Raw genomic sequence first — 72,089 nt, 5'->3', positions numbered from 1 at the left:
TGTTCCCTCTAATTCTTTTTTGGGGTGGGCGGAAAAGTATAGTGTCTAAGCGGCAGTCCCTTCGGGATTGGGCGGCACAGAAATAATAAATAAATAAATAAATAAACAAACAAACAAACAAACAAACAAAAAACCCACCCTGTTTTGCCTCAGAGAATTTCAAAATAAAATACTGTACTGTGTGTCTATAACAGTGAGCTCATAATAGGGCAACTCTATCAATATCAAAATGCCACTTAAATAGTTGAGCTAGTTTCTAACTAGATTTTGATTTTCTTTCTCTCTTCCTTACTCCCATTCTTTTTCTTTCTCTTTTCCTTCCTCTCTTTTTTCTATCTGTTTCTCTCTCTTCCTCTCTTCCTCTCTCTCTCATTCCCTCTCACTCTTTCCCTCTCGGCTTCTGGGCAGGTTTGGAAAACTGAGTTGATGATGATTTTTAAGTGAGCGATTGCTCACTGCTCAGCTTAGAGGGAACTATGTTAATATGTATGTACATATATGGCATATATACATAGAATTAAATAGTATATTTTGGCAAATAATTTTTTTTATTTTTTCCTCTCCAATCACAGTACAATAAAAATTATAACAACAACATCAAATTGTTTTACAATAAATCAATTTCAGGAAGTTATAGAATACAATGCTACCACCTTCACTTTTGACATCTGAATAAAAATAGCTGCCCAATTTTTAATGCTATAAAAGTATACTATTAGCTAAGACCCCATTATAAACTGTTGCAAATTCTAGTATCTCACATTGAATAGGCTGAAATGTTTCAAATCTCTCCTAATCGCTTCCATATCAATTTTCATATATAATCAATACCCTTTACAAATAGTTAACACCTATTAATAAAATATCCTTAAAAAAAAACATTTGAAAAATTCTTACAGTAGCGTCATCAAAGGGGAAAAAATAAACCCAATAATATCACCAAATATTGCCTAATTAATCCAATTACCAACCTAATTACTAATTGCTTTATATAAAAAATTAAAAATGAAAAGGATAGAATTAAAATAAAATTAAATCTATAAAAATAAAATAAAATTAAGTCTCTAAAGAAATTTAGAAATAAAATAACGTAAGACAGAAAATAGAAAATTACACCAAATAGATAAGATAAATATAGGTGTAAAGACGCAGCAGAATAAAAAAAGAAAGCTAGGGAAAAAAAAGAGAAAGAAAAACGTAAAACAAAAAAATAGTATATTTTGGATGTTCAGTAATAGTAAATAGTTAGGGAAATTGTATCTCTCCTTGAGGCGAGGAAAGGTCAGGAACCCTAACCCGAACCCAAACCCTTGACATGAATGACATCAAGTTGACCACCTTTAAGCCAGTCACATGACGTTTAAGCCACCCCCCCCCATTACATGATTGTCAAGCCACTCCTATCTGGTCACATGGTTGGCAAGCCACGCCCACAGTATGGTAATAAAATTTTTTGCAGCCCTTCACTGCCCACATCCATGCACTCTGCCTCTTCCACCTGGCAGCAAGCATTTATCATCCTGTTTGCCTTGTGCTTATAACTGCCTGCTGGCTTTCCCACTGACATTCTCCATGCAAACGTCCCAGAAGCAAAATAAATGGGGAAGTCAGCAGAATTAAAAGGGGGGAGGAGAGGAGGAGGAAGAGGATGAGAAGAGGAGTAGGAGTAGGAAGGGAAAGGAAGATAATGAGAATGACATGGAGTTAGAGAGAAAGGGAGGGAAGAAAAGAAGAAGGAGGAAAGGAGGAGGAAGGGAGGGAGGGTTTCCAGTAATTAAAAATCGTTTGGAACATATAGTTGAAAAAGTAGTTGAAAATGAGCAAGTTAAAATAACATGGGGTTTCCAATATAGACTCTTGACTTATAATAAAACAAATAACTATGGTTGAAAAGAAGGAAGTGCGGTTAATTGATGTGACAATACCAGAAGATATTAGAATAAAAGATAAAGAATTGGAGAAAATCACAAAATAGCAAGATCTGAAAATGTCAGCTACAAAAGGCAACATTGTTTGGTTCCCCACATATACTCTACTGATACATTACAGCATCGTATGTTCTCATTGTATATAATAGTAATAAGTTACGGAATTTGGCCATAAGATTGAAACAGTGGTTTGGGTTTAGTTTTACATTTGGTTCAGGCTTAGGATAGTATCGTAATCCCTCCCCCCCCCCCAAAAAAAAATCATGTTTGGCCTGCAGCCAGGACAATCAACAAATTCACTCTTCCACTCTGTCTTTCAAGTGAAAATCAGTCCGTTTTCAGTCCACAGCGCTGGCTACAAGCCATCTGGAAAGGGCTCAGAAAAATCCAACTGTTAAAGATAAAGACATTTTCCATCATCCTTTCATATGATCCTCTGTTGCCAAGAAAGCCATATGCTTCTATCCATGCTATCTAGATCTAGCCAGTGGGTCAGCTATGCCCATTTTCTTGCTGAAAGGTTGGTTTGATGTCTTTTCAATTTGGCAGCTGTTTTTCTAGAATCATAGCAATTCAAGGATATTTAAAGAGTGAACCTGGTGATTTACAATGCTTAGTTCCAACTGGCCTTTTATTTCCCAACACAGGCAGAGCTATGCTATAAATTGTGTGGACTTAGGGGAATTGTTTCCCAAATTATTTCTTTCAACAGCAGCTCTAAAGTGTGTAAATGAAGCAACTTTTCTAGTAAACACACACCAATCACATACAAAAAAATTCCTTTTATTGATAAAGAAAACAAACAAGGACTCAGATGTGGGGGTTATGGGTTGCATCACTTTATGAAAAGAGGCAAATAGCCTTCTACATTGGCTACCTGAAGCTTCAGACCTGTTCAGCACCAGAACTTCTTGGCTTTACATGTTGAACATAGAAAGAAGGTTACTGCTGATAGAAGAGCTAAGTGAAAAAATAATTAAAAATCATTTTTGTTTTACAGTAAGAAAAATGACCTTGATGGAAATATGTAAATATCATTATCTAGGCAAAAGGGTCTGCTGCACTTTTCCTGTTGAATCTTTTAATTGATGTATTGTTCTATAACCTTTTTCCTTTTTCATTTTGTAGGCCAGCCACCTATTAGGCTTATTTGCTGTTTCAAAAAATGTTTGTTTAACAAATCTAATATCTTTTGCATATTCCTGTTGTTCTATTAAGTTTAGATTATGTCTGGCTTCCATTAATTATTTATATATATTGTCAGAGGCAGGCTGCTGCCGGAATGCCTATTTGCGCGCAGCTCTGCAGCTCTGGAACACGAGTGCAGGATCGATTGCAACTATGCTTCCTGCATCTGTGCAGGTAGCAAAATCGTGCACAGGGATGTCCATGCAGGGGTGTTTCGGTGAGATTTTTTGCTTCCCCGCATGCTACCTACAAAATCCCCGATTTTACTACTGCACAGGTGCAGGAAGCATAATTGCACTCAATCCCACACTCGCGTTCGAGAGCCACGGGGCTGCGTGCAATAGGGTGTTCCAGCAGCAGCCCACCTCTGTATATTGTCATCTTTTGATTCATTTTAGAGCTTATATTCCAACTGCTTAATATCATTTAGCTTTTTATTGTAATATATTATTGGAATATGCATTAGAAAGTAAGTATTATTATGATAGAAAGTTTACATTCTAGAATATGATGATCAAAAGTAATTGTATCACATTAGCATTGTTTAAATAGTTTTGTTGTCACCTTTGTTTCATGGCATGTGGAACATCAAGACAATTACACTGTATTCAATAAATTTATATGCAAACTATATATATATATATATATATATATATATATATATATATATATATACACATATATATACATATATATATATATATACACACACACACACACACACACACACACTTATTTGTTTTCGTAGATTTTCACGGGTACAGGTATGATGGTCTTGGTATATTCGGGTTTCTTCCCATGTAGGATTTGGAAATTTCTGGCGACGTTTCGACGAGGTCCCACTCGTCATCTTCAGGCTGGTGTTTCTGTCCTTGTTCTAAGGTGAACACTGCGAGACCTGAGCTGCCTTCCTTCTATAAATACTGGTGGCTGGGTGTGGTTTGATGGCTCAGCAATTGCCAGCTGTGTAGAAACTTCCTGGTGAGTCAGTGGGGTAACATCTGGGGTCGTTGATGTAGCTGAGGTATGCTGATTAGTTAATGGTTGTAGATTAGGCGTGATATCCTGAGTAGTTGGAACTTGCAGGCTACTTGATTGTTTTGCAATGTGTGTTCTGAGTCTGGTTTCTATGGCTGGGATACGTTTGAGGGCTGGTTTCCAGATGTCTGGTAAGCAGGAGGTATCATCCCGCTTGTTCATATTTTGGGGATGTTTTTTCTATCTCGATGGCTTCCATGATTATTCTTTTGCTGTAGTGTTCTGTTTTGGAAATTAATTTGGTACTGTCAAAATCAATTTCATGTCCTGTAGTTTTGAAGTGTCGGAAAAGGGAGGAGGTTTTTTCTTTTTTCTTTAATGCATTCTTATGTTCTGCAACACGTGCATTTACTGTCCTGTTAGTTTGTCCAATATATGTGGCTGGGCAGATTTTACACGGTATTTGATAAACTCCCTGGTTTTCTAGTTGGATATTGTCTTTCGGGTTTCTTAGGATGTTGGCTATTTTTTTATCTGTACCAAAGGCTGTCTTGATGTTGTGTTTGCATATATAGTTTGCATATAAATTTATTGAATACAATGTAATTGTCTTGATATATTAAAAAGTAGTTATTGAAAATACTATTTACTTATTTTGGAGTTAATTTTCTCGTCTGTTTACGTAGTGGGAAGATTGTTTGTGGGAAGATTATTAAATTTATTGGGGACAAACCTGCTTATTATCATCATCACTATTACCATTGTAATAATAATCAACATCTGTACACTGACTCACTTCTCTTTACTCTTTTCTTTAGGCTGCTGCACATCATCATCATCAACATCAACAGCATCAACATCAGCAACAATATTATCAAGTGGCATGCATAAGTATCTATCATGCTATTTGCTTTTGAAACATATAAAAGGGTCAAAATGAGAAAGCCAAATAAATAAAGACATTCCCTATATCTAGTGTGCACTCAGGGAAGGGCTACCAAAATTTTTACTACCACACTGTGGGCATGGCTTATGCAGGATGCCCTGCATTTTCTTTCAACATCTTTCAGTGCAAGTTGGGTGCTCTGGGGTGGAGCTCCATTTTTGCTACCCCACTGCATTCCCCCCCATCCGGGTAGTAGCCCACCCCTATGTGCACTCCATGTTCACTATGCCATATCTTTCTACCCTTGGAATGTCTATCATGTTTGTACAAAGATTCTTACCTTGCCTTTTGTTCTTAAAACCTATCAGCTCTCTCTTCCTTGGGATAAGCTGAAGCAGCTAGCAGTACTTGAACACACTTGTAAGTGGATCATAAGCTTCCCAACAAACAGGAAGCAGCAGGTGAAGCTAAGCAGAATCACATCAGATATCTGTACAATTAGCACAAGCATCTGATGTGATTAGCTCCCCCAAGGCTGTGTGCTCTCTCCACTTCTCTCTTTATACCAATGACTGCATCTCTAATGATCCTTCTGTTAAACTACTGAAGTTCACAGATGACACAACAGTGATGACCTCATTCAAAACAATGATGAATCTGCATACAGTCAGGAGATTGAACAATTAACTTTGTGGTGTGACCAGAACAATCGGGAACTGAACACACTCAAAAACGTAGAAATGGTGGTAGACTTTAGGAGAAACCCATCCATATTTCCACCTCTTACAATACTAGACAACACAGTATCAACAGTAGAGACCTTCACATTTTTAGGTTCTACCATATTGCAAGATCTAAAATGGACACCTAGCATCAAAAATGTCATTAAAAAAACACAACAAAGAATGTTCTTTCTGTGCCAATTCAGAAAGCTGAAACTGCCCAAGGAGCTCTGATACAGTTCTACAGAGAAATTATTGAGTCTGTCATCTGCACATCTATAACTGTCTAGTTTGGTTCTGCAACCCAACAAGACAGACACAGACTTCAGAGGATAATTAGAACAGCAGAAAAAACAATTGCTACCAACCTGCCTTCTATTGAGGACCTGAATACTACATGAGTCAAAAAGAGGGCTGTGAAAGTATTTACAGACTCCTCGCATCCTGTTTTTTTTTAAATAAGAATTTAAAAAAAAAGACTCCTCACATCCTGGACACAAACTGTTTTAACTCCTACCCTCAAAACAATGCTATAGAGCACTGCACACTAGAACAACTGGCATAAAAACAGTTTTTTCCTGAATGCCATCAGTCTGCTAAAAAATAATTCCCTCACCACTGCCAAACTATTTACTAAGTCTGCTCTACTATTAATCTTCTCATTGTTCCCATCACCCATCTCCTCCCACAAATGACTGTGTGACTAACTAAGTTGCTTGTATCCTTACAATTTATATTGACCAATTACTTATATGGTTTGATTATTTGTTTGTACCTGGACTATCATTAAGCGTTGTACCTTATGATTCTTGATGAATGTATCTTTTTTAATGTACATTGAGATCTTATACACCAAGACAAATTCCTTATGTGTCCAATCACATGTGGCCAATAAAAAAATTGTGCTCTTTCACAATTTTCTTGGCCTTCATCTTCTTGACCCATTCAATTTTCTCTCTTAATTTTTTACCCTTCATTCATATATTAACTTTGAAATTTAATTATCATTTATACTTTCCACATGACTAAATCGCCTAAATCTACTTCTTTTCTACTGGTCATTTATTTTTCTATTCAATCCACATTAATTTAATGTCCAATTGTTCCTAATCACCTTTTTTGGTTTTACCATACTAACTTCTTAAGTAATCATTCCTATTACATTCAACTTATATTTATGTTTTGACTAACTTTCCATGCCAATGTTGATATCTATATAATAAAGACAGAAGAACCAAGCTTTTATAGGTATCTCAAACCACATCACTTCATTTTTGTCAGCATTTGCATTTATTACATTTTTCCCATTCATTTTCTCATCTATCAAATAAAATCTACATACTTAATATGATTTTTTAAATCATTTATGTCAAATCCAAGTTGCAACTTTGTAAAATATACTTTGAATTTCATTATACATTTGCTTCATTTGTTTGTTTGTTTGTTTACTTACTTATATCCCACCTTTATTATTTTTATAAATAACTCAAATCGGAGAACCTATCCAGCATACCTTCCTCCTATTTTTCCTGAAACAACAATAATCCTGTGAGATAAGTTGGACTGAGAGAGAGATAATGGTCCAAGGTCACCCAACTGGTTTTGATTTCGTGTTGTGTCATATAAGCTAGATAGTCATGCAGGTTCTGTATCAACAACATGACATCTTCTGCATGCAAAAATGTAATATCTCTTTCCTTATCTTTTATTCATAAGTACATTAAACAAACGTGGGCACAATGTATCTGTATCTAGTTATAGCTCAATGATTCTGCTGTGCACATGATTCAGAAACATCATTAATTCATAAAACAGCTCCTTATGGTTCTGCTCTTCAAAACCATGGAGCAGCTAAGGCTGGCCAAAGCTCAGTGTGAGATTGTAACACTCACCCAACCCTGCATGCCTTCTATGCACACACATTAGATACAAGAAAGAACTCATGTGGATTGTGCAGCAACTTCCCAAATGAGTATGATTGTTTCATGGATGTGGGGAATACAATTAGTCATTGCTGCACAACCATTTATTCAGCAACTGTTTGAACTTACAACTGTATTGAATGAGAGGTACTCATGGCAGGTTCTCATAGTTGTGGCTATTGAAGCATCCATGACTGTGTTTCGGATATCTAGCAATAAGTTTGTAATTGCAACATTCTGTGGTCACGTGATCACAATCTGCACAGCTAGTTTCTGAAAGTCAATAGTCAATAGTGAAGCCTGCAGGAGGTTACAAAAAGCAATCATCTGATCCAGAACACTATGATTGTGCAGGATTTGCCTAATGGTGGCAATCGGGACTTCTGTTGTAAGTCAACCTGGTCACATAGTATTACATCTTATGACTGTGTCACTTAGTGATGGGCTTTCTTGTCCCAATTACTGCCAATAAGCAAGAACTACCTGTAGATCTAGAAGGGGTGGATGGTATGCATATAAAAGACTGTATGTGGTTAAAATTCTTCAATTTAAGCTCAGCTCCTGGTGAGATGTTCACAGCTCATAATAACAATAGCAATTGCATTTAGACTTATATACCACTTCACTGTGCTTTACAATGCTCTCTAAGCAGTTTACAGAGCCAGCCTATTATCCCCAACAACCTTGAGTCAACCTTGAGCTGAGTCAACCTTTGAGTCAGGACCAAATTTCGGACAGTGAGCAGTGAGTTAGTGCTGCATCGCCATAGCTGTTTTATAAGCAGTTTTCTATTACCTTTTTCTGGGATACTTTTTGACTTCCCAGTCTAGAGTGGTATTCCATAGAGAAATCCTGTTTAAGAATTAATCATTCTTATTTGATGCTTATTTTTGAATGATGATCAGGGTGGGTTCCACTTTCTTTCACCACCAGTTCGCATTGCTGGTTCAGTTGTGCATGTGTATCCCCTCGTGCATGTGTATTCCCTTGTGCAATTCTGCTTCTGCACATGTTCAGTAGCGGTTTAGTCCAAAACACAGATGACGATCTGATCAGCTATGCTTCGGGCAATAAGGGTAAGTATAAACCCGGAAGTGGAAGGGCTCTTTTTCAAGCAACAGCAAAGGAAAAAAATTCAGAAAAAAATCTCCCCCAGAAGAGATGGCGGCGCTCACAGACTGGCATCTACCAAATTGGATCCGTGTTGCGATCATGACATCACCAGCAGATTGCTAAATGTTTGGGAGATCCGATCCGAACTGGGAGGAACCCGCCCCTGATGGTGATGCTTATTTTCTGAACCTAGTCAGAAAATCTAGTCAGAAAGTCATCTAAGCACTGTTCCTGCTAAGGTAAACTATTCTATTCCGGGGAGTAAGTTGCCCTGCATCTCAGGAGAAGGGCAGCATAGAAATTGAAATAATAAAATAAATAATGAAATAATGAAATAATAAAAATAAAATAATAATAAATTAATAAAGTAATAAAATAATAAAATACATAATAAAATAATAAAATAAATAATGAAATAATAAAATAATAAAAAATAATAATTAAATAATTAAATAATAAATCTGTATTTATAAAATGTTATTACAAATTTGCTTGCTATTTGCTTGCAGATAACAAAGCAATTGAAAAGGAAAGGACATCTATTCAAAATCAACTTTTGTATAATGTAACATGAAACTATGAAGAAAGATTTCAAACTTTAATTTAAAATTCAGTGACATATTACAATGCAGAAATAATTTCCACCACATGATGGTGCTGACTGAGCACAAAATGAAACTTTTTTTCATTGACTCATGGCTGTGGTTTATCCCAATCAGATGGCTGAGACATAACATACTAAATAATGTAAATGAGACACCCAAACTGGCATCAAGTGTACGACAATCTTTTTTCTGCAGGATGATATTTTTAAGGGGGAAATAATTTATATCTGTGGAAATATTTGGCAGACATAATTTGTCTGGAACAGCGATGTAATTATGCAATCATAATGATTTTTTTCTTTCTATAGATAGAATAGATAGCACGATCTATTAGTGCTAGCCAAAATATTCAAAAACCTTTTCAGAGGGTGGGGGGAGGTGAAGTGAACTAGTTATTTTATTAGACAACTGAAGCAGTTTTGAAGTTATGTGGTTGTGTTGTTGTTGTTGTTTTAACAGAGAAAAGGTTTACACAATAGTACTATTATCAAAGGTGTAAGAATTCTGGATAATAACCAGAAGGAATCCTGGCTGAATTTTGTTCCAAGTCCCAAGATGTAATAAAATTGATATTGTATGGCTATGGTTTAAAGTGCATTCAGTACTGTAGGAAATGTTAATTTGACCTCTAATTCATGCAGTTATTTCTCTTACTGTTTCCTGCACCAATTACTCTATTTTATTTGTTGATTTATTCCTTTTTATTCCTTTGTTCCTTTTAATTTATTAATGCTGTTGCTGTTTATTTATCTATGCTGCTGATGCATGGAACTCACTACCAGACGCTATAGTATCATCACCTAACCCCCAAAACTTTATCCTTAGATTATCCACTGTTGACCTCTCCCAATTCCTAAGAGGTCAATAATGGCACCAGAGTGCCTTCCGTCCCCTGTCCTAATGTTTCTATTTTACTAGTATCATGTATATCAGCAGTTTTCTTAGCAAGGTGTAGAATATTTTGTCATTGCCTCATTCCTAGGGCTAAGAAAGTGTGACTGGCTCAACTCACTTATGTAGTTTTGTGTCTCAGGAGGAACTAGAACTCATGATGTTCTACATGATATCTGAATCACTACACCAAAGTGGTTCTTTTTATCTGTCTAGAATCTTTCTTCAAAATGGAGAGTAAAGGAAAGGTTTGAGGGTAACAAGAGAAAGTCCAAATAATCATTCTGCAAACTATCATTTCTGTAGTTAATTTGTGCTGAAACCCAACAGTTTATTCAAAAACGTATTATGTAACTAGTTTAGTTATATTGTCAGAATTGATTTTTTAAAGAATTCTCTTTGTGTTTTTTATCTTTCTTTCTTTCTTTCTTTCTTTCTTTCTTTAAAAAAACCTCTTTGTCTATGTAAAGGATTTCAAATCAAGCCCTTTATCTATGTGTAAAACTGCATGGTAATTTCTGTTGTTAATTCCTCTACATCTGGGTAAGAAGTTACAAAACATTTCCTTCTTCCTTTTTAAAAAAATTCTGGGCTGAAAAGCAAATTTCTTATAGAAACATCAACTTAAGTTTCTTGATCCTAAGGTGAGTCAAAATGATGCAAACTTTCCCTTTTTGTAACTGTGATGTGATGTTGTATAATATTGCATCAGGTGCTGGTAAGCATCACAGTATTATAATGTAGGCTTTATCATTGCATCCAGTTGATGACTGAGGGTAGAAGGGCTAAGAACTGCCCAAATTTTCAGGCTAGAACATATCAGGATTGCACGTCACAAAGTTCAGCCTTACTGGTGATACATTATAATTATTATTTTATTTTTAAAAATCCAGTACATGATCTTAATTACTAACCAAAGTTTGACTTAAAAACATCAAATGATTCAAAGTGTAGATTGTTCAAAGAAGCATAAGAAACAATAGATTGCAAGAAAATTGCACAAACCTATCAGAAACAATGTCATTACACATTTGCAAAAACAATTGTCACATTAATGAAAAATTGGTGAAACATACAGTTGAAAAGTTCAAGTTAAAATGTTGTAGGGTTTCTGAATACAGACTGATAAAATCTTGGCTTATAACACACCAGATATGACTGTGGTTGAAAAGAAGAAAGTGTGGATAATTGATGTGGCAATACTTGAAGATAGTAGAATTGAGCATAAAGAATGGGAAAAAAAAGTGTCAAGATCTAAAAATTGAAATTTCTTAGGAAGAACTTGATAGGTGGATAAAAAGGCCAAATCCAGTGTCAATATCTGGCTAACTGTGAAAGCAAATATAACAATTACATAGTCTGAGGTGGGTGAGAGCTATGCCAGAGGTTCAACCATACTGGACAGATCTCTTCAGAAGATCCAGAGTAAGAATGCATCTCCCATAAGTAACACAATGAGATGTAATTTACAGAAATCCATCCTGCATTGGTCATTGCAAAATCAACAAGGACCACGTTAAATGTTGGAGGTCTTGCACATCTGGTGAGAAATGGGGCTATAGGAGACAGTGAGCAATCAGGACCTGCAGTTGCAGGGCTACTGGAAAAAAAGTTGCCTTGGACGGGAAATGAACACTCGGACACCAAGCTGTGTAAAATGGGTCACTTTATTAAATATTAACAGAAAGACCTGCAGGGGTCGCTAAATGGGGTGGAGTTTCCTGAACATAACATACTTGGGCAACTCAAATGGGCGTTACTCCATGCCTGGTCAGGGTGAGGCGTGCCCCGCCTACACCCAGCCTGAAAGCCATGCCCAGCATGTGGGAGGGCTCGTCCTGCATGACCCAGACCGGAAATGACGTAGGTGAGCCCCAAGGGCACCCCCTTCACACCTCTCTGTCCAGGGAGGAAGCTTGAGTTGTGCAATGGGGGTGCCAATCATCTTACAAAAGATGCCCAAAGGAGAACACACAGTTGCTACTGATACCCTTTCCGCTCCGTTTCTGCCATATAGTGACCAACAATATAAACATCCAATTGTTGAATCAAAACCTATTTACATACAGATGCACCCCGTAACCACAAATCCTTTCCCTCATCCAGGATGGAGTAGGCGAAAAACAATCCGTAGCAAATGCCATAAGACTGCAAAAATTCCTTCTCGGCCCCAAACCAGGCGACCTATAAAAACATCCTGGACTGAGTGGAGGGTGGGTGGGTGTCCGTTTTGTGGTGAGCTCAGGGGCAAGAGAAGCCGGGGGGGGGGGGCAAGCAATATCCTCCTAACTCAGGTCTTTGGGAAGGATTCAATAGGTGGACAAAAACACCAAGTCGAGTCTAAACATTTGGCTGATTGTGTGGCCAACCATAATAATAGGAATCCAAGTTCCTGAAACATGCAAAAGTTCAAATAATTGGTTATAAAATCTATAGCAAGAAGAGCAAGCATGTCCATAATTAACATTGTTTTGATGAGCAGTATGACATGTTAAAAAAACAAAACAGGTGTCAGCTGGAGCTGAGACTCCTCAACTGTGGATGATAGTAAGCAAGTTGTGGTTAGTAACCAAAATGTTCAGGGAGTTGGGAGGGAGAAGGTTAGAGTGATATAAACAGCAGCCCAAGGAACTTATAAAGCACAGGAAAAAGGAGAAACTTGATCTAGATGCCAACTAAGCAGCTGTACAGACTTGGGAGTGGAAGAAGGTAGGTGGATCATATTTATAATATTTTTCCAGTTTATTATGTGATTTCTAAGACTGAAGTAAACAAATGTTTCTTTTGCCAATTATTTTTGTACACATATAATCAGATCTACCCAGCAGACCTTGAATCCATTTCAAGGAGAATACAGACATAAATTAATTGAATATTCATCTGAGAATCTGGGTCTAAAGAAGAAGGCGATCACAAAAATAAGAAAAGGAAAACAATGGATATACAAACCAGTTAATCCTATGTTTTTTAATGAGATCTATTTGCCTATAAAGTGCAAATTTGTTTGTACTTTTAGATCCAAATTTCATTCAGTCAAAAAAAGAGATCCTGGAAGCTTTGGTAGAAAGTATTTAGAATTATTATTATTATTTGTTTTAATTTTAATTTTAAAAAATGAAGGTAGTCATGAAAGTAATTGAAACAATCTGTGGCTTCTTATCAAAGCAAACACTAGGGCTACTGTTGAGGTTCTGTTCCTTTGTAGTTGAGTTTACAGGTGAGATGTTTCAATTGTACAGACTAACTTACATAGTCTTATTAGAGTTAAATGTGCAGAGAAATATAGGAGTAATGTATGAGGGGAAAAAGTCCAAATGAGACCTTTTAAATAATCTCCTGAGTAAGTATACATGAATTATTATTCAACAGAAGACAAAGTATTTGATTGGAGAAGCATTAAATATGAGAGAATCTTCTCCTGACATTTTAGATCTGAACATTTCTTAGCCAGAAGATGAAATTAATCTCATACAACCTCTTAGCAACATAGCCACAGCAAGCATTAAGTCAAGGTGTGCTGGTTGGCTCAATGGAAGACAGTTATGACTAACTTTGATTTAATCATATCCATTGCAGTGTGCTTCACTGCAAATAGTTAAAGCAACTTTGTCTATTCCTGAGGTATGTTAGATCACAACTCTAATAAGTCTCAGCCAACACTGATTATACAAGTTGAAAATCACAAGACCAGTCTATTATATATGCAGGGAACCAGGAAAAAACCTAACCTTGAATAAGTTGCTTTCTTTAAAACATCTAAGAAATATCTTAATATTCCATCAGCAGTTCAATCTTATCCACATTTGTTAATGCATTTAAATTGATAAGCTTATTTTTAAGGTAAAGATAATCAGAATTGTTTTGTTAAACATCTGAGCCTTTATTTTAAACAAATATATCCAATACATGTTTGCAGCCCTTTTTTATCAGAAAATAATCCTAATGCTGTGTAAGCTGATAGACATTTCAAGGTATGATATGCTGTAGGAACTACAGAGTACTTCAACTTGTAGTATATATTATATTTGTCCATATAGACTTAGAAAGCAAATGATATATGGTAAATGATGAATCTCACAGTGAAACCAGCATATATTTTTAAAAGTAATGTTTTCATATTGGTCCTTTGGAAAACAATGGAATAAAATGGCTAAATGCAAAATACGTGAAAGGAGCTATTTAGGGAAAAAAGTCCCAAAGTTTAGAGTTTTATTGTGACTCAATGGTCCAGACAATTTAAAGGCTTATTCTAGACAAGCTAAATTGAAATTTAAAGTAGACAACACTGATAGCTAGGAAATAAGCCTCATTGAAGTTAATGGGATTTGCTTCATAGTACCTTATGAGGATTGTGTTTAATTTTCAGGGTGAGACTTTTCAAAGAACATTTATAAATGTCTATTGTGACCTACATATTACTTATATTTAAGAAAAAACATTTAAAACATTTTCAGGTGAAAGAGTCAAATAGTTACTCTAATGTACTTTAAATACTCTCTGTCTCCTATAATAAGATTTTTAGCTCTTGTGGGATTATATCCCTTGTCTTTTGCATATGCTGGCAAGCTAATGCATAATAGCATTTCTATAGTGTTTTCAACCATTTTAATACATAGAAAGAGCTGGTGAATATTTTCCCCAAATCTGACAATAAAACATTGGGATGGTAAAACACTAAAACTAAGTAAAGCATATAAAGAAAAGTTTGGAACGTGAATTTATGGTCATTGGATGCTGTTGGGTTTGTATTGTTAGCCAACATAGCCAAGAAATCTGAATATTGTTGGCAAATAGCACTGGGAAGATTAGATTAGAACATTGCTTATTGGTTCAGTTACTACATGAAGCCAATGAATTGGAAGCTATAATGCAAGGGAAGGAATCAGACCTTCACCCAGCGGTTTGTTTGGCAATCAGAGTAAACATCTTTCTTATCTGCAGCCAATATCATAAAATGTACAGGACGGTAAAGGCAATTACGGGAAGGCAAATTTTCCAGCCTTTGCATGGTCTACGAACAGCTGAGAAATCCCTTCTGCCTGGTTATCATCCCCTTGAATGGGAGCCTCCGTTGAAAAATGTGTCTAGAATATGGGCTCTTCTCCACTTATACCTAACTATGATTCAAACATGTCTTGGCAACATATTTTTTTCTACTGTGTCCCTATGGCATTGTCTTCATCTGTCCAGCTTATGAATGCTTTAAAAGGTATCAAAGAAGTGTGTTTTCTCTTCAAATAGAAACTTGCAGAAACTGCAAGCTGTGTAAAATTTGCTCTGTTTTGTCACTAGTTTACCTCAGAGACAAAAACACATGGTTAGTGATGCATGGGAATGAAATCAGAGCAACTTTTTTGAACAGATGAGCCCCGAGTTTTCGGAGAGGGGCGGCATATAAATCCAATAAATTGAATTGAATTGAATTGAATTGAATTGAATCTCCCTTCAGTCCCTGGTTTGGATTGTCTGCTTCCATTCTGCTGCTGATTCTCTAAAAAAAGAGCATTAATTGAATGATAGCACTACAGGGGTCAGTCAGAAAGGCTGCAAATACAGTATTTTAACTTTGTGACCCTTATCACAAAACTGAAACATATAGTTAGGCCCTGAGTAGAATTCACTGGCATCTGGAACTCAGCATTTCTTATCTATAGGGGGTGTGGGGGGGGGGGGAAGGAAATGAAGAAGAGAAAAATCCTAAATAAAAGTGTTGCTTGTGATTCAGATGCCTTTATATCTCTGCCCGTTCCTAAACATTATTTAATTATATTCAATTTGGGTTACAGCCTCATGGGATATAGAAGTAAGGACACAGAAGAGCTTAGAGTTTATCTATAGAATCCTACAGTCAAATCTGTCCATTCCTTTTGCATTGCCAAGACTGGCAGATATTTGTCCCAAAGGCTAGTGCTGTGCAGAAAGAGAAGATAGTAAATTTGGACGAATCAACCAATTAATTTGTTTATCAGCTACTACACTTGCAAAAGCAAGAGCACCCTTCAGTAACAAGTTGGAAGAACCTCAATCAAAGCATGACAGAATCAGCCGTGGGGACTGCAAATTTGATGCCAGTAGCATTTTCTGCTGATTCAAGTTTGGATGGATAGTACTTTCAGGCTGCAAAGAAAAAAAGTACTGTGTAGGGTTCCATGTCCTTGAGTCAAACAGAGATTTGGGATATAAACATAAAGTTGGATGCAAATGTAATTCTATCATTACCAAATATAACCATTTTTCCCCATACGGTTGTAAAATGAATTTTATCTCATTCGTGTGATCATTAGACATCAATGGGTATTTAAGTCACTTTTCAGAACTCATTTTTCTCTTTGGAGCGTGTTTCCCTTCCATGTTTTCTTTTTTCCCCCTCTTTTTTTAAAAAAAACTTCTAAAAAAAAAAAAAGAAGAAAATTCCTTCTCCTTAGCCAAGCTGCCTTCAGTCTCCCAAGAGACAAAATAAGATTGGAAGTTAAGGACATGCACACAAGACATATAAAATTCTCTGAATGTGCAATAAAAGAAATATTTTGTAAAAAGTTATGGGCAAAATGTACAAGGGCCTAAATCTAGACTAATTGAAATAGCACCATAACAAATGACTTCAAATACTGTCAAGTGCACCTACTTAAAGTTTAGTACAAGGCACAATACACTTGAAAATATCTATTGCACTTTAGGAGATTTTGCTGTTGTCCTATGCCAAAGAGTTGGTAATAGCTCTGGCAACAGACGTTATCTCAGAGACACTAAGTGACAGAGGCCTTTTACTGTTGGAAATACTCATCTTTGGCCAGATCAGCATTAACAAGACTAAATACAATGGAAACCTATGCAACTAAAACTGACTAAAACTGCACTTGATAGCAGAATTGAACCTTGTGCAGTTATGTACATTCCAACCTTTGTGAGCTCAGAATTTGTTACTCTTTTGGAGCCATTTTACAAGTCTACAGTAAGCCAGTTAATACTTCAACGCAGCTTGAACAGAGTAATGTGAATCTGCATTAAAATAAAGTCTGCTGCATAATTCTTCCTGTACATTCCCCCTTGACCAAAAAACATCAACACTAGCATGCGTTAAGACCCAAAAAATCAGTCAGGCCCTTTTAAAAAATGGACCTTCACTGTTATGGTCAACCATTCTACCATTTCAACTTAATATGGCAGGCAATTTTGAAACATCTAAGTAGATGAATTCTCCTAAAAACTATTTCAAGTTCAGACCCTAAACATTCCCTGTAATGTTCCGCCTTCTAATGGCTAGCTCACATTAATAATCTGCCTAAACACTGGAATTGCTGTGTTTACTTCCATGTTTTCACTACTGATTTTTTGATGTTTAAAAAGGTTGTATATATATATCTATTTAAATGCTTTATTCAATGTTTATTTAAGAAGACAAAATTTAATTGCTGTATTATTAATAAAAGTAGGATTTTTTTTTTAAATGGCAAGCTTGCTCCCAGGGAGAAGAATGTATGACATCACTTGGGGTAACCAATTAGCACTCTGCAGAGCTGTAGACCACCAAAACTGGAATCTTTATATTCTACTTTGCAAAGATGGGATAAAGGTATCAACCATAAGAGAACTGCTTCTAAAGAAAATGAAGTAGTTCATTCAGATTTGTTCTTAGGTTTAAATAGGAACACATGTTATTATGTGTTTAGAGATGCTTTATCAAGATAGCATCTGTGGTTAAAGACTGGTAATATTCATCTTTCTTCTCATTATGCAAGAATGTATTCATCCCTCTTCTAACCAACATATTTTTACACACTGTCAGTGCTTGATAAGCATTTTGGTAGAGATGAAGTAAAATATTGTGGACTATTTATTAACGAAGCATTCTTAATATTTAGCATTGGTTTTAAACCCATTTTCTATCAGGTTTTATTCATTTTCTTCAGGTTGTTAATCATGGAATCTTACCAGTTTCTTTTCTCTCTTTCTTTCAATAGGTAATTCAACATCTGCAGGATGGAGAAGCTACCCCCACCAAGCATAAACTTGTGTTTTGGACCAGAACATGTCCAACAGCCATATATGAAGTTTTCTGAATGGAAATTCAAGCTGTTTAAGGTGAGATCACTTGAAAAGCCTCTTCCTGAAGACAGCCATCAGGCTAACTCTGCTAAAGAAAATGTGGGCATCACTGATGAACAACCTAAGGCAGCAGCTATAATGTCTCAAGTGCCCTTTGAAACAGATACCGAGTTGAATAAGAATAGCTTGGCAAGAGAGAAAGATATCTTTCATATGAGCCAAAGGGAGATGGAAGCTCATCAAGCAAAACTACAGAATCTCTGTCGCATCTGTGGAGGCTCACTGAAAATTGACCCTTACAAAAAGTGTCATCCAGTCCATGGGCCAGTGGATGAGGAGACCCAGGCTCTATTGAGGAAGAAAGAGAAAAGAGCTACTTCCTGGCCAGATCTTCTTGTGAAAGTTTTTAAGATCGATGTAAGGGGAGATATTGAAACAATCCATCCTACTCATTTTTGTCACAATTGTTGGAAAGTCATTCAAAGAAAAGTCAGCAATGCCCCCCACGAAGCACATCTTTTAGAGAAAGACCCAGTGGAATGGCATCCCCATTCAACAAGCTGTGACGTTTGTGTCACTTCCTTTCGTGGAGTCAAGAGGAAAAAACCAATTCTGAATTCCCAGCTGAGCAAAAAACTCAGGATTATTGCCGGGCATAGGAGAAAAATAAGATGCTTAAGAACAGTAAAGCAACCGAATAACAAAAGTTTGATGAAAAAGATTTCAAACTGTAAGCAAATCCATCTCAGTACAAAAATCCTTGCAATAGACTACCCTGTGGACTTTGTAAAGTCAATATCTTGTCAGATCTGTGAACACATCCTGGCTGATCCAGTAGAAACAACATGTAAACACCTATTCTGTAGAGTCTGCATTCTTAAATGTCTTAAAGTAATGGGAAGCTATTGCCCATCCTGCAGATATCCTTGTTTTCCTACTGATCTAGTGAGCCCTGTAAAATCCTTCCTAAGCATCCTCAACAACTTGGTTTTGAGATGCCCAGTAAAAGGCTGTCACGAGGAGGTCTTTTTGGAAAAGTACTGCCAACATCGTTCTAATCATAAAGGGGCAGAAACTACAGACAGCTACGTCTATATCAACAAAGGTGGGCGACCGAGACAACATTTGCTCTCACTGACCCGGAGAGCTCAAAAGCACCGCTTGAGAGAACTCAAGCTTCAAGTGAAAGATTTTGCAGAAAAAGAAGAAGGAGGAGACATGAAGTCTGTGTGCTTAACTTTGTTCCTGCTGGCTTTGAGATCTAGAAATGAGCACAGACAAGCTGATGAATTGGAAGCTATAATGCAAGGGAAGGGATCGGACCTTCACCCAGCAGTTTGTTTGGCAATCCGAGTCAACACCTTTCTTAGCTGCAGCCAATATCACAAAATGTATAGGACAGTAAAGGCAATTACAGGAAGGCAAATTTTCCAGCCTTTGCATGCTTTACGAACAGCCGAGAAGTCCCTCCTGCCTGGTTATCACCCCTTTGAATGGGAGCCTCCTTTGAAAAATGTGTCTAGTACCACAGATATAGGCATTATTGATGGCCTGTCAGGAATACAACAATCTGTGGATGACTATCCAGTGGATACAATTGCAAAGCGATTTCGATATGATGTAGCTTTGGTGTCTGCCCTTATGGATCTGGAAGAAGAAATTTTAGAAGGACTGAAAACTCATGACTTGGATGACTATTTGAAAGGACCTTTCACTGTAGTGATTAAAGAATCCTGCGATGGAATGGGAGATGTCAGTGAAAAGCATGGTTGTGGCCCAGCGGTTCCTGAAAAGGCAGTTCGATTCTCCTTCACCCTCATGAGCGTGACTGTAACTCATGACCATGGCAGTACAAGGATTTTTGAAGAAAGCAAACCCAATTCAGAGTTATGTTGTAAGCCTTTGTGCCTTATGCTGGCTGATGAGTCAGATCATGAGACACTCACTGCCATCTTGAGTCCTCTTGTAACAGAAAGGGAAGCCATGAAAGATAGTGCAGTGATACTTTATATGGCTGGCATTCCTAGAATGTTCAAATTCGTATTTAGGGGCACTGGATATGATGAAAAACTTGTCCGTGATGTTGAGGGACTTGAAGCATCAGGCTCTACCTACATTTGTACACTTTGTGATGCCACCCGCCTAGAAGCCTCTCAGAACCTAATCCTGCATTCTGTCACCAGGAGCCATGCTGAAAACCTAGAACGGTACGAAGTGTGGAGGTCCAATCCTTACCATGAAGCCGTTGATGAACTACGTCACAGAGTGAAAGGTGTTTCTGCCAAACCTTTTATTGAGACTGTGCCTTCAATAGACGCACTTCACTGTGATATTGGCAATGCAGCTGAATTTTACAAAATATTCCAGTTTGAGATTGGTGAGGTGTACAAAAATACCAGTGCGACCAAAGAAGAGAGAAAGAGGTGGCAGTCAACTCTTGACAAACACCTTAGAAAAAAGATGAATTTGAAACCTGTAACAAGGATGAATGGAAATTTTGCAAGAAAACTCATGAGTAGAGAGACTGTGGATGCAGTCTGTGAATTAATAAAATGTGAGGATAGACATGAAGCCCTCAGAGAATTAATGGACCTTTATCTTAAGATGAAACCAGTATGGAGGTCTTCATGTCCAACCAAAGAATGCCCAGAACTTGTATGTCAATACAGTTTCAACTCTCAGAGATTTGCTGAGTTGCTGTCGACTAAATTCAGTTATAGATATGATGGGAAGATTACTAATTATTTTCATAAAACACTTGCTCATGTTCCAGAAATTATAGAACGAGATGGTTCCATTGGTGCCTGGGCAAGTGAGGGAAATGAGTCAGGCAATAAACTGTTCAGACGCTTTCGGAAAATGAATGCCAGGCAGTCAAAATGTTATGAGATGGAAGATGTTTTGAAGCATCACTGGTTATATACTTCAAAGTATTTGCAAAAATTCATGAATGCTCATAATACATTGAAAAGCCAGATGGTCCAAATTAGGCCAGAACAGACTGAGAGCAATGTCATGATGATGGAGGATTCTTTGGAGATTCCTGATTTCATGGACTTCTAAGTGGAATTAAATTTTGCATTGGTCTTGCAGCTGAAAAGTCAATATTCATTTGCATCCAGAAATAGTGGAGAGGGTTTTTTTTTTACACTGAGTTGTAAAAACCTTGAGGAAAGCTATTTGATGGTGGGCTGTGCTGTTCTGACAAGAGGTCCATAACACAAAAATGTGTGTGTGTGCAGATGTGGTGTGGCTTAACAACCAATTTTAAAGAGGAAAACAGAACCAAAAACAGTAATTATTTTTCTGTGACCACATTTAAGTACTATGTAGAAGACAAAATGGAACGTTACCAGTAAAATGTGTAAAATGTTGATGATAACATATTGCTTTTATAAATATTTATTAGCCTTTTATTAGCCAAGAGCAAACATTGTCCACATATTTTAAAAAGAAAGACAGAAAACCTGGGAAAATAAAACCACTTACTTTGAAATCTATTACTGGTCAAAATACTAATACAAATAGTGAAGTAGCAAGTTTATGATCATTTAGAAAATAATTTAATTAGCTAGCTAATTAAACGTTTTCTTTTTACTGGCTTCTAGGCTCCAATTCCTGATCGATCAATCTGCAATATGGAGGCATTTATATACAGGCCTATTATAGCATGCAGTTATAACTCTAGAGAGTAATTCAATATTTTAAAAAAGTAATTTCTATTAATTTCATTATCATAAAGGAGAGAAGGATCCAGACACTATTCACAAATAATAGGTATTCTTGAAAATAGATCCGAGAAATATTTTTATAGGAAATACTTCTCTGTTCAGAAGCTTCTGATGTCTGATTGCTTTGACTGTTGTGTTTCTCAACCTTAGCAACTTTAAGACACATGGACTTCATCTCCAGAATTGGAAGTTGAAATCCATGCGTCTTAAAATTTGCCAAGCTCGAGGAACATAGCTCTACAATCAGAAACCAATGAATTGGAGACAATGATGGGATAACTGAAACATGGTTTCACTGATCATATAAGTTTCGATGCTTATAGCTCTTTATTGTCATAAGAGGTGGTAGGGGGTTGTGATGGAATGTGAAACCACATTGTTTCATTTATGGTAGATGCCTGTCACAATTCTATCAATGATTTCTTAGAGCTTAAAAGTATTCTCCACGAGTGTATTTTACCTAACTTTGCTTTGCTTTTAACTGCTAGTAGGATTGCAATTCATATAAAATTAGCCTTTTTTTTTTGCTGTTGCCTACCTGTTAGTATTTACCTATAGACTAGCCTATATTTATAAAAGCATTTGTGCATTAGAATGGCAGCAAGTATAGGATGTTTTGTATTTGGTTGACAAAGTTGAGCAAATATTTCTATTGATGTGATATCAGATGGTTTTTCTTTAAATAAACATTTTATTTTAAAACAAATGCTTGCATTTTCTTTTTAAATAAAGTGATTTAGTTTGGCAGCAGACTTTGCAAATGGACACAGACACAAATACACATACACAACACTTAGGATAAACTAATTCATATTCTTTACTTTTAAACAGATATATTGAATATTTTAATTTTGTCCTACGGTAGATACCAAAGGTAGATTACAATTGCGCGGGGGAGGGGGGGAGAGGTTTCTCTAGCAGGTAGTGTTTTCTTCTCTTATTCTCAAGGAGCCAGAAAGTTTATTTAAAGAGCCAGTGGAAAAATATTACATCTGAGTGATGCTTTTTCTTCAGAAGAAAGTCAGGATACTATATGTACTGTAGATAAATATAAGCATTCTGAACCACATTGCTTTGTTAGCAGAGGCTTAGGAGTACAAGTAGTGTCAATTATTCTCACTTGAGACATTAGTTTGGAAATTACACTTCAACTTACACAAGACTCTTGGTGGATTTACTTGGCCAAAGGAAAGACTTAAAAAAAAATATAATTATTGTATATAAACTTAAATCCTCATTGGTATTTTCTTGTTCTTTGTCCCTTAAATAAAGGGGTCCCTTTAGCTGAGAGATTGGGAACTTACGGTGTTTATTTTGTTTATTTATTTATTTATTTTATTTATTAGATTTGTATGCCACCCCTCTCCGTAGACTCGGGGCGGCTAACAACAATAATAAAACAACATATAACAAATCTAATATTTAAAATAACTAAAAACTCTTATTAAAAACCAAACATGCACACAAATATACCATACATAAATTGTATAGGCCTGGGGGGAAGAAATATCTCAATTCCCCCATGCCTGAAGACAGAGGTGGGTTTTAAGGAGCTTACGAAAGGCAAGGAGGGTGGGGGCAATTCTGATCTCTGGGGGGAGCTGGTTCCAGAGGGTCAGGGCTGCCACAGAGAAGGCTCTTCCCCTGGGTCCCGCCAAATGACATTGTTTAGCTGACAGGACCCGGAGAAGGCCGACTCTGTGGGATCTATTAATACTCTTCCAAAAGATTATTTCTGCGTGGAAGAGAAAAATAATAGGATAAAAGCACAGACAAGCATCTGAATGAGGATTTTTTTGTTTTAGTGCCAAGAGATGCTCAATGTATTGACTCAGGGCTAAGCAAAATGGTTTATTGTGAAGCTTGGGGAGTTCTGAAGAGGCTATAAATAAGTGAAAGCAGTTAACACTTTTTCTTCTCTTCAAAATTACATTTCCTTTCTCCACTAAATGGGTATAAATAAATTTGCCTCACATGCACACATCTTTAGTTGTGGGTTTCTTTTTGCTCTTCTTATTAAATTGCTCAAACTGGGATTTTAGAGCAATCATTTTCAGTAGTTTTTCTATTTAAAGATTTATGTGTCTTTGTAGCAGGATCCACAGCCAGGAAATCTTGACTGAAGCTAATTGAATTAATTCACTGCATCAATTTAACTATTGATAGAATTTCAGTTTCACTTTGATTTATCTACTTTGAGGATCAGGAATCACAATAGTCTGGAACAATATATACCTTTATCCACACAAACTACTTTCTATTGACTCCCCATATTCTTTATAGCAATGTTTCTCAACTTCAACTATTTTAACATAGGTGGATTACAAGTTCATGCATGTTGGCTGGGAATTCTGGGAAGTTGTGGTCTACCCATCCTAAAATGGCTGAACTTGTAAAACACTGTTTTGCAATACTGGAGTTAAATAAATTGCCTAGGAAGGCATCAATTTATGGCCAATATTGGTTGACTTTAAAAGGCAGTCAGGGGTTCAAATTGAGTGGTACTTGAATGATAGATCATTGGGAAATGCCAAGACTGTAGGCTAGATTGGGATTTTTTAAAAAAACAAACAAACTGGAAATCTGCAACTCAGATTACTTTTATAGTGTTGTCATGACACCTATATCATGGTTGATCTATGAATTCATCATGTGCAAAGAATTTGGTTTCAATTCAGAGTTAACTGTCATGCAAATGTTAATATGATAGAGAAGTCTTTCAGTGAATGACAAATATCATTAACTCTCTCCTCATAGGATTGTTTTACTATACTGCTTTTAATCATAACCATTTCCCAATTCTCCTTACAATTGCAAAGGTTAAACAATTACTTCTGTCCTAACCTGGTCATCTTCAAGGATCTTTGCAAGATGAAAATGCTGTACTAATCTTACTGCTTTTATGAATAATAGACAATGAATATAAGATGTCCAGATACAAAAATAATGCCCTAAACCGATAACGATACAAATAATATTTGTCCAGGAAATGTTTTTTCTATTTTACAGTATGTTCTATTATTGTCAAAACAGCTTCTCCCCCCCCCCTCTAAATAAGACATTTTATTTTGGGGTTAAAAAAAAAAGACAGGATTTTATTTTCAGGGAAACATGGTACATATTGTTATTTCCTTTAGCATAGTTGAACACATCATACGGGCAAAGCTATTAAATGCATTCAGAATATCCATGGTTCTTCTCCCATCTCAGTTCATTGGTGCGGAACATGTGGTCTTCCAAATGTCAATGACCCCTAATCCAAATTCTCATCTAATTTCTCATCCTACTCTAATCCAGCCCCTTCCCATAATCTTTTATTTTAGCCTTACTTTCTTTTACTGATGCTAGGGTAAATGAGTTGGATCAACATCAGTCTGTCCAGAAGGACTATGCAATGCTTTAGTTTTGGAGACAAAAATATATTTTGGAGCTATTTGTCTGAAATGGTGTAAGGACCATTGAAATGGTGTAAGGCTTGAGCAGGGCATTGGACTAGATGAATTACAAGGTACCTTCTGTTCTGTCTAAGCAAGGAGCCCTTCAAAAAATAGATCCACACACCTTCAAAGAATACAAATTGTAAGCATATATTGTTCTAATAATTAATAGCAGAAAGAATAACTGTAAAAATATATCAGCAAAAATAAGAAACCAGTCCATGACAATTATCTGCTGTTAATCACAATCTCAGGCTGGGAGCCAAAACTCCCAAATACTTTTTCTTTGATCCAGTCTCTAATTAGTATGACTTATGATAATTTGGCAGGAAACCCAGAGATATAAATTCCAGCTTCTTTCTTTGTAATTTCACTGAAATATTCCACAATCACTATCGGCTCAGCCATGTCCCATTGTTGAGCGTTGACGTCCAAAATAGCCCATCACAAGACACATCCTTATATAGCTAAAGGCATCGCCAAGTATTCTATAGAGCTATTCACACATAGATCTCTTCCTCCTCAGCCATTCCTGCCTGCTTATACTCCTGCACACCGTTGTATCAAGAAGCAGCTCTTCCTCTTCTCCTGAGTCATTCTGGTCACCTCTGGAGGTGCAACAGGTAATGGTTGACTTTCAGCCTCTGACTCTACATCTTCTCTGACCTCCTCGCTAACAGACTCAGGTGCCAAGTACACTGGCCTAGGATACCAAAACACATCCATCTCTAGATCCTCAGAATCAATAACATCTTCCAACTCTAGTAATCTAAAGCCTGTTGGGGCATTTATACCACAGTAGTTAAAAGCTACATAAACAACCTACATCTGTTTTTCAGGCTCACACAGCTGCCTTCTGCCACAATGGCAGTATGATCTAAGAAATTTTTTTTTTAAGGAGTTTCAGATTGGTGCTACTTGCATCCCTAGTGTGCTCTGAACTATCTTGCTGGTTTCAAATAAAATAAACCATAATTATCAGCAAGAGAGGAGGACTTTGGAGAGGTTGGGAAGATTTTTAACAAGTTTTGTGGTTTTATTAGTTGTGTTTTATCTAAGTGTGTGTATTGCCTACTCTCTGTCTTTGTTAGCTGTATATGGCTTGCTGTTATGCCCCTTGTTAACAGGACATTATAAATAAACATTGATTATTATTATTATTATTATTATTATTATTATTATTATTATTATTATTATTATTATTATGTCAATACAACACAGCAAACGAGATCACTATGCTGGATTTCGTATTTCATCACCAGTCGGGCACTTCCCAAGAACCTAGGACTGCGTGATGTAATGGCAAATTATGTTTGCCGATCCCAGTAAAGCGGCCTTTTGAAATTGACAGCTGGAGATTTTGTCAATTCCGATGGTTTTCAAATGTCCACTGAGATCCTTTGGCACTGCGCCCAGCGTGCCAAGTACCACTGGGACCACTTTCACTGGCTTATGCCAGAGTCGTTGCAGCTCAATTTTTAGATCTTCGTATTTCACTAATTTCTCTTGCTGCTTCTCCTCAATTCTGCTGTCCCCTGGGATTGTGATGTCGATGATCCATTATTATTATTATTATTATTATTATTATTATTATTATTATTAAACAGTGACAATTCATGCAGATATATCTTTGGAAGACTAATACTGTATCAGATTTTCCTAGGAATAATGACATAAGTAATGAAGGCATTAATAGCAAAATAAGGTTAGTTAAGTTTTCTCATATTTCTCTCCCTTTTAAAAAAATTTCGGTCTTAAATCTTTCCTATAGAATTCAGATTAACTGGGTTGGAAAGGAACCTGGAGGTCTTCTAGTCCAAACCTCTGCTCAAGCAGGAGGTCCTATACCATTCTGGACAAATGGCTGTTCAATCTTTTCTTAAACACTTCAGGTGATGGAGCACCTACAAATTCTGGAGACAAGTCATTCCACTTATTAAAATTTTTCCCCTTAATTCTAGGTTGGATCTCTCTTTATTTAACTTTTTGTCTTGTACTCAGGTGCTTTGGAGACTAGGTTTACCTCTCCTCTCTGTTTTAGCATCTCAAACATTGGAAGAGTGCTATCATATCATCACTAATTTTATTTTCTCTTTGTTAAACTAATCTTTCCTAGTTCCCACAACTATTCATTGTATGGTTTAGCCATACAATGCTGCTCTTTTCTACACTCTTTGTAGAATCTTAACATCTTTTTTATATCATAGTGACAAAATTGGATGCAATTTCAAATTCCTATGTAAATAGAGTAATGTGGCATTCCAAATTCTATACAATATTAGCTTATTTATTCTCTAAGCAAGGAAGAGTCTAAACAGAAAGTTGCCTCAAAGTGGAGGAAAGAACTTTAATTTTTCAGGAACTAAATAAAACTTTTAAGTATAATTCTGCACAATGAATTATTTACTAAGAACGAAGCCTTGATTACAAGTACATCCTGATCTGATTATCATCATTGCATAAAGATTGAGACAGGAAAGTGTGGCTATTGTAGAGCCATTTGAATTAGAAGGTTATAGATGAGGAGTCTAACTTCAGAAGAAAATGAATTTGGTGTTTCCTTCTCAGAGAAGTAATGCTTCTTTGAGATAGAATGATTCTGAGTAAATTAATAAAGGCAAAAAGCAAAGAGCCTGATAGAATTTTAAATAACTGTTATTGTAGCTGTTTGAAACCAGTGCCTGTGAGCTACAAGATGGAGTTGATTCAAAATGGCAGCTGAAAACTAGAACTGATGTGGCTATAAATGAGCTAATCTGTACAAGCCAATAAGAAAGAGACAGGTAATTCCATCTTCCCTCCAGTATGAAGCAATTTTCTCTAAAACTCTTTGTGTTAGGGTAACTCAACCATTCATTCCTCTCCTTTTTATGTTGACAAAATGAGTGCTTTAAGCATTCTCTAGTGCAGGGGTGTCAAACTGGCAGCCTGGGGAACGGATGTATCACATGTAGGCCATGCCCACTCCAGCTCTGCAAAGGGAAAAATATATGGTGATATGTGACAACAACATGACTCTGTGAGTTTGACACCCATGTTTGGAAACATTTTAATGATATTAGCCCCACCTCTTACAAAAAAAATCAACAGAGAGCATTGATTTGGACCTGTGCAACTGTGCAACTCATGAAATCACATTAAATTTAAGGGTGGTCTGAAATTGTTATCGCAAAAAAGGAAGAAGAAATAAGACTTTCTTTCTTTCTTTCTTTCTTTCTTTCTTTCTTTCTTCCTTCCTTCCTTCCTTCCTTCCTTCCTTTCTTTCTAGGAAGTATCCTAATAAGTATACAATTCAACAGCTAAAAGTCTGTATTTATAATGAAATGAATATTGTATTAATTTGTGGGATCCTTAGTGCTTTCTGAGCTTGGTTGCTTTCTTGCAGTCATTTCATTATCCAACTACAGTAGATAATATTTTCAGTGCTAGAAAAGAGTAGAGATTGTTCTATTTATATATGGCGGCTTGCCCTGTCAGTGTTGGTAGGAGTGTTGTTTTCTTCTTGATAGCTTCTTGATTAGAATAGAATTCTTTATTGGCCAAGTGTGATTGGACACACAAGGAATTTGTCTTTAATACATATGCTGTCAGTATACATAAAATATATTTGTCAAGAATCATGAGGTACAACACTTAATGATTGTCATAGGGGTCAAATAAGCAATGAGAAAACAATCAATCAACAATCAATATTAATAAAAATCTTAAGGATACAAGCAACAAGTTACAGTCATACACTCATAAGTGGGAGGAAATGGTGATAGGAATGATGAGAAAAAAGTAGTAGTAATAGTAATGCAGACTTAGTAAATAGTTTGAGAGTGTTGAAGGAATTATTTATTTAGCAGAGTGATGGCGTTCGGGAAAAAACTGTTCTTGTATCTACTTGTTTTGGTGCGCAGTGCCATGTAGCGACATTTTGAGGGTAGGGTTTGAAACGGTTTATGTCCGGGATGCGAGGGGTCAGTGAATATTTTCACAGCCTTCTTTTTGACTTGGTTAATTAGTATATTATTTACAATACATTTGCTTGTCTGAGTTGGTAGTTCCTTGGTTTGGGTATTGTAATACAGTGATACCTCTACTTACAAACTTAATTTTTTCCGTGACCAGGTTCTTAACTAAAAAAGTTTGTAAGAAGAAGCCATTTTTCCCATATGAATCAACGTAAAAGCAAATAATACATGCGATTGGGGAAACCACAGGGAGTGTGGAGGCCCTGTTTCCTCCCAGGAGATTCCTAGAGAGGCCCCACGGAGGCTTCTCCCTGCCTTTTCCAGTTACAGTTTCGGAGGCTCGGGTCTGGAAGTGGAAAATGATTCTTGAGAAGAGGCAAAAAAATCTTGAATACCCGGTTCTTATCTAGAAAAGTGTCTACTTTATCTTTCAATCTCTGCAGCCTTCAATTAAATGTAAAATATCACTGAATTAAATTCCAGAAAAGAAGATTATTCTCTTTTTGGCATATTCTTCAAAAAATAAGAATATTCAGTCTTCTTGGCATAGACAAGAAGACAGGGATGGGTTGTGCCGCTAATTAATTTCTCAGACGTGTAGTCCTATTCAAGCATTTAAGTTCTCAATATTCACTTTCCCTAACACAGGCAATCTCTAGCTACAAGACAGCATAATAGAGTAGTCTACACATTTAGGAAGATCTATCAGCTTGAAAAATTTCTGCCCCCAGAATCATGAAGGAAGAGGGGTGGGCTACTGTCCGGACTGGGGGGACGACAAAGTGGGGTAGCGAAAATGGAGCTCCACTCCAGAGCACCCAATTTGCACTAAAAGATATTGAAATAAAATGCAGGGCATCCTGCATAAGCCATGCCCACAGTGTGGTATTTTGGTAGCCCTTCACTGGCTAGGATTTACTGCTGGCTTTATCTTTTCAGACCCTATCCAAAAATCAGCTGGGCAGTAAAGCAGGGGGTGGGGGGATGCTGTATTTCTTTGTATTTTCCTTTTTTTTTTTTTTGAGAACCCAGTACATGCAGAATTCTCAACAACGTGGGAAATCTATATGCAGCTATGTACATAAAGGAACTCCCTGCTTCAGGCTGTACTTAAACTATGCAGAGATGGGATATAAACCAGAAAACACGATCCTGTTCTCTCTTCACTTGATTCGAATACTGTGGGGAAGCTAGTGTCTAAGCAAAAATAATAGCAGATTATCTTTTTATTTTTTTTAATGCTTTCTCCGCACAGTTGTTCTGGGAGTGTTGTGTGAATTATGTGATATAAGATAAATATCATTATCTGTGTCCCTGTAGGCAGCATTACTTGTGGAGTGTTTCATTACTGATTTGGTACAGACTCAAGTCTCTTGCTTATGTCGGCAGGAACACTGTGCTAGGCTTCACAGAGCAAGAAAAGTAATCTGTTTAGCAGGCAACTCAATATAAAACACCAATAAATTTAGCTTGGGCCTTTGGAAATTTCTTTACCACATTTTGCAGGTAATCATATGCTTTGAAGCCATAACCTTCTACAACCAATTTTCCTCCAGTTACTTTGGATTAGAACTTCCAGTGCCATCAGGCAATGTGGCCAGATAATTTCCATTGGCTTTAGGCGATATGAGGATAGTAGGCATTCAAAATATTGAGAGCCATGATGGTGAACCTATGGCACTGCGAGGCACTAGCTAGCTGATTTTTAGGCTTGGGGAGACCATTTTGCTCTCTGAAGTTTTCAGGGATGCTTTCCTGAAGCCCCAAAGTGCAAAAAACAGCCCAATGGACAAAGAGAAGTCTGTTTTTCTGAACTTTCAGTTTGCCCGTTTGGCTGTTTTTTCACCATCCCAGGCTTAAATGAGCCCTGTGCTCGTGCATACGGATGGGAGGGATTGCGCACTTCTACAGGGGCAGTGGGGCTGTGCAAGTGTGTGGGAGGATGGGATGGTTGTGTGCACATGCGCACATGCTAGCACACACACAAACACCCTTTTGGTATATGAACCAAAAAAGGTTTGCCATCACTGGTCTAGAGCAGTGTTTCCCAACCTTGGCAACTTGAAGTCCAAATATCTTCAAGTTGCCAAGGTTGGGAAACACTGGTCTAGAGGCAAGCATGTTCAAGAAACTGTGATAGGTCAAAGAAAACTTTTTACATTATATTTTAACCTTCAGTTAGAAAAAAATATTATCCTGATGAAGCTTCTTTTCTTTTCTTTTCTCTCTCTCTCTCTTTCTTTCCTTCCTTCCTTTCTTTCTCTTCCTTCCCTCCCTCCCTCCTCCTCTTCTTCTTTCTTTCTCTCTCTCTCTCTCCTTCTCTCTTTTTCCCTTCCTTCTGCTCTGATTGGTTTATTTCCCAAGTTAAGAGAGGCACATTCTTAATCTCCAGCTCTAGTATCCAAGAATTAGAGCACAATGCCTCTTTGCCCATTCATTCAATTAAGTGGATATAAAGTGAGCACTGTTGCCAGGCAGTGAGTTATTTGTAATAGCATTGTAAGGCAAATGTGAGTAATCAACATTCAGTTTTGCAACACCAGCAGTCAAAGCATTCCTAAACATTTTTCTTACAGAATAGGTTTAATTAGCCAAATTGAGGCTTCTTGTTTTTAACACAGAGGTGTGTCACCTTTTCTAGTAAAGAATTATTCTTGACTTGTGAGTGGCATGAAAGCAGACATACTTTCAGAGCAAGGAGCACCAGGAGAAGAAGTCAGCAGGATCAGGTCAAAAGGTGAAATGGATTTAATTTAAATTTAATTACAATGAATTCAATAATGCTCAAAGTATTTAGCTATTTTTGGCACATTACAACTTCAGCTCACCAGTAAACATTGGAGGGGATCTATGAATTTGTGCATTCATATTTTCAAGTTTCAGTTTTGATACTGGTCCGCAGGCTTATTGTTCCATAGGGTTAAAATAAAGGAATTTCTAAGCAATTTGTTATGTATATACAGTGATACCTCATCTTACGAACCCCTCTTCATACTAACTTTTCATGATACGAACCCAGAGTTTAAATTTTTTTTGCCTCTTATTCCGAACTATTTTTACCTTACGAACCTGAGCAGCTGCCGGGATTTCCCTGAGGCTCCTCGATTCCCTTCATTTTTGCCAGCGCTGCTTTGAATCCCAGGGACAAACTCCCCTCTTCCAAACTGCATGGGGAAAAGACTCATAGAGCTCAAGAGAGGAGAAAGGTGTGGGGAAAATGAGCAGAACAGGGTGGGCAAAAAACGGGAGGGACTCATGGAGCTCAAGAGGAGAAAGGTGTGGGGCAAATGAGCAGGACAGGGTGGGAAACATTGTTTCATCTTACAAACTTTTCACCTTACGAACTCGTCCCGGAACCAATTAAGTTCGTAAGACAAGGTATTACTGCAATGCCATACAAATGCAGGGGTAAACTGAGTAACATTTCTGACTATACACAGGAGCTGAATGGATAACATTTTAAATGGTTCAGCTTTAAACTCTTTCATATATTGACAGAAACTCACTTCAGGTGCTTCTCCATGGGACATCCCTAAAGTACTCTATAGATCATTGATGGTGAACCTTTTCCCCCCTCAGGTGTCAAAATAGGGTGCGCGTGTGCTATCGCACACATGTGCATCCCTGTACCCATAATTCAAAGCCCCCCACTCACCCCACAACCCTGTGCATGCATGCACAACCCCATCCCACTCCTACATTTCCCAACTTCCAGTGGGCCTGAGAGGCCTGTTTTTTGCCCTACCCATAGGCTTTCTTGGAACTTGGGGAGGGCAAAAACACTACCCCGGAGGTCCTTTGGAGGCTGAAATCACCCTCCCAGAGCCTCCAGAGTTGGTGGGCATGTATATGCATCCTGTTATAGATATATAACATCTATAATCATGATGACAAATACAAACTGAATAAATACAATACAAACTGAATAATCAAATTATCACAGATAACCCCTATTTGGTTAAGGATCTCGGAGTACTAATTATAAAATACCTAAGTGCCAAAGCCCACTGCAACAACATCACCAAGAAGGCTTCAAGAGTAGTTAATCTAATCCTACGTAGCTACAGCTCTGGAAATCTCACACTACTTACCAGAGCTTAAAAAACTTTTGCGAGACCTATCCTAGAATACAGCTCATCTGTTTGGAACCCATATCGCATCTCAGACATTAACACCCTCAAAAATGTCCATAGATACTTCACCAGAAGAGCCCTGCATTCCTCCTCCCGTAACAGAATACCATATGAAACTAGACTTACAATCCTGGGCCTAGAAAGCTTAGAACTAAGATGTCTTAAACATGATCTAAGTATTGCCCACAAGATTATATGCTGCAATGTCCTGCCTGTCAACGACTACTTCATCTTCAACCACAACAACACAAGAGCGCATAACAGATTCAAGCTCAATATTAACTGCTCCAAACTTGACTGTAAAAAATATGACTTTAGTAATAGAGTTGTTGAAGCGTGGAACTAACACCCTACATTTTACCCTTAGACTGTCCACGGTTGACCTCTCCAGATTCCTAAGAGGTCAGTAAGGGGCGTGCATAAGTGCACTAGAGTGCCTTCTGACCCCTGTCCTATTGTCTCTCCTATATCCCATATATCTTCTCTTCTATCCCTATATCTTTATTCTTTCTCTAATTCTATTTCCTCGAAGGTGTCCTCTATTACCTTCATTATTTCTAGTATTATTTTGTATTGGACAAAATAAATAAATAAATAAAAATAAATAAATAAATATATGTTAAGGATGTGCAAAGTGATGAGGCTTCATATTGCCAAAGAGTTTTACACTGCAAAGGTGGATGATGCAGTTCTCTTTTCAAGGCAAATGAATTGCCTATAGCAAATTCACACACATTTCCTCAAAAGCACATCCACCAAAGCCTCATACAGCTCTTCAGACTGTTAGAAGAAGTCTTAGAAGAGTCAATGTCTTTTGGAAGAAAAAAAAATTGGCGTATGTGAAAACAAATCACCACAGCTCCCAAGTTATCACTTTTATCACCCACTCCTTGCACTACTTCATACAAACAAGTTGGTTTCTTTGTAGAGGACATCACAAAGCCATTTCTTTTACAAAGAGTGTTTATTTCCTGCATTTCCACTCTAAAATAATTTGCCCTAGGAGGGCTCATATAACAACCAAAGCAACAAAATTGAACAGATATACCCAGAATAAAAGTGAGAACAGATCTAAACTACAGTACTTTAAAACAAAGGATTAATTCAGAGGAATATATCAACTAGAAAAGTCAGCCACTTGCTGACAATAAAATATCTTTGGAAAAAGAAAAAGTGAGGCTTTAGTACAGCACATGCCTTGGAGGATGGCAACCCCAAGTTTTGATTTCTAACAACTCCAATGTTAAAGACCCTATTGATTTATGTGGAACAATTAACTGTATTAGGAGGAATGATATTTTTATTTGGTAGGCATATATAATATTCTACATAGTCTGTTGTGGTTAGCTCTGGCCCAGCTCCTGCCCCAAGAACTGTGGATGTGGGGGAGACATCCACATGCTGCAGGCCTGTTTTGCTCCCGGTGTAATCTGCTGATGAAGGCTCCTCTGACCAAGAAGACATGAGTGACAGGGAGGAGGAGAGTGTGGCACACAGCTCAGAAGGAGATCAATTATCTAGCTGCTCCTTGGATTCGGAACAAGAGTTAATGATACAGCCACGCATGCGGAGAGCGACTGAGAGATTTTTATCAAAAAAAATTAAGCCACCTGTGGTTGGGGGGGGGGGGCTGTGGTAATTAGTGAGGCTGCTATAAATAGCAGCCTGTGGGTTTGGCCATTGTGGAGGATTATCTGATCGTTGTGTTTTGTGCCTGCTTTGCTGACTTTGACCTTTGTATGCTGATTTTTCCCCGCTTTGAAACTAAACCAGAGCAAAGTGTGTTTCACTTTGTGAAAGAAGAAGGACTATGAATTACCTCACAGCTGCAAGCTAAGTATCACAGAACTGATAAGGGACTTGTAAAAATTACCAGTTTGTTTGGAGAGGAGGGCTCTATGCTATACAAAAAGAGTGCTTGGTTTATTTGAATTTTTGGTATAAAGAACATTGTTTTGAATTTTCAAACGTGTGTGTGTCTGAAATTGTATCTGTGCATTTTTGGGAGGATTCTACCAGAGAGCTCGACAGAACAGAGTCCAGGATTTATTTTTTCCCATCACAATAATCCTGTGTGGTGTAATGGTCTCAGAGTTACTAGCCAAAGGTGAGTTTATGTTTGTTTTGTTGTTGCAGAGGCAAACGTGGCTTCTTTCTTTACAATCTGGTTTCATTTTGGTCTAACTTGATTGGGAGAAAAATGATAGCCATGGTAAAAAATGCCCCCCCCCCAAATGTTTTACATAATGGCCATTTTGTATATGGCCAGTATATATATGAGTGAGAAAGAGATTTGAAATGAAAATTCTTTAATTGTTTTACATCTTCAAAGAATGTATGCCTCAAAACTAAACATATGAAACAGACTTATATGAATTAGATCACTGATCTTCTACACCATATCTCTTTTGAAAAAAATATTTCTATTTATTATGGTAAAAAAAATATAGTAAGTTTGATTGACATGGACTTTGGATTAATTACTTGTGCTATGTAGGCAATCAAGATACTCAAAAGAGGTGGCATTATTTAATTTATTTACCCCTCCCCACCTTATAATAACATTGCCAAATGCTAAATTTAAACAAATCTGTAATGATCTAGTTATTATGAAGGTCTGATAATGCCTATAATGTTTTTGCAGTGATTATTCTGTGTTGCTAATTCTATATATATAAAACTTAATGTGAAACAAAAATATCTTTTAAAAATGGTTTAAAATGCTTTAGAAGGTCTATTACTATTTGAAAGTTTAAGATCTGCTGAAGTTAGCAGTGGTTTTTGATTTGGTACCTAAGATTTGCACGCTAAAATATTATTCATGACTGTAATTCTATTCAAACAGTTTACGAATAAAGGACTTTTTTGCAGGACTCAGCATTTTCATAGGATTTTTTCTCCGTAATGCTTTCATGGGTTTCTTTTGTATAGGAGGAATTTCTTTAGGAGTTTTCAGTCCTCTTGCCAAACTGATGTGTTCACTGCAGAAATACTTGGTATCTACTTGTGACAAATAAATAAGCATATTTTCAGACAAGTCCATACATTGAGCATGGACCCAGTGGCCCTCACCATTTGAACAAAATATCATGGCTGGTTTGTTGAGTTCTGTGGAATACAAGGGCACCCAGGTATTGATGTCAACATCACAATCTGCGCAGCAGGTGACCCAGTAGCCTGATTCAGACTCATTTTCATTATCATCTTCATTACAGGTGTCCGTATCTATGTCAAAGCTGAAAGTGAACTCTTCTGAATCTTCAAAAGGGGTAGACTCTCCAGCATCTTCTGTAGAGCTCTGACTACATACTTGTGCCATCTGTTCTAAGCTCTGATCATTTTCTACTTGACATTTTAATATGTAGAAATAATTTGCATCAGAAGTCAGTTGCCTATTGTCTCCTGGTATACCAAATAAAATGGATCCATTTCCCATATCACTCCCAAACCATATCTTGCAGTGCTTGATATCTGGGGTCCATTCTGGGGCCTCTGTTTCAACTATCTCTATTTTGTTATCATCTAGATTGATGGTATTACAGACCATCCTTTTCTGGTTGTCAGAATGGTAGCCTCCAACAACAATAAATTCCTTTTCTCTGGTCTGTGTCATGATAGCACTGGAGACTGAGATTCCTCCAGGCAAAATTACACAGCTCACTGCTGGACTGCCTAAGGGAAGATCAATTTTTATTTTATAGAAATTGGGAGGTCTGATATTATTTTCCAGGGAATGTCCTCCTATGATATAAATGATATCATTTTGGACAAGAGAGAGATGAAAAGAAAAGCCATTCTGAAATTCTGGGAGAGCATATGAAGTACAGCATCCGAATTCAGGGTCAACCAGAAATATATGTGGCATACAATCAACCACACTATTCCACTTTTCAGATGTCCTCTGTCCAAGAGCCATATAAGATCTTCCCCCAATTATAACTATCATACTTTTGCCTAGACTGTGAACCACATCAATACTATGGCCGTATCTGCTTTCAGGGACCTCTCCGACTAATTCTTTTTCAGTACATGTAAATGTGACTTTTTTGTTATTCTTGCTAGCTAAACATATAACATACAATTTATCAGAAAGTTCATTGTTTGGTGTTTTCCCTCCATGGATGAGATATTGGCATTTCTCTGGCTCTTTGACAATGCAGATAGCAGGATATCGTAGGGGAGGAAGGTAGCAGGAATCCTTGGAAAAGTATGCTGGCTTCAGTTTAAGTTCATCCTTTTTGAAATCAAGAAGGAAAATTCCAGTAGGACAGGACCTCTTTGGCCAGCCCTTCTGCCCAAATAGGAAAACTTGTCCATCAAAGTTCATCAAAGAAAATCCTGGTTGAATCAGAGAAGAATTGTTAATGGTTGATATCATCTGAAGAGACGTCTTGTCTGCCAAAGAAGTCATGCTGTTGTCTATTTCTGAGAAACAGAGAACAAGAACACAAACCATAGGATTATCGCCTGAACAAATGCAATACATTCTACATGGAGTTGCCCTTGAAAACTTTCTAGAAATAGCAACTATTACAAAATGTGGCAGATAAGCTGCTGACTGATCTAAGGCACAAGAATAATATGAAGCCTACATTTAAATATCTGAACTTAATATCTACTTGGCACAATTTAAAATAAACTTCAAAGTCCTGAATGGCTTAAGCTTAACTTTCTGAGGGTGTCTTTCTCCTCCGCTGATAATTTGCCTCTTTACTTTTATGACTGTGAAAGACCCTTTGGCAGATGCTCAGAAATGTGGTATGTGTATCTCAGTAGTGGGTTCCAAAATCCTTTGCTACCTGTTTGTGCACACAAGAGTGCAACTCTTCTGCATAAACACAGAAGTGTCCTAGGTGGGTGGGTGGGTGGAGCCTCCCACTGCTGCCGCTACTAGTTCACAGAACCAGGCCAAACTGGGAGCAACCTACCGCTAGTGTGTCTTGAATTCAGGGGTGGGCTACTGCCCGGATAGGGGGTGGGGACGCAGTGGGTAGCAAAAATGGAGCTCCACCCCAGAGCACCCAATTTGCACTGAAAGATGTTGAAAGAAAATGCAGGGCATGCTGCATAAGCCACACCCACAGGGTGGTAGTAAAAATTTTGGTAGCCCTTCACTGTTTGTGTGGTTCCAAAAGGTGTTTTGCTTCAATTCTGTCCATATTTGGGGCAATGGCAAAAATGCATCTCTTTCATCAAGTTTTATAATTAAACAGGAATGTGGGGTTCACATTTAATAATGATAATAATAGCAGCAGCAGCAGCAACAGCAACAATCTTTGACCCCAACATCATTGCCTTCAACTGAAGTGATACCCTATGCTTTTTTTTTTTAACTCAAGAAAAATGTTAAGAACCTAGCAGGAAAAAGACTGGTAAAATGAATAACCAAAATAAAATGCAATAGAGATTGGGCTTGCTCTCTTGTTGCACAAGAATAAATGTTTAGTGAGGTTTTAGAGAAGCAGAACAATAATCAAACTGTGCATACCACTTTTTGCTCAACTGCATAAAAAGATAGAGAAGATTGGAAACAATAAATGAACAGCAGTACAGATCCTTCAAATTGGATCAGTTCTGCAGCCAGATGTTGAGGAAAGAGGAACTTGGACTACATAAATTCTCCTCAAGCTAAAGGCTACATAAGCCTTGGCTTATGTAGCTCTCATCCTCCTGGTACTTTCCATGTATAATTTATACTGAAACCAAAAGGAAATGGGTTGAGAGAACTGCCATAATCTTCCACAACTCCCTTTCATTTCAAAGATAAGGCCAATCTACTGAGTCCAATCTAATGCTCACTAAATAGTAGTGTGCATGCATAGACTAAGCTATAAAGTTCATGTTTCCCTTTCCCCACAACCAGAACAATTTTTTTTGTTCGTGAGGATTACATTAAGAAAATGAACTTTGTTTTCATACTGGTTATGTTATATGTTATATATTACATATATGTATGTATGTAACATATTTTTGATGATAATGAAAAGGAAGGGAGACTAGTATAGATCTATTTCAAGCTATTTTGTTTTCATCAGCTTGCCATACCCTTACTGGGATTTATTTATTTATTTATTTATTTATTTATTTATTTATTTATTTATTTATTTATTTATTTATTTATTTATTTATTTATTTATTTATTTATTTATTTATTTATTTATTTATTTATTTATTTATTTATTTATTTATTTATTTATTTATTTATTTATTTATTTATTTATTTATTTATTTATTTATTTATTTATTTATTATTTGGATTTGTATGCCGCCCCTCTCCGAAGAGGGGTAGTCTGCCTGTAAGGCAGTAGCTTTAACCTGTTGTCCACAGATTCTTCTCCTGTCTCAGTTTGTGCCAGGGAACTATAATTTACATGGTTACATATTTTTGTTGATAAGTGAAAAGGAAGGGAGCCTAGTATAGATCTATTTCCTGCTGGTTATGGTCTTGTCAGCTAGACATACCTTTACTGCGATTTGAACCTGTAGCTTTCTGTGTGCAAGGTAGGATATTAACCTCCGAGCTTCAGGCTCGCCTCTGCATCAACTTTTACCAGAGAAGAGGCATATGATTGTTTTCTGTCGAAAGGCAAAAATACTGTTTAAAGAACATGACCATACATGAATAGGCTAAATAATCTAGCACCCTACTTTTACTATTCCATTATTAATTGTGTGGGATGAATTTAACAGAATCATTTCTTCATGAAACAATGGCAGCTCGCCCTACAGGAAAGCCAATGGGATAGTTAATGAATATTGAATTCAAATGAGGTAATGCTGGCAACCTCTTTCATTGGAAGATAACTGACCATAACCCTAGATTTCGGATAACAAATATTTTTTATTCCATGGGGAAGGAATTATTGTGAGACCTGGCATAGAAAATGAGCAAGGAGCCTCAATTAAGATATTTTCACATGGGTACTGCTCTCATTTTAGAAGAGTGGGTTTGAGACCTCATCCTGTACCTTTCTCCTTCAAATTTCCTTTCATTAGTTATTCTATTAATTTTTAATGCTTTTATATAAAGACAGATTACCTAACACTATATGACACTAGCCTTCTTCAATTCCCAGATAAATTGGGTGGCAGGTTTGCAAAGACTGATATGCACAGTGCAAACAATGCACTACTTAAACTTTCTTTGAGAATGTTTAATTACTTTGCCAGAATTTGTTTAATGGGCTTTAATTGATCAATCTATATGGGTTTATGGGTGTACCCATCCACCCACCTATCATCAGTTATGCTTTATAGCAGTGATGGTGAATGAGAGAAATGAAAACTTCTGTAACAACAGATACTTTATGCCCAGACCAGGTGAGAGAGAGAGAGAGAGAGAGAGTGAGAGAGAGAGAGAGAGAGAGTGAGAGAGAGAGAGAGAGAGAGAAAGAGAAATAGAGAAAGAAAGAAAGAAAGAAAAAGAAAGAAAGAAAGAAATAGAAAAAGAGAGAAAGAGTAAGGAAGGGAGGGAGGGAAGAAGGTAAAAAAGGGAGGGATTAAGGAAGGAGGAGGAAGGAGAGGGAAGGAAGGTAAAACCAGGAGGGAAGGAAGGAAATTGAAAAGAGGGTGGAAAGAAGGAAGGTGAAATCAGAGGAACGGGAAGAAAGGAAGGAAGATAAAATAAGGAGGGAGGAAGGAAGGAAGGAATAAGGATGTGCAGGGGGTTTGTGTGACTGGGTGGGAGTGCATTATGTTGGGTTGGCCATACCCACCCAGATTATAGACAGTCATACATTTATTTTTTAACAACAACTGTTCTATACAGATAATCGATACAACCAAGTGTTTAGTGACTGTTCAATGTTATAATGGCACTGAAAAAAGTGATTTATGATTGTTTTTCAGACACATGACTCTTGCTGCATCCCCATGGTCGTGTGATCAAAATTAGTATGCTTAACAACTGGCTCATATTTATGATGGTTGCAGTAATTCTGGATCATGTGATCACACCTTGTTATCTTTTGACAAGTAAAGTGAATGGGAAAGCCAGATTCACTTAACAACCATGTTACTAAATTGACAACTGGAGCAATTCACTTAATGATTATGGCAAGGAAGATCATAAAACAGGGAAAAACTCACTTAACAACAATCTCACTTAGCAATAGAAATTTTGGGCTCCATTGTGCTTGTAAATTGAGGTCTACTAGTATTCAGCAAAACAAACCCTTGTGAATTTTGTATGCATCAGCCTATGTTTGTATGTGTGCATATGTGAAATATTTTCAGAAACAGTCAGTGGAGAAAAATACTCACAGAATTGCTTTTTTCTTTAACCATGGAGGAACATAAAAACATAAGAGGAGCCATGCTGAATCAGGCCAAAGCCCATCGAGTCCAGCATTCTGTGTCACACAGTGGCCCACCAATTTTACATGGGGATCTTGAGCAGAAACAGAAGGCAAAACCCTCACTTCCCCTTGTTCCCCAACAAATGGCCAAGGGAACCCTGCCTGTCTCAACCAACATAGAGGTGGCACTTGGACATCCAATTCAATAACCAATGATGATTATCTTTGTCTTTAACATTTTTAAATCTCCATTCCCAAAGTTAGTTCTCATTATATCACTAGTCTAATGCACAACTATATTAAATTTGCATAGGTGCCATACATTCCAGGTGTACAAAACATGATGTTAGTGCTTTTATTTGAAATTCAAGATAGTGTAAGAGCTTTTGCTGGTTTTAGCAAATAGGATTAACTGATTAATTGCAAGGTCTACTACACTGAAAAAAATGCAGAAATGTGCACATGAAAAATATACAGCAGCATGAATAATGAAGAAAAGATGATACCTTAAAATTGTGATCCAGGTACTGTAGTGATTTCCTTCTTGCTCTAAAGCCTAGTGGATGGATAGAGAGGAAGGGCAGGTTAATGCTTTAGAGTAAGTATGAACTCTCCTGCTATACTACAGATGACCATTGAAAACACTGAATTCCAAATGAATTTAAATTTACTTTCTTAAAATTTCTTAAAAGCATTTGATGTTTTTAATCACAAAAACATCAATGCAATATTAAAATGGAAAATATACGTTGAGTATACTTGACAATAGCAATAGCTTTACAGCCCTCTCTAAGTGGTTTACAGAGTCAGCATATTGCCCACAACAATCTGGGTCCTCATTTTACTGATCCTGGAAAGATGGAAGGCTGAGTCAACCTTGAGCTTGGTGAGACCTGAACTGCCAAATTGTTGGCAGCTGATGATCAGCAGAAGTAGCCCGAAGTACTGCATTCTAACCACTGTACCACCACGTCTCTGCACCACAATGTGAAGTTCAGTTTTAAAACTGCACCCAAGTTCTTTTATAGATTTTGTCTACCCTGGGTTTCCTGACTTTTTAGTGAAACATGCATACATCATTTATCAAAATAACTTTTCCCCCCTACAGAAAGTGCATATATGTTAGTTTTGGGACCTACCTGGGCAATGGAGAATTTTGCTTCGTATGGTTATATTTGCATCAAAAACAGAGAATCAAATGTCAATACTTGTGGGTCTTTCTTTAACTGCTTTGAGGCACAGAAATGAGGCAGGCAGGAAAAGTGTTTGTTTAGTCTGCAGATGTGCTCTTGAGAGCTCCTTGATTGATGTGACTAACTGACTGTGACCATTTCCCCCACTTCAGATGGTGTAGAAGGAAACTAACCACTCGTTTACAGCTTTAACCCTTAGAAGTCCTAGCAGTCCTGAAGACTGAAAAGAAAGTAGTCTTAGGGTATTTTTTCTATCTAGAAAAAAACATTAATTTACAGCATCCTGGATGATTTTAAACATTGCAGATGTTTTAGAAATTTATGAGCTATAACTCTAGCAATGTAAATTATTTCTTTTAGCATCTTGCATCACAAAGAGCTAAAAAAGTGAGTCCCATTTATACCTTGAACAGCAACTATATTTATACAAAATAAACTGTATAACTGAACATCAGTCAAAGGCATATTTCCATAATATTCTTAAAAGTAATGACACAACAATTATTATTATTATTATTATTATTATTATTATTATTATTATTATTATTTATTAGATTTGTATGCCGCCCCTCTCCGTAGACATCTTTTTAGATGCCCTAAAGATGAAATAATGGAGCATGGTTAATACAGATTGCTTACACTCTACACTAACACAACTTACACTCTACACTAAGACAACTTCAAATAGATTGGTTTGAATGAAAATGATTTGCTCAAAGACAATGTGACTGGGGACAGACTTGAATCTGTTGCTAACAATATCGTGTTGGCTTGCTTAATAATAGGGGTGGGACAGGGTGATAGGTATACCTATAAAGTAAATTATTCTCATACATCTGCTATCTGCTGTTCATATTTCTTCATCTTAAGAATTCATGCAAATATTTTAGATTTTATTCCTTGAAAATGAAGCCAGTGACTAGCCAGTATTTGGTTTGTTTCTAATTATTCAAGTGAAATTATTTGTACTCTTTTGTGAATTTAATAAACATTATAGGCATCTTCAAGATACATCGGTTTCATCAAAATGATAAAAGCAACATTGACAATTCACGATAAAAGCCCCACCCTTTTCATGATGTTCTGGCATATACAAAGGGAGGAACTTATACCAGGTTAATGTGGCACTGCTTTCATCATTTGCCCATCCTCCCTGCATTCCCATCTAGAAACCTGATGTCAGGAATTGGCACCATTTTGTCTCTCCATAGCCTCAGATCGCTTGCAGTTGGGACTGTCAATCTGTTGCAGCATTTAAAGTTGAAAATGAAGCTTCCTTATTATTGATAGCTTCTGCTCACTTCCTTCTACTGCCATCTTTCATGCCTGCTAGCTTCATGGGGAATCACATATTTGAGGGATGGGAGCTTGTGAACTTGGAGCAAACTTTAACATTTCCCAATGGGTGATATATCTCTGTGTATAAAGAGCCTGCTTAAGATCTGACAAGTGCTTTGAACAGAATTAGCTAGACATTAAATAGACTGCTGATTTTCAATGCCAGATGTCTCTCTCTCTCACACACACAATCCAAGCCAGGCAGAATAATGTTCAATCACTAAGAGGGAGAAAGTGGATCCACAGCAGCCTATTTGATCAACAGGGTCAGCTTTTGGCTAACTAGGGGTGCCAACTTTTAAATTGCACCAACATTGAAAAAGCACAATTTTTTAAAAAGCAAAATGCAGTAATTATACACACTGCGAGTCAGCATGTTTGTTCAAGGGTTAAATATAATTTTGCAAAAATTGTTGCCATATGACATCAATGGGTGCTGTTGTAATCAAAATTAAAGTTTTGTTCTGAAAATTGGATGAACAAGTCTGAGTAAGAAAGAATTGTCTGGAGTTCAAAATCATAAGTGAAATCAAGAAATCTAAGGGGAAAAAATAAAATAAAACGACACCTTTTTGATATTCCTAGCAAAATCAGAAAATAAGCTAAATCTTAAGAGGCAACAGACTATGACTTTGCCTAGATTGCCATAATATCTAGAGTTGACCTTGAAGACCAATAGGAACTAGGAGCATCCTCTCTCTGCCTACTTCATCACCATGTAGCCAGAAAAGGATTAAAGATCATCTCCCTTACAAGAGAGGTGTCAAGAATATGACACTACTGGAAACTGGGGATGAAACAAAGCAGTGTTTTAAGAATATCCCATCATTATGTGAATTAATGAAAGGATGAGGCTTTAGTTCAAAATATGTTTTCCCATAACTGTTATTTTAACTTGGATATCCAAGTATTGTATTTATTCTGCTTATTTTCTTTTTGCTGCCAGCTAAATTGTGTTGCCTAAAGAACCATGACATAATGTTACAGTACACCACATATAAATGGGTAATGTGTTGCCAGGGCTGAGCTACATTTTTCAGTGTTTAATGGAATTAATAACTGTGTAATTGAAGGCATGCTAATCCTCAACTGACCTCAGATGTAGCATTCCTTATTTGACTTAAACAATGGGGAGGAGGATTCTCATTTGGAGACACATAAATTGATTCTGCACAATCTGCTGATGATCAGCAAAGCTTAATGAATGATAGCCTCAAGTAACCTCATTACAAAGAACATGGATGGATGAGCAGTGAAATGCATATTTTTCAAAGGAAAGAAAGTGGTTTCTGCTTCAGTGAGTCATTTTCAGTTTCTCCTCAGAGCTTCCAGTATGCTATTTTCCATGCTTAAGAGAACTTTAGCATAAGATCTGTTATTATTATTAACAATTCTTGGGGAAAAATGTGCACATTTGATTAATGAAATTTCATGCAGAAGAGACCAGTCATGCCATTTACAAGATCAGGGACAGCTGAGACTTGCTAGAATAAATGAGGCGATTCCTATGTCCTCTTATATAAGATGTAGGTAAATTCAATGGGATTTATTATAGGCAAATGAAGGATTGCGATGTTGAGTTTCCAAAATATATCGTGATCCCTATAAGACTCAGTTTGCTCTGCACACTGCTGCCTTCACTTATGATCTTCTTACTTGCCCAGAAAATACATTTAGGCAAAGAATTCTAACAGATATTCATAGAGATATTATTCTTCTAATACCCCGATATATGGAATACTTGAGAATGGTTAATTAAACAAGCAAACAAAATTTGTGCACATATTAATTCTGCCTCCACTTGACATAAAAACAAGAATTTAGGGCTATTGTTTTCCCACCCATTCTATTTTTTTGAAAACAATACTTCTTAATTCAATAAATATTATCTTCATTTTCATAAGTGAAATCTGCCTCTGATTTCCTAACTTTATTGCAGAAGTGGGTTCCTACGTTTTCAGATCAGTTCCATAGAACTGTTAGTAACTTGGTTGCCTGGGTCACTGGAACTGGCAGTGACCCAGGCCTGCCCCGTCTCTGACCCAGTTCTCTAGGTGGTGCCATCAGCGCCGCCATCTTGGTTTTTGCTTCTCCAAACGCACAGCTTATTTTTAGTACTGTGCATGCGTGTGTGCCTGTGCAAAGCATGTGGGCCCATGCAGTGTGTCTCTGAGCGAACCAGCAGTAGCAGAATCTGGGACCCATCCTGCTTTGATGGCACAAGTAGGCACTATCTCCTCAGCATGTTTCTTTCATATTATCCCCAAAGATAATACTTTAGCTGTATAGGTTAACAGCACTTATGCTGACACCATCAAAAGTGATCATATGAAAAAGCTTATCATGCATTATCTTGGATGGAAGTTAAGAGGCATGGGAACAAAGGTAGTAAAGGCAGAATAGTGATAAACAATAGGGATAGCAACTTTCATGGCAATGTGGTCTTCAGACCAGAATACCTCCGGAATACCTCCAGAACTGTCTTCTGTCGCACGAATCCTAGCAGCTAGTGAGGTCCCACAGAGTTGGCTTTCTCTGGGTCCCGTCGACTAAACAATGTCATCTGGCGGGGAAGAGCCTTTTCTGTGGTAGTCCCGGCCCCCTGGAATCAACTCCCCCCAGAGATCAGAACTGCCTCCACTCTCCTTGTCTTTCGCAAACTACTTAAGTCCCACCTATATTGCCAGGCATGGGGGAATTGACACATCTCCCCCAGGCTTTTATAGTTTTATGTATGGCATGCATGTGTTGCATGGTTTTTAAATTATGGAGTTTTAGATACTTTTTTAATATTAGATTTGTTTACATTGTCACACTGTTTTATTATTGTTGTCTTCAGAGAGGGGCAGCATACAAATATAAATTATTATTATTATTATTATTATTATTATTATTATTATTATTATTATGTCGACTCCAGGTTGGATGGAAAGCAATCCAGCCGAATAGTGGTTAAAATAAAGTGTCTTAGATATTAATTATTTTTAATTTTAAAATTGGTAACTGCCAAGGCTAAATGCACCTGATACTTTTAGAGTGGCTACTAAGATGATTTAAATGACCACTACTTCTGGGTAAACTGTTTAAATGTTCTGCTTGACCCAAAATGAGAATTTCTACAATTTCTGAAGGTTATGATTATATAACATTGCTTTCAGCATGCCCTGACCTTGGTGGAAAGGCAACCTCTAATTGCTTTCTCTTGCTCTTCCTAAATAAATTGTTTTGTGATCTCAGCTGATTATCATTAATTAGATCCTGCACTGGGCAAGAGTTAGATTGGAGAACTTCTAGGTGCATTCAAACATCTTTTTGTGAAGCCATACTTTACAATATGCCTGCTGTATTTCATTTCCCCCCCACACTTTTCTCTCTTTGGTCACCATCTTCCACAGCCATTTGGTCCTAGGTTGTTGGGCTGACCAACAACTTGTCAAGAATACTTCCATTTAAAGCCATGGCTTGGGCAAGAGAAGATTGGTTAATGGTTGGATTTCCCCACCACCTACCTAGTGGAACAGTGAAATAACGAGCCTTTCTATACCAAAGAACAATTCAGTCCACCAATGAGTTTGTGATATGATTGGACAGTAAAGCTGCTTTTGGTTTTGCTTCGTTTTAGTAGTTCATTGGTAGTTTAGTGAAAGGGTTGAATGTTGAAACCAGTAGAACAGACTTGACCAGTTTCTTCTTATATCTCTACAAACAGCAAGAATGGTAACATTGTATAGTCTTGCCTTGTGTAAGACTGCTAAACAGCTGTCTAGAAGAGCATCCATTTCAAAGAAAATTGCAAACCACATATCTTCAAAGACACACTGGCTGAAAGGATCACAATTCATGGGTTGGACAAAATACCAAGGGAGAAGCTTCTGCATAAGATGCAAGTGGTTTATGACTGTTATGTGGATGATATCTGACTGTCTGTTTCTCAATGGTAGCACTTCCGTTTGGGTGCACAGCTGTCACTGAATCTATCATCTGTGTGTAGAACATGAGATTGAGTGCTATTGGAATAGTCTCAAACCTTCAGTGTAATTTATCTCAAAGTGAAACAAATTTTAGCACCCAAATTTCTACTGCATTCTTCTGCATTTATCTCTTTTTATAAGCACACACAATGTGCTGAAGCACAAAAATACAATATTTATATGGGATATCTCTCCCTGCCTATGTAGTTTTTGTGCATGATATGACTGAATGTATGTTTTTATATTGGGGCTCCTTGCTTTTTAGACTTTTAAAATGTACTATTGTTATTTTAGATTCAAAATTATTAGATTTGTCATTATGTATTGTTTTTATCACTGTTGTGAGCCACCCCGAGTCTATGGAGAGGGGCGGCATACAAATCTAATAAATAATAATAATAATAATAATAATAATAATAATTATTATTATTATTATAATGGAAGAGTTGCTTTCCTTGTTTACTAATTGAAACATGTCTTTGAGCAAATCAGAATTTTATATTGACAGGTTAGATATAGATATAGATTAGATATAGATATAGATATTTATTTTCAGTAACAATTAAAATATTGTATTGCAATTACTTGTAATTGTCAAGAGCCAGGAAAATCAAAAGATGCAAGCAGTTCAAATAGGTACAAAGATTTATTGTAAGCTTAAGCTGTCTACAAGAATCCAAATAACTAATGGTCCAAACAAATTGGCAGGAGATAAGAGTCCGTGGAATTCAAGACGGATTGGATTTAGATTTCTTATGGGCATGAAGGGGCTCTTGACCAATTACACATTTGATTCCTTCCTTGGGCTTTGCCTGGTAATCTCCCACAGTGTTGTAATCTTTTATTGATTCACTATACCCTTTAATATCAGTCATAAAGCAATATTTAATTGTTATCCACCAGTCATGTACGAGACAGGTGGTCTTATAAATTAAATAAAAATAAATAATAATTAAACCCATAAACATCTTGCAATAATTGTTTATTTAGGTAATATATTATTTTCTTAAAACCATTTACTTAAATGTAAGTCCCAGGGAATTGAACAGAAAAACAGACAAACGACTAGGAACATAGTCTAAATTTCCAACATTGTACTGTATTCTTTTTTCATTCTCTCTCTTTGACAAAAGAACTTACTATTTCAAAGGAAGAATAAAAATTAAGGTACAAAAGGTTATTACTTAATTATATACATGTGCTACACCATTATAAATAGTGTACCATATCATTCAGACACCAATCAGCATTCACATCTATTATTTGCATATAACACTATGTATTTGCTCATGAACCAGAAACAAAAGAAGTCACGAATGGAATTGGTTATGGGCAGATTTGTGTCACCGGTTTAATTCTGGTACATGCAGCAGTATAATATGGGATTGGCTGCTGACATCCAGTAAACAGTAGTATAATAGTCCTGCAAAAGAATGTACTCTTTTGCAAGTTATTTATTTTTATTTATTTATTTATTCATTTGTCCAATACACAAATACATAGGAAGAAAAATAGACATGTGGTAATATAAATGAGGGTGAAAGTGAACTTAGAGGAGAGGATATATGAAAGGAAGAGAATATATAAGATAGAAAGAAAGGAAAGACAATTGGACAGGGGACGAAAGGCACACCAGTGCACTTATGTACACCCCTTTCTGGCCTCTTAGGAACCTGGAGAAGTTGCACATAAACAGTGTAGGTAATGTTTAAAAGGAGTTTACAATGGTAGGAATGGCTTTATTAAGAAACTACTATGTAAATTAGAGGAAATTTCACCTGGAGGCCAACTATTTAAAAGCAATTGGCAACAGCTGAGTCATGTATATGCTTAACAGTTTTCTGTTTTGTTTAAATTATAAACAATTAATTCAGTGTTAAACTAATATGAATTATATTCTACTAATTCATAAAATATTTGTCTGAATTTTCTTTCTTTTGAGGTTTAAGATGTTCTTTTTTTTCATCATGAACCCAAAAGTCTACTGGTAAGTTTTAAGACAGCATCTAAGAGGCATACGATCACCTCTAATGGTCCCTCTCTCCACATCTACTGTATGTGTAGGTTCACTTCTAATTATATAAACACTTACTTCACATTTTGCTATTCTTCCAGAAAATCAGGACAAAACAGGGAAGATAAGTCTGAGAAAAGTTGGGTTGGCATTAGTACGCTCCTCCTGAGTAAACTATTTTTTTTCACACAAACTTAATTGTAACCATCTTGTAATAGAAGAAAGCTTGTAATCAAGATTTCTTTAATTCACTAGTGTAATTTTGTTCTCTGAATACAATGAATAAGGGGGAATTAGATATTCTTACTCCTCAGCAAATCTTTTAAGAATGACTAGTAGAGCTGAAAATTATCTTTACATGCCTCAATTGGAGATCACGAAATAAACTGTGGATGGGCACAGTGGGTTAAACAAGTTGATGTCTCAGTTGCTAGGGATAAGGAGTTGTGGTCAAATAAATTCTAAGGGATATCCACTAGTGTATCCTAACTATTTTTTAAAATTTCCCTTTGTATAAAGAAATGTTATTCACCATATTGAAAAAATGGGAATGTTATATCTGTGGACTATGTTGAGCTAAGAACAAATTTACCTTCCATCCAAGAAAATTAATAGCTTGGTACATTATTACTGGGCCCATGCAATGATAATAACCTACATTTTACATGCTATGTAGAAGTTCTACCTTTAAATACAGCCTTTAAGGGATTGTCACAAAGAGAGGGTCAACACACTTGAAGGCAGAACAAGAAGCAATGAACGGAAACTAATAAAAGAGAAGCAATCTAGAACAAAGGAGAAATTTCCTGATAGAACAATCAACCAGTGGAATAAGTTGCCTCCAGAAGTTTTGAGTGCTACAATAATCAAGGTTTTAAAGAGGAGATTGGACAACCATTTTTTGAGCCAGGGGTCAGACTGGAAGACTTCCAAGGTCTCTTCTAACTCTGTTATTCTGTATTCATCCTTTATAACAATGATCACCAGGAAGGATAACAATGATTAGCATCCATGAAAAAAACCCCACACCACAAAATGTAAATTTTTAGGACTACATGTGGTCTTTCACATTTTCCCGTGGGAGGTACTGTATGAGGGAAACCATTCCTGATTCTTTACTATTTCTTGGATACTCATATGTCAAAACAATTTCTCTTAGGAAAGTCTGTAAGCAAATAGCACACGACGAATGAAGTAATGACTATACTAACGGAACAGTAATGAAAAATATAACAACATTTCTTCCTCTTGCAAAGCCACTAGTATTTGCATAAACCACACTAATGGTCTGGTAAATGATTATCTGCACAGTCAGTCCCTAGAGAGATTAATATTATTTTTGTTTTTGTGAAACTTTTTAAAAAAGCTTTTTTTAAAAAAATCATTGAAAACAATGTTTATTTTGTTCCTGTCAACGTCATCTTTCAGTTGGTACTGTTGTCAGAAGTCCTGCTATATCCTATTTTGAGAACATAATATTTACAACTATAAACTTGAACTTGGGCACCTGCATTCAAACTCCGACCCAGCCTTAATGAATGGCTTGTGTGCTGAGATCATACAGTATATCCATTAAGGTGTTAAAGTTTGATTTGGATAGTCTTTGCTTGAAATTCCTACTGGATTGTGGATCTCCCTAGGTTGTAAAATACAAGTAGTCCTCGACTTAGGGCCATCACTGAGATCAACATTTTTGTTGTTAAACAAGATAATTGTTAAGTATGTTTTGCCCCATTTTATGACTTTTCTTGCCACAGCTGTTAAGTGAATCACTGCAGTGGTTAAGTTAGTAGGATGGTTGCTAAATGAATCTGCCTTCATTGACTTTCCTTGTCAGAAGGTTGCAAAAAGGTGATCACATAACCTAAGGACACAACTGCCCAAAATTTGTATCTGTTGCTAAGGGTCTAAATTTAGATCACATAACCACAGGGGATGCTGCTACGTACATGTAAAAAATGTCACTTTTTTCAGTGCGTGGTAACTTCAAATGGTCACTAAATGAACAGTTGTAAATCTTCTTTCCTTGGAAGAAAGGAAGGATAAGACATCTGTTAAACATATCCAAACATTTCAAGAATGTGTGAGCTTCCATTGTTTATTATTGAAAGATGGAGTGCTTTTAGCACTCTAGACTAGACTTTTCCAATCCATCCTTCTTGCAAATTGGCTGAATTTTAGTTCTAATATTTTCTAATGATAAAGTTGAGGTTCTTGAAAGGACACTGTATTATGAAAGTCAACTTACTTTGAGGGATCAGACAAGAGAAATGATAGTTGGATTTTAATTTCAATCATAATGAATAAAAATGATCTGTGGTTAGCCATATAATTTTAAAATGGGTTAGAATTTCAGTTTACCTGGATCGTTGGACAGCGGACTTCTTCATTAGGTCAGGTTCATTGTCTCTCTGTATTATATTTTTAATATGTCATTTTTAAATATTAATACAGTGTTACCTCTACTTATAAACTTAATTTGTTCTGTGACCAGGTTCGTAAGTAGAAAAGTTTGTAAGAAGCAATTTTTCCCATAGGAATCAATGTAAAAGCAAATAATGCATGTGATTGGGGAAACCACAGGGCCTGTTTCCTCCCAGGAGATTCCTAGAGAGGTCCCATGGAGGCTTCTCCCCACCTTTTCCAGCCCTGTTTCTTCCCAGGAGATTCCTAAAGAGGCGCCACAGAGACATCTCCCCACCTTTTCCAGCCCTGTTTTCTCCCAGGAGATTCCTAGAGGTTCCGTGGAGGATTTTTCCTGCCTTTTCTGGTTACAGTTTTGGAGGCTTGGGTTTGTAAGTGGAAAATGGTTCTTGAGAAGAGGCAAAAAATCGTGAACACCCGGTTCTTAGCCGCTACATCACGCAGTCCTAGGTGCTTGGGAAGTGCCCGACTGGTGATGAAATACAAAATCCAGCATAGTGATCTCGTTTGCTGTGTTGTATTGACATAATAAAAATAATAATAATAATAATAATAATAATAATAATAATAATAATAATAATTTATTAGATTTGTATGCCGCCCCTCTCCACAGTAAACACCACTTGCATAGGAAGCTAAGGGAAAATCTTGGCTACACTTAACTAAGATTTCAGCTACAGTGGTACCTCTACCTACAAACGCCTCTACTTACAAACTTTTCTAGATAAGAACCCGGTGTTCAAGATTTTTTGAAACCTCTGTGGAGCCTCTCTAGGAACCTCCTGTGAGGAAACAGGGCCTCCACCCTCCCTGTGGTTTCAATCGCACACATTATTTGCTTTTACATTGATTCCTATGGGAAAAATTGCTTCTTCTTACAAACTTTTCTACTTAAGAACCTGGTCACGGAACAAATTAAGTTTATAAGTAGAGGTACCACTATATTATGTTCCTTGTGATGAAGGGAAAACAACAACAACAATACATGAAGCTATAGAATATTATAACTGGGGACATTCATGAAACCCATTACATCACAAAAATCAACGTCTTACCACAGTTGTAGTCAGCTGGATCAATATGTGGGTTTGCAAAACAGGAAGCTGTTGGTGATTGTTTTTATAACTGCTTGAAAGATTGTCCTGTTACTTTACAAACTGATTTCTGAGACAATGAACTTACAGTTTAAATTACTTCAATGGGAGATGGGTTGAAATACAGGGAATTAGGATTAAAAAAACGATGGACCGTGTGCTTGGGAAAGAATGGATTTGTAACCCAGAATAGTAAAAAGGGCTTTTAATGGGTTTGTTTTCCAGGGTATCTCTCTGGCAAGTCGCTCTGTAGGAAATAATTTTTAAAAATGCTGATGATACCCAGCTTTACATCTCCAACCCATGTCCAGTCAACGAGGCAGTTGAAGTGATGTGCCGGTGTCTGGAGGCTGTTGGACCCTGGATGGGTGTCAACAGACTCAAACTCAACCCTGATAAGACGGAGTGGCTGTGGGTTTTGCCTCCCAAGGACAATTCCATCTGTCCATCCATCACCTTGGGGGGAATTATTGACCCCCTCAGAGAGGGTCCGCAACTTGGGCATCCTCCTCGATCCACAGCTCACATTAGAGAAACATCTTTCAGCTGTGGTGAGGGGGGCGTTTGCCCAGGTCCGCCTGGTGCACCAGTTGCGGCCCTATTTGGACCGGGAGTCACCGCTCACAGTCACTCATGCCCTCATCACCTCGAGGCTTGACTACTGTAATGTTCTCTACATGGGGCTACCTTTGAAAAGTGTTCGGAAACTTCAGATCGTGCAGAATGCAGCTGCGAGAGGAATCATGGGCTTTCCCAAAAATGCCCATGTAACACCAACACTCCGCAGTCTGCATTGGTTGCCAATCAATTTCCGGTCACAATTCAAAGTGTTGGTCATCACCTATAAAGCCCTTCATGGCACTGGACCAGGGTATCTATGAGACTGCCTTCTGCCACACCAATCCCAGCGACTGGTTAAGTCCCACAGAGTGGGCCTTCTCCGGGTCCCGTCAACAAAACAATGTCATTTGGTGGGGCCCAGGGGAAGAGCCTTCTCTGTGGCAGCCCCGACCCTCTGGAACCAACTCCCCCCGAAGATTAGAATTGCCCCCACCCTCCTCGCCTTTTGTAAGCTCCTAAAAACACACCTCTGCCATCAGGCATGGGGGAACTGAGATATTCTTTCCCCCTAGGCCTTTACAATTTATGCATGGTATGTTTGTTTGGTTTTAGAAATAAGGGTTTTTTAGCTGTTTTAGTATTGGATTTACATGCTGTTTTTATTATTGTTGTTAGCCGCCCCGAGTCTGCGAAGAGGGGCGGCATACAAATCCAATAAATTAAATAAATAAATAAATAAATAAATAAATAAAACAAAATCAGAATATCTTTTTAAAAAAGCAATTAGAGATCCATTTTCAAAAGTTCAGCATGCACCTGAACTTTTCCACTCTTAAATGCAGCTTGCTGAATTTTAGCTAACTTGCTGCCTTTGTTCCAAGCAGCCTCCAAATACCGCACCCATGAATTTTCACAGGAAAGTTCTGTTTGAATCAAAGCCTTGTATCTAAAGCATATCAGAGGGAAAAGTCTTGAGCAGATGAACCCTTTTAATCAGCCTTTGGAAATGACCATGTCAGGTGCATCTTAGCCAATCATCTTCTATGAAGAGTAATATCTTCACTTTATTCCAGAAGCTATTTGTTTTCCAGTAACAGCAAATGGCATGCTCTACTGATTGGCGCTTTAGCACGTTGCTTGTCCTTGTCCTTCAGGCAAGATTCAGCCCTCAGTCACTCATGTCAAGCACTGAAGCAGAAAGAAAACATGGGGAGGCCATCAAGAGGAGGAGACAATGTGACAAGAGAATAAACAATGTTTGTTCCTAAAATGATATATGCTTTGGCAGCAAAATGGAACACTTTAGAGGAATGAAGAGAAGATAACTGAAGGCTATGGACTGGCTATCACTCCAAACCCCAAAAAATGTAACCTTAGATTGTCTACAGTTGACCTCTCCCCATTTTAAGGGGTCTGTAAGGGGCGTGCATAAGTGCATCAATGTATCCCTATCCTGCTGTTTTATTGTCCTTTTTTATCATTACTTTTTACTTATGTTATGTTTATGCAAACTACTATCCTATACATGTCTGACAAATAAATAAAATAAAATAAAATACATAAAATCACATTTGGCCAATAAATAATTTATTCCATTCCATTCCATTTGCTGTATTGACTATATAGTATAAGAGATGACAATTGAAGTGATGGAGCTGGGTATAACTTCTTTATATGTTTATGCACTAGTCCTTTGTTTCTGTATGGTTGCTGTCCTGATATACTAGCAGTGCTCATTTGAGCCCGCTCTGTTCATAAGAAATAGAGAATCTCTTACCTTCCTCTAGTGTTCAAATATATTTTAAAAGCTTTCATCATCCATAATAAGGAAATGTTTCTCTGCTTACCTTTCTTTCTACTCAAATTTTAATCTTTCTATTCCCAGATTTTGGTAGAACTTTCCCTCAAAGTTGTCCAACTTATTTTTGATTTGTTTCTACTATGGCTACACAAGTAAGCAAGTCCACAGGCTCATTATTTAGTGTTCCAGTTTTATAATAACATATTTCCTTTCCAAATTCTATGGATATGTAATGACAGGTGGCTTGTAAACCAACAGTGCAATGCATGCTGAGATGAACTTTGAATCAGGGATTCCTTAATACTTTATATATTATATAAATTATATATTATATTATATAAGCTCAATATTAACCGCTCCAAACTTGACTGTAAAACATACGACTTTAGTAATAGAGTTGTTGAAGTGTGGAACTCATTACCGGACTCCATAGTATCATCCCCTAACCTCCAACATTTTACCCATTTTACCCTAGACTGTCCACGGTTGACCTCTCCAGATTCCTAAGAGGTCAGTAAGGGGCATGCATAAGTGCATTAGAGTGTCTTCCGACCCCTGTCCTATTGTCTCTCCTATATCCCATATATCTTATCTTCCATCCCTTTATCTTTCTTCTATTCTCTCTTTGATTTATCTTATCCTATACTCTGTCTTCTATTCCTTCTCTAATTTCTAATTTCTTTTTTCCCTTGAAGATGTCCTCTACTACCTTCATTGTGTAATATTGTGTATTGGACAAAATTAAATAAATAAAAATAAATATATGTAGATACTCATTTTACCATTAAGCTTTGGCTGGGATCATGACAATTTGGGGGGCTGTAATGGAGAAAACCTCTGCCCAAAGTATCTGAGGATGCAACAACCTTTTCTATGGGAAGCAATTTTCATGTTGGAAACACAATCAATCCTAGTCCCAATTGGATTAGCAATATTGCCAATGATAATCCAAAATTTAGCTACGTCTCTCTAGTTTAGCAGTAATTTGCCTGTAGTTTTAGTGGGAAATCCTATATTCTTTGATCTGAAATGTTACAACTAGATGTCTGTGCTATTGCATGGGAGGCCTTTCTCCTCTAATTACTGTACTTATAACATCCTGTAGAGCAACTTTAAGATATGTGGAGTTCAGCTCCTAAAATTCTTCTATCACGTGGCCACTACTAAGAATCCTAAGAGTTGACTCTACACATCCCCTTGTTGCTGAGATTGGGAATGGTGCTTTAGAGCCAGGTATCATTGAAGTGATATAATGACAGTACTTATCATTGGCACAAAGATGCTCTGATGGCTATTGAAGTGGCACTTGTATGCCAAATAGGCCTTTCAAAAACTGTGTTATTTTGCACTGTCTGCTTAGCAAAACAAAACAGGAAGCTGGAAACTTAGTGACTAGTCTACTGTTTCCAGGTGGCATTCAATTGGCATCTGCTGAGTTGTTTTGGTCAGCATCATTTAGTTCCCTAGTGAATTCTGAGCAGTGTTTTTAATTCACAGTCCATTTGGCAATATCTATTTGTTTCTTATTATCTGTTAACCATGCTGGGGATAGGGAAGGGGGTGTTGACAGAAAACAGTGAATCAAACTTTAAACTTCTCATCTAAGTGGCCATGAAGGCACTGTACAAATGTAACTTTAATGGCAGAGACTTCGGCTAAAAATAACACCAGGCATGGCAATAAATTTACTTTAATTTAAAAAATGGGCCAATAGGATGGCGTTATTCTCCTGAGAAATTTGTAAGAGGCCTCGTATGAGTGGATTTGCCAATAAAAGCAACTAGGCACTTCAATAAAACTAATTAAATTAATCTGTCATCCCCAGGGAACTTAAGCAGGGCATGAAATAAAGAAACAGCTCCAGTTCTAAAGCTGATATTTTTTTTTTTTAAAAATGAGGTTTTTTAAAATAACTTTGGAAGGACTACATCAGGAGAAAAAGTTTACATTTTCTATTGATCAGAGATTTAGGAATCATTTTCATATAATTGCTTTTCCTGATCTTAAAAAACCCCCAGCTTTCATTTAAAAGCCACATAAAAAGCTGGTTCTGTATCAATCCACACCAGATTTTTTGTAGTCAACCTGAGAGGTGATATTCATGATACCCTTAACTAATAAATTTGGTTTGGCACAGCAACTAAACAGACTTCATTGGATATTTAGGGCTGCAGGAAAAATAACTGCAACCAGTTTGCCCTCCATTGAGGACCTTTATATTGCATGAATCAGAAAGATAGCTGAGAAAATATCTACTGATCCTTCACATCCTGGACACAAACATTTTCAACTTCTTCCCTCAAGACAACGCTATTGCACGCCAAAACAACCTTAAATATAGCCCGACCAATGCTATCATTCTGTTAAACAACTAATTCCCATAACATTTTCTAATGCACTAGGACAGTAATGGCGAACCTATGGCACATGTGCCACAGGTGGCACATGAATCCATATCTGCCAGCATATGATCCTTTGCCCTAGTTCAGCTCTAGTGTGCATGTGCATGCCAGCCAGATGATTGTTAGCTCAGATGGAGGCTCTGGGAGGATGTTTTTGGCCTCCAGAGGATTTCTGGGGAGTGTGAGAAGCCTCTGGAGCCTGGGGAGGGTGAAAAACGGGCCTGTGAGGCCCACCAGAAGTCAAGAAATGGGCCATTTCCGGCCTTCAGAGAGCTTCTAATGGGGCCGGGGCAGGCCATTTTCATCCTCCCCAGGCATTAAATTATTGGTGTGGACACTCACACATGCTTGACAGTGCACACACACACTATTTTGGCACCCAAAGGATCCAGGGGAAGAGCCTTCTCTGTGGCGGCCCCGACCCTTTAGAATCAACTCCCCCTGGAGATTAGGACTGCCCCCACCATTCTTGCCTTTCACAAACTCCTAAAAACCCACCTTTGTTGCCAGGCATGGGGAAATTGATTTCCCTTGGCCGCTCCATTTTATATATGGTTTGTTTGGGTTGTATGAGTGTTTTTAATTAAACTTTTTTGCTTGGATTTGTATTTTGTATTCCTGCTGTGAGCCACTCCGAGTCTTCGGAGAGGGGTGGCATACAAATCAAATGAATGAATGAATGAATGAATGAATGAATGAATGAATGAACGAATGAATGAATGTTTGCCATCACTGCTCTAGGACCATAATGGCGAACTTATGGCATGCAACACCCTCTCTATGGACATACGATCTGTCACCCTGGTTCAGTTCTACTGTGCATGCTTGCACACTTCCCACCAGCCAGTTGGTCATCGTATCTCTGTCACACATCCGCACAGGGCACATGCCAGGGGAGGGCACATGCAAGGGGGTATGCTTTGGACACTTGGTCCGGAAAAATTTAGTCATCTAGTAGGGCTGTATTATCTATTATCCTTCTCATCTTTTCATCCTTCCTATTACTTATTTCTTTAGTTTCTTATTAGTGTAATGTATACCAGCAGCCGGTTAGATCCTACAGAGTCGGTCTTCTCCAGGCCTCGTCAGCCAAGCAATGTTGCCTGGTGGAGCCTAGTGGAAGGGCCTTCTCTGTGGTGGCTTCAGTCCTAGGGAAACCCCCCCCGAGATTCGAGCTGCCCCCACTCTACTGACTTTTCAAAAGGTCTTAAATGCACCTTTGCCTGCAAGCATGGGGCCATTGAGTGTTCATATTCTGCTCCAGCTGATGACATGATTGTGTTTAAATAATCAGGTTGAATGGCTTTTAAATTGTTCGGGTTTTAGTCTTGGTTACTTGGATTTTTTAAATTTTGTACTTTGTATTGTTCTTACTATGTAAGCCACCCTGAGTCCCTTTGGAGAAGGGCGGCCTAGAATACAAACAAACAAACAAACAAACAAACAAACAAACAAACAACACTCTTTTTATATTATGATTTAAATTGATTGCCTTTATTTAGTATCTTATTATGATTTATGTTGATTGATTGTTTAATATCCTATGATTATCGCTGAGTTATGATGCTTGTATTTTATAGCAATAGCATTTAGACTTATATACCACTTCATAATGCTTTTACAGCCCTCTCTTAGTGGTTTACAGAATCAGCATATTGTCCCCAACAATCTGGATCCTCATTTTACTCACCTTGGAAGGATGGAAGGCTGAGTTAACCCAGAACCTGGTGAGATTTGAACTGGTGAATTACAGCTAGCAGTTAGCTGAAGTAGCCTGCATTGCTGCACTCTAACCACTGTACCACCCTGGCTCTTATGATTATGGTCATGATTTATCACTTGTTGTTTGTATGTACACTGAGAGCTTATGCACCAGAGACAATTTTCTTTTCTGTCCAATCTCGCTTTAGTCAATAAAGAATTCTATTCTATAAAGATACAAAACAGAAGAGCACAAGGCTGATCCAAGACATTTTCTTTAAAAAGGAATGTTGACTTCTTTACTTCTTGCTTAAGGGAACATATAATTTTTCATTGCATTAAAATATATTGATGTGAATGATAGGTAAAACATACTTTGGTGTTGACAGTAAAATATTATTCTCCACTATGCTGGGGTGGTTGAGGGAGGGAGAACTGATTGTCTGGCACACACAACTATTTTTTACCACTTTGCTACTTATTGTCTTTTCCTCCTCCAACATCTGCTCCCTTTTGGCTTCTTCAGTCATGCCTAATGGTAAATCAATGAATGAAAGAAGGAACAAGACAGTGACAGAATCAACATTGAAATCCCTGGGGGTATGTATTTGCTTTCTCATTAAATTAGAAGGAAGTTAGGCTCAATTCATGACTGAATAAAATGTGGTGACTGCAATTCATTCATTCATAATTTATTGTGAAATGTTCAGTGAAATCTTGCAAGGTTTATAAAGAAAATGTATCCCACTGAATTAAATGGCTCTTGTTCCAAACTGGTGAACTGAATTCAGAATTGAATGTGTATCAAATTGCAAATTCCTATATTGCAGGATATATCATAGAAACATAGAAGACTGACGGCAGAAAAAGACCTCATGATCCATCTAGTCTGCCCTTATACTATTTTCTGTATTTTATCTTAGGATGGATATATGTTTATCTCAGGCATGTTTAAATTCAGTTACTGTGGATTTATCAACCACGTCTGCTGGAAGTTTGTTCCAAGGATCTACTACTCTTTCAGTAAAATAATATTTTTTCATGTTGCTTTTGATCTTTCCCCCAACTAACTTCAGATTGTGTCCCCTTGTTCTTGTGTTCACTTTCCTATTAAAAACACTTCCCTCCTGGACCTTAATTAACCCTTTAACATATTTAAATCTATATTTAAAAACATAAGTGTTTCCAGTTTGACTTCCAAATATTAGGTCACAAACACAGAGAAGATATATATTAATATCACCATATAGATAGGAATGGTTAGAAAGAAGCAACAGATTTAGAAAATAAAACACTGAACATTGCAAACTTGAGAACTATAGCCATGTTGCTCAGAATAGCGGTTTAAAAATTCTAAGTGAGATGGGTAGCATATAATTTAAGAGACATTTGTTAAGTGAGTTTTGCCCCATTTTACAACTTTTCTTGCTGCAGTTGTTAAATGACCCACTGCATTATTAAATTAGTAACATGGTTGTTAAGTGAATCTGGATTCTTCATTGACTTTGCTTGTCAGAAGGCTGCAAATGTGATCACATGACGCCCTATTGTCATAAGTATGAGTCAGTTGCCAAGTGTCCAAATTTTGATTGTGTGACCACAGAGATGCTGCACCAGTCATAAGCAGTGGTGGGCTACGAGCCGGACCGCTAAATTGGGCTCGCCGCTGCGGCTCGTAAGTTCTTGTAGGGCCAGCGCAATTTTGCTGCTGCACTTGTGGAGATAGCAAAATCACACATTGAGCTCCATGTTTAGGCAAGGTTTTTTTGCTTCTGCGCATGCCAAAACACGGGTGCATCTGCGGCTCCATGCGTGATTTTGCTACCTCCACAGGTGCAGCAGCAAAATCGTGCTGGCCCTGCAAGAACTTATGGGCCGCGGCAGCGAGCGCAATTTAACGTTCTGGCTTGTAGCCCACCGCTGGTCGTAAGCCACTTTTTTCAGTAATGTTGTAACCTCAGACACCATTAAATGAATTACGGTAAGTCAAAGACTATCTGTATCCAATGTAGAGTCAATTTGCTATTTCATAATACTCAAAAAAATAAAGCTTGGAACTCAAACAAAATAAGTTAGAATTTGAACAACAGAGTTGGAAGGGACCTTGGAGGTCTTCTAGTCCAACTTCCTGCTGGAAATTCTGTACTACTTCACCTCTGAAGCATTGTAATGGTGTGCTGGAAATGGCTTAAGATATTCATGAGAGGATTGACAGCTGGATATTTCTTCAATAGTCCTCCTGGGATGGTCTTGCCCACTGCACCTTAAAGAACAGCCTAATTTAGGTTTATGTATCATAACTCCTCTGTCCTCCAAACCTGACTGTAGGCTCTTGGACTCCTTGAAATGGTCAAAGAAGCTGCCACATCCTGCCCATGATTGAACTGGCCCTTTGTTGGTCACCTGAGTCACTTCAGTAGGTGTCAGCTACTTAGATGAAAAAAACCAGTAATAAAATTCCTCCTACTATATTAGATGGAGTTGAGCAATTTCAGTGGCAATTTTTCATGTTTCATGCCTAGAAGGAACAAATATTTTAAAATGAGAGATATTTTATCACCTTCTTTATATCCAGTATCTCTGAAATGTTTAAAGCTAAGTTATAAGTTAAGGTAAATTATTTTGATATTTATTTGGGCTGAATTATTGCCGAGTGTCTCCTATTCTCTTTGAAAATCAATAGAAAACTGGTATTTTGGGGGATATGCCAATTCCTCTATTTTGGAGGAAGACCACATAATTTCACCAACTATGATGGACAAGTAAAGGATCAGAATGGGCAGGGCAAATTGGACAATTTCTTAAAGCAAAGTATTTTGCAGACTGAAACATTGTACTAAGTGACATTGGATTATTCACTCATTCCTTAGAGATATAAATCTATTCTGTGAATTCCCTTCCCTAATGTTATTCCTCCGGTAGCTACTCTGAGATATTAGCAAAAGAAATTTGTTGCTGTAAAATTAAATTAGTTAAATGATTTATTATCACTGCAACCTTCATGTCTTCTCATCTGTGCCCCTCCTTGCCCCACCTTTTCCCAATCTTCAGTCCCATGTCTTCTGTATGAACCTGGCTTTGTCCCATGGTCTACCGATTGGTCTCAGAATGCAATTTAAGGCATTGTTATCATCTATAAAGCCCTACATGGCTTAGGATCAGATTATTTATGGGAGCATCTTTTGCCTCATATGTCCCAGCAACCAATTAGACTGCACAGAGTTGGCCTCCTCTGGGTCCCATCAGCTAGGCAATGCCAGCTGGCGGTCTGCGGGGAAGGGCCTTCTCTGTTGTAGCTCTGGTCCTTTGGAACCAACTCCACTCAGAGATTCGCACCACCCCCACCCCCTGGCCTTCTGAAAAGCTTTGAAAACATGCTTGTGCCGCCAGGCCTGGGGCCATTGACGGGTAGCTGCTCCGGCCAGTAGTATGAATGAGTGATGACTGTATACTTGTTTTTTATTGGGTTTTAAATTTTGTATTCTCTTTTTATTGTCTGTACTTTTGGGGTGTTTTTAATTTTTATAGTTATTCTACTATTGTACGCCGCCCTGAGTCCATCAGGAGAAGAGCAACCTATAAATTTGAAAAATAAATAAATAAATAAATAAATAAAGAATAATATTTATTACTTGGTTCTTGACAAATTGAAAGTTATAGTTCCAAATAATGAGTCAGTTATCCTCTAGCCAGGGAGAACATAGAACATTTCCTTTGCTCAATACACTAAGACTATTTTTCCTCTTTGCCAACTCCTTCTAAAGGAAAGACAAAATATACAACTTGGCAGCCTTCAAAATACTGATGCAATATTTTAAAAGGTGTACCTAAATTGTTTTTTTAAAGACTCAATCCATATGGTACCACCATTTTACATAAACAAATTAAAGCCCTCCAAAACATTTTAAATTAATCAGTAGCCCCAGATGAAAAAAAAAAACCAGGAGTCATCTATAACATACAGCATAGAGTACATCCTTGAATATAAACCAGCAGTCGGAAGACATGATGAAAATTCCTTAATTGTACAGCATATGGACAGACTTCACTAAAGTTTCAACTGGGAAACTACGAGCAGTCTAAAAACTCTAGCAGTCAGACAAATCAGCCATCAACAGGTACTTAGAGATAAACAACATCTTTCCGGAGTGGATCAGCAGGTAGAGTGCTGTACTGCAGGCCACTGAAGCTGACTGTAGATCTGTAGGTCAGCAGTTCAAATCTCATCTCCGGCTAAAGGTTGACTCAGCCTTCCATCCTTCCAAGGTAGGTAAAATGAGGACCCGGATTGTGGGGGCAATATGCTGGCTCTGTTAAAAAGTGCTATTGCTAACATGTTGTAAGCCGCCCTGAGTCTACGGAGAAGGGCGGCATAAAAATCAAACAAACAAATAAACAAATGAACAAACAAACAAACAAATAAATAAATAAATAAAATCTACAGATCATTAAAAAAAAATAATCAAAAAGACCACAATATCTCCTTGCCAGCAATAAACACCCAGATGAGTAGCCATTAAAACCAAGATTAATACTTGATCAACAATCAAGCAAAAAACAATACCCTGATCAACAAATAGCCTATTGAAGGAACCACCAAGAACATCCTTACCAACACTATTAGAGAAACTATATGTACATAAACAGAGAGCAAATCCCATTCCCTTCTAGCAGTGATGCTGTTACCTAGTTGTGTTCTAAAAAGTTGACAAACAACGAAGCTCAGTGAACACCGGGGACCCATCGTTCACCTCTGAGCTGCAAATATAAGTCAAGGATTACCTATAAATTGAATGTCCTTAAAAAATCTATAGCTGCTGAATGAATATTATGAGAGACTTGGAAAATCAACTAACAATGGATAGTAAACACCCCCATCCTGCCCATGAAATGACTGAAGTTTAGGCATTCGGCAACAAGCTTGCATTTATAATTGGTTGCAAATTTCCGTGATAGCAATTCACAATGGTTCCCCCCCCCCCAACAAAATGCTCATTAGAGAGAATAAATAAAATAGAATAGAATTCTTTATTGGCCAAGTGTGATTGGACACCAAGGAATTTGACATTGGTGCATTTGGTCTCATTGCACATAAAAGAAAAGATACATTTGTCAAGAATCATAAGGTACAACACTTAATGATTGTCATAGAATCCGGATGGAATAAGGCGGCCTATAAATCACAATATTAAACAAACAAACAAACAAATAAATGTACAAATAAAGAATCAGGAAACAGTCAATATTAATATAAATCATAAGGATACAAGCAACAAGTTATAGTCATACAGTCATAAGTGGGAAGAGATGGGTGATAGGAATGATGAGAAGATCAACAGTAGTGCAGACGTAGTAAATAGTTTGACAGTGATGAGGAAATTATTTATTTAGCAGATTGATGGCATTCGAGAAAAACTGTTCTTATGTCTAGTTGTCTTGCTATGCAGTGCTCTATAACATCGTTTTGAGGGTAGGGGTTGAAATAATTGATGTCAATGATGCGAGGGGTCAGTATGTAATTTGCTGTATGACCTCATGATTTGCTTAATGAGAACTGCAATACAGTAAAAGAATTGGATAGACGCACATAGGTGCCTCAGTTTATGATTACACTGACTTTCAATCAAAATTCCAGTTCCTATTGTAGTTATAAGTAATAGATTACCTGTACTTATATGCTTCTTTAGATACACCAACTCTCACTTCTGTGAAACAAAAAGAAGCATACTCTTATAGAGAATCATTTGTGACAACATTTATTTCTATGCAACAGATCCTTTGCTACCTGCTATCTTTGAATCAGCATGTATCAGCCTTAATATTTTTCTATCTATTTGTCTAACTTAATAAACATTTATCATAGGACAGAGATCAGCTGGATTTTTTCTTTTGTTTATTTTTTTTTACCATTCATGTATAATTGATTGATTCACTTAAACACATTTTATTATGAAATACAATTAATTTTGGTTTTGATATATACTGTTCAACCCCACCACCTCAAATAACATATTCTAGATCTGAATGAATGAAATATTCTCATTTAATACAGTGATACCTTGTGATACGAACCCGGGGTTCAAACTTTTTTTTGCCTCTTCTTACAAACTTTTTTCGGCTTACAAACCCACTGCAGATCGCAAAATGGTGCTCTGCTGGGCACCGCCACCTGGCTGTCACCCTTTAAAACAGTCGGGGGGCAGAACCCGAACTTCCGGGTTCGGCATTCGGAAGAACGCCGAGAAGCCCCCCGGCTGTTTCAGAAGGTGACAGCCGGGCGGCGGTGCTTCTCGGCGGCCTCCCAAACCCGAAAAGTTTTCAGGTTTCTTATATACTGCCAAAACTTGCTTGCTTGTGAGATGGGTAGGCATATAAATTTGAAGGAGGAATAAGCATATATAGTGATACCTTGTCTTACAAACTTAATTGGTTCCAGGATGAGGTTCTTAAGATGAAAAGTTTGTAACACGAAACAATGTTTCCCATAAGAAAACATGGGGGAACTGAGACATCTCCCCTGGGCATATACAATTTATGAATGGTATGTCTGTATGTATGTGTGTTTAGAAAATGGGGTCTTTTAAATATTTTTAAACAGTAATTTAGATTTGTTGTAAATTGTTTTCACTTTGTTGTGAGCCACCCCGAGTCTGCGGAGAGGGGCGGCATACAAATCTAAATAATAAATAAATAAATAATAAATAAATAAAATCAATGGAAAAGCAATTAATGCGTGCAAGCCCAAAATTCACCGCTTTTGCCAGCCGAAGCGCCTGTTTTTGCGCTGCTGGGATTCTCCTGAGGCTCCCCTCCATGGGAAACCCCACCTCCGGACTTCCGTTGCCAGTGAAGCGCCCATTTTTGCGCTGCTGGAATTCCCCTGCTGGGATTTCAATGCAGCATCACAGAAACATGGAAGTCCGGAGGTGGGGTTTCCCATGGAGGGGAGCCTCAGGGGGATCCTAGCAGCACAAAAACAGGTGCTTCACTGGCAACGGAAGCATCCCAGTGGCAGCGGTGGGTTTGTAAGGTGAAAATAGTTTGTAAGAAGAGGCAAAAAAATCTTAAACCCCAGGTTTGTATCTCGAAAAGTTTGTATGATGAGGCGTTTGTAAGACGAGGTATCACTGTATATTTAAATGCATTAAAAGATCAGGAAAATATTTCACATCCATGTCCCACTCCCAACTGAGAACTAAACTATATCTTTTTTTCCACATCTTGCGACACACACGCCATAACCAATCTTCAATTGTATAATTGCAAGAAAGTCATAATTCAAAACTACAGTATTAATTGAGTCACACATTTTTTTAGATTGACAAAGTAGAATAAAATTCGTTTGTCACAGAAATAAATTATCACTGATTTGCTGAAGAGCAAACATCTGCTTGACATGCTTCCTGTTCAGCACAATGCACTTCCTAAATTTGCTCATCACTTATCTTTTCAATCAGAATTCTGCCAACACTTTCTGAGATGTATTTAACAAATGAACCCCCTAGTACGTTTTGCACTTTCCATCTCTTCTTACATACGTACCAGTCATCTATGCCTTCTAATCATCTGGTTCAAGTTTAACCTCTTCCACATTGACTCATCCTAGTCTTTCATATTACAGTTTTATATTTCTAAAGTTTCTGTTCCGTTCAGATTCAGTCTTCAACAAAATGTTAAACAAGTCATCTAAACACAAGCAAACTAAATTTATATTTAACATTTATCCAGTTGTATAATCTATGTCTGTAGCCTTACATGTTTTTCCAATACTCTTACAGCATTTTACTCCACCTAGAAACTAACAACCTATTCTCTATCAAACAATTTGGTTTCAGGAAAAAAAAATCCTGTAACCTGCAACTTCTACACTGCAAAAATATATGGACTATACAAATCAATGAAGGTAAATCAAAAGATGCAATTTATTTGTAAAACCTTTGATTCAGTAGTACTCGACAAACTACTTTGGAAACTAAAATCTTATGGCATTTCTGATTCCCTTCATGATTGGATAACTGTGTTCTTGTCAAACAGACAATAAATGTTAAAATAGAGAGTGCCCAATCAAATCCTGCACCTGTCAACAGCGGTGTTCCTCAAGGCAGCATTCTAGAACCAACACTTTTAATACTTTACATAAACAACCTTTGTGATTATACTATAAGCAACTGTATTCTCTTTGCTGATGATGTTAAACTTTGAACACCACTGACAATACTACTATCCTTCAAAAAGACCTTAACCATGTATTACAATTTCTTACACATTGGCAAAAAGAATCTGAACACAAAATACAAGCTTGGAGGACACAACCTTGTACATGACCTCACTCTATCAAGGACCACTGTACAACATTGCCAAAAAGGCACTAAGAGTTATTAATGTAATCTTGTGTAGCTTCTTCTCTGGCAATATTACACTGCTAACCAGAGCATCAAAACATTTGCTAGACCAATTAATGAATACAGCGCATCTGTCTGAAACTCACACTTCACATCATTAATACAATTGAGAGAGTCCAGAAATATTTCAAAAAAAGAGTCCTCCTGTTATGGTTAGGTCACATCCTTCACAAATAGTTATGGACTCAGAGGATGCAGAGACTGTGGAGGCGTGGTACAGGTGTCCCGTGTTTCTGGCACCTGAGATTGACAGTGAAGAAAATGTGGAGTCAGAGTTTGAACAACCAGAGCCTTCTGCATTTCCTGGGAAGAGTGACTCAGTACTTCATGTGAGGAATGATTTTCCACTTCCTGTGATGAGTGACTCTGGAGAAGAGGAGGAGCTTCTTCTGGATGCCAGAGTGTGCAGGGCATCTAAGAGACATGAGTAGTTTGCTAAGAGGAGATTTACTCATGAGTAGTACTGTTGGCTATTGGGTCACACCCTCACACTATTTAAGTGTGAAGCGTGCCCCGTCTCATTGCAGAGAATAATTTGGTTCATTGTGGAAAGAAATTCAGATTCAGCTTGTCTTTTAAAAGAAAACTTTCTTGCCTTCTGTCTCGATGCTTCTGAAATCTTGCTTCACCTAGTAATTAAGCTGTATATATCGTCTGTCCGGGACGTGGACAAAGTAATAAGACTTCTCTAGGACTGTTTCTCCTTTTGAAAAAAAAAAACTTCTAAAAGACTCTTTAGAGACTGAGACTGTTGTGCATATTAAACCCTTTTATTTGTTACCTCTGGTGTGCATCTGATTTCTGAGGTTCGGGGTTAAGACACAACACCTCAACTCCTCTACTTGCAACATAATACCTTATTCCACCAGACTTAAAATTTTGGGCTTAGATAGCTTAGAGCAGCATCACCTTTGATCTGATCTAAATGTAGTTTATAAAATCATCTGTCACAATGTCCTACCTGTCAATGAATACTTCAGCTTCAACTGCAGCAATACATGAGCACACGATAGATTCAAACTCAATGTAAACAACTCGAAATTTGACTGCTGAAAGTATGAGTTCAACAGCAGAGTGATCAATGCTTAGAATGCACTATCTGACTGTGGTTTCTTCCTCAAACCCCAAAAAATTTAACCTTAGATGGTCTACAGTCGACCTCACCCCATTCCTACGATGTCTGTAAGGGTGTACATAAGCACACCATTGTGCCTACTATCCTTTTTCTTACTGTCCTATTGTCCAAATTTACCTGAATCTACTTTGCTTTCATTAGAGTTTATACCAATATCTGCTATCTTGCACATTTGACAAATAAATAAATAAATTTAAAAAATATGAATATTCTTTTCATCTGTTTTTCTTAGATATTAGCAGATTCATTTTAATTTTATATTCAATGTATTTAATTTTTTAACATATTATTTGGATGTCTTGCTGGCAATGTCTATGGAGATTCTCAACCACCCAGGTCATGGTTATCTTGAAGGTCTTTTCCAAAGTCAACTGTATTTTCTTTGCTTTTTTTTTGCAAACATTTTGCTTCTCATCCAAGAAGCTTCTTCAGAAGGTGCTTTTCAAAAAAATACCTAGACTTATTTTGGGGAAAATATTTCACTTCTCATCCAAGAATTCAACAATTTTGCTCAAGATCCAGGTTTCCATGAGACTATGTCTAAATGGATTATGCCCACCTGATAAGATCCACCAGGGAGCTTTCTGTAGATCCAATCCACTTGGAATATTGATACTTGAACCATTGTTTGTGCCAGAATTCCCACTCTGAAACAGCAATAAGGGCAGAATTTTCATTGCAATTATTTTGAAAGAGCTAGTTTTTTCCAAGGGACATTTGGAGATATTACAAATATCCAAATGACTCTTGAAAGCATGGCAACAGGGACACGAGGAGAGTTTAGTAATACTTGTTACATTGGATTGTTTTGTTTTTATTTTAGCTGTGTTTGCTGTTAGCCTTAATTGTGTTTTAATTCAATTACTAGATTGTAGACTGCATGCTGCTCAGAGTCAGATCTAATTGGAACAGCATATAAATCTTGCTAATAAATTAATAAAGAAATACATCTGAGATGCCCTTTTTAGCAGCCATCCAGGCCTACTAAATCCTTGAGGTAGAACAACCATGAAAACAGTATGTAAATGATGCAATTATATAATTCAGTTTAATGCTCCCCACTCATTACACATTTTACAATTATTATTTCATTATACCTTCCAAAGAAATATCTGAATAAAGAAATATCCTGGTACAATTTAAAATCTGGTTAATAGCATTTAAATCCAGGAGAAATCCCGTCAGTGATTTACTTCTTCATCCAAACTTGCCTTTTGAGTAGAATACACTTTAAACAGAATTATTCATTAAAATATCTTGAATGGTATAACAGAAGGCTTGTCTTCTACTGTTTTTCTCATTATAAATATGGCCCACTCATTGGAGTAAACTGCCTTCTGGGCTTCCTTTAGCCACCAAGGGTTTAGATTTCTGCTTCATAAAGCACCACCAGGCCTCCATTATCTGTTCATTAATAGAACATCCCAATATTTGTCTTTGTTACTGCAGTAAAAAAAGTTTCAGGCATGTTTTGGTCCCATTAGTAGTGGTAGATGCAAAAGGAGCAATAATTGAATGAATGTTACAACAAGAATTTGCTATGCACTGAATAATAAAGCCTAGAGGAAAAGGAGGTATTTATATTTAAAAACCCTAGCTTCTAATCAGAATGAATATACAAAAATGCTATTATAACTCTTTTCTGGACAGACGTTTTCCTTATACTCTACCAAATGTAAGTAACTACCATATGTAAGTAACTCCCTACTCTCTGAAATGTTTTAATGAACACCTGCATGCTGTAGCCACTGCCCTTTGCCTAACTGGTCACCTCAAAATTAATCTTTCTCGTGAAAACTGTTGAGTGGTGGAAATAATGACAGGAAACAGATTTCAAAAGGAACTTCTTTACTAGGCAACTTTTCTGTACAACCAGCAACTTGTAGCCCTTTTAGAGGGAGCTGTCAGATGCATCAACAAATAGCATTTGAGCATTCTCCAGTTCAAATGCTGGACATGGGTGAAACCATGCTGTAGACTGCTGTGTATGTAAAATGCCTCTATCTGCATACCAGTCACAGATTGGATAAGACACGGCCAGGAAATTCAAGCGGCTGTCAAGCCGCGCCTCTGAAGGGAAAAAAACTTTAAAAGGGACTGCAAGCAGCACAGGTTTACTTTTTAGTACCAAACCACTTGCGATCGTATAATCCTGACTTGAGGTTCGTTCCAGCCTATCTTAATAAAGTTTGTTAAGGCTAGAACGTGGTACTCCATTAT

The 72,089-nt window shown here is 37.3% G+C and overlaps 2 protein-coding genes across 2 annotated transcripts; one reads left to right on the top strand and one right to left on the bottom strand.

The window, feature by feature from the left end:
- Window positions 1-18,213: 18,213 nt before the first annotated feature.
- LOC139155335 (V(D)J recombination-activating protein 1-like) lies at window positions 18,214-21,342 on the top strand. The gene has a single exon (XM_070730465.1). The coding sequence runs from the start codon at window positions 18,214-18,216 to the stop codon at window positions 21,340-21,342; it is 3,129 nt and encodes a 1,042-aa protein (XP_070586566.1).
- A 15,027-nt stretch (window positions 21,343-36,369) lies between these two features.
- LOC139155334 (V(D)J recombination-activating protein 2-like) lies at window positions 36,370-37,947 on the bottom strand. The gene has a single exon (XM_070730463.1). It carries the CDS (start codon window positions 37,945-37,947, stop codon window positions 36,370-36,372), a length of 1,578 nt encoding a protein of 525 aa, XP_070586564.1.
- Between the last annotated feature and the right edge of the window lie 34,142 nt (window positions 37,948-72,089).

This window comes from Erythrolamprus reginae, unplaced genomic scaffold (assembly GCF_031021105.1).
Source record: "Erythrolamprus reginae isolate rEryReg1 unplaced genomic scaffold, rEryReg1.hap1 H_10, whole genome shotgun sequence".
NCBI lineage: Eukaryota > Metazoa > Chordata > Lepidosauria > Squamata > Dipsadidae > Erythrolamprus > Erythrolamprus reginae.
This window is presented reverse-complemented; position numbering and strand designations above follow the sequence as displayed.

Excerpts from the sequence above, each read along its gene's own strand:
- LOC139155335 (XM_070730465.1), top strand. The coding sequence starts at position 18,214 with ATGGAGAAGCTACCCCCACCAAGCATAAACTTGTGTTTTGGACCAGAA.
- LOC139155334 (XM_070730463.1), bottom strand. The coding sequence starts at position 37,947 with ATGACTTCTTTGGCAGACAAGACGTCTCTTCAGATGATATCAACCATT.